A 72,089-nucleotide genomic window follows, 5' to 3' on the forward strand; every position below is an offset into this window, starting at 1 on the left:
GGGCCCACCTACAGTAATGTACAACTCAACATTTAGGCTTTGAGACCGCGGAATTACACCATGGGTTCTTTTGCCGTATATCCCACGCCAAATCTGCATCATTTCAGCATCCTAATTCTACTAAAAGCTGCACCATTGTTCATATGCTGCAGATCTTTCCGCACTACGATTCATTTAATCCTTTAGGGCCGCAGGCCTGTTTTCACCTTAATGCCCAGGCCATTTTTTGCAAATCTGACCTGTGTTACTTTGAAGTTAAAAAGTGACCCCATTTTGGAATCTACACCCCCAAGGATTGACGTAGGGGGTATAGTGATCACTTTGTCCCAACAAGAGTTCCATGGTAGATGCTACACAGCCCAGCCAATCGAAGCGTTCGTATCTGCAGGGGGGGGCTAAAATTCGCCCGGACCAGCCAGGCAGCGTTGCTGCCTGCCGGTCTTAGCGGCGAAAGCCTCCCGGTACCCGTGCAATTAGCTGCCCCAATAGGCAGCACAGGTCCCCAATAGGCAGCATTGGTCCCTATAGGCAGCACAGGTTCCCAATAGGCAGCACAACTCCCCAATAGGCCGCACAGGTCCCCAAAAGGCAGCACAGGTCCCCAATAGGTAGCACACGTCCCCAATAGGCAGCACAGGTCCCCAATAGGCAGCATTGGTCCCTATAGGCAGCACAGATTCCCAATAGGCAGCACAACTCCCCAATAGGCAGCACAGGTCCCCAAAAGGCAGCACAGGTCCCCAATAGGTAGCACACATCCCCAATAGGCAGCACAGGTCCCCAATAGGCAGCACAGGTCCCCAATAGGCAGCATTGGTCCCCAATAGGCAGCATTGGTCCCAAATAGGGAGCACAGGTCCCCAATAGGCAGCACAGGTCCCCAATAGGCAGCATTGTTCCCAAAAGGCAGCATTGGTCCCCAATAGGCAGCATTGGTCCCAAATAGGGAGCACAGGTCCCCAATAGGCAGCACAGGTCCCAATAGGCAGCACAGGTCCCCAATAGGTAGCATTGTACCCAATAGGCAGCACAGGTCCCCAATAGGCAGCACAGGTCCCAATAGGCAGCACAGGTCCCCAATAGGCAGCATTGTTCCCTATAGGCAGCATTGGTCCCCAATAGGCAGCACAGGTCCCCAATAGACAGCACAGGTCCCTATAGGCAGCACAGGTCTCCAATAGGCAGCACAGGTCCCCAATAGGCAGGCACAGGTCCCTAATAGGCAGCATTGTTCCCTAATAGGCAGCACAGGTCCCCAATAGGCAGGCACAGGTCCCTAGTAGGCAGCACAGGTCCCCAATAGGCAGGCACAGGTCCCTAGTAGGCAGCACAGGTCCCTAATAGGCAGCACAGGTCCCCAATAGGCAGGCACAGGTCCCTAGTAGGCAGCACAGGTCCCCAATACGCAGCACATACAGACAGTAACTCACTGACCCGGCGTTGGCCTGTGTACCAGATACACAGGCGACAGGCTGCGACGCGTCTGACTCTGAAGAAGAAGACTGTCACTGTAATCCCGCAGCCGCGGCCTCCTGGATGGCCAGGCCCCGCACCGCCCGTCCTGCTCCTCCGGCCTCCGGGTGTGCGCAAATCACCGTTCCGTCACGCTGCCTGGGCTCAGCTCACATTGACTTGACAAGTCTGGGCAGTGGCGGTGACTCCTCCAGCGAGCTCCAGTTACCCGCCAATGCCGCACTGCGCGCAGGAATCAGTGCGCGGGGCAGGGGCCTCCGGGGTGTGCTGTGCTCTGTCCAGTAGTCAGAGACAGAGCAGAGAATGACCCGACGTATCAATGCGCGGTATCCGGAGCGGCGGGCAGGACTAGGAAGCAGAGCAAGAGTCCTCCTCTGCTCCTGCTCCTTGACGGCTGCACTGCAGGAACATCAAAGTAACGGATCGCGGCTGTGAATCTCCCCGGTTCGGGGAACAGGCTGCTTTTTTAACAACCGGTTCCACCGAAGCGGGGAGAACCTGCTGAATCCCACCCCTAGGCAGGGCCGGCTCCAGGTTTTTGAGGGCCCCGGGCGAAAAAGTCTCAGTTGGCCCCCCCTTAACACATACCATGACTCATGCTGTGTGACATCCGTGGTGACGGCCAAAAACGGACTTCTCTCTGTGTGGATCACACGGACACGCATGTGATCCACACGGACACTCGCTCTGTGGCAAAACACGTTCATGTGATGGAGGCTACTGATTAGTAGTGTACGCATGAAAGAAAGAAGAGAGGGGAAATAAAGAACAGAGAAAGAAAGAGAAAGAATGGAAGGAAGAACAGAGAAAGATACAGAGAGAGAAAGAAAGAAAGAACATAGATAGAACGAACAGAGAAAGAAAGAAAGAAAGAATGAAAGAAAATAAAGAACAGAGAGAAAGAAAGGAAGAGCAGAGAGAGAAAGAAAAGAACAGAGAGAAAGAGAAAGAAAGAGGGTAAAGAAAGAAAGAACAGATAGAGAAAGAAAGAGGGGAAAGAAAGAACAGAGAGAAAGAAGAAAGAAAGAAAAAGAACAAAGAGAAAGAAAGAGTGGACAGAAAAAAAGAACAGAGAGAGAAAGAAAGAAAGAAAGAAAGAAAGAAAGAAAGAGAAAGAAAGAAAGAAAGAGGGGAATAAAGAACAGAGAGGGAGAGAAAAAAGGGGAAAGAAAGAACGGAGAGAGAAAAAGAGTTGACAGAAAAAAAGAACAGGGAGAGAGAGAAAAAGAAGGAGCGGAAAGAAAGAACAGAGAGGTAGAGAGAAAAAGAAAGAGGGGAAAGAACAGAGAGGAAGAGGGGAAAGAAAGAACAGAGAGAGAGAAAGAAAGAAAGAAAGAGAGGAAAGAGAGAACAGACAGAGAGAAAGAACAGAGACAGAAAGAAAGAAAGAGAACAGAGAGCGAAAGAACAGAGAGAGAGAGAAAAAAAGATTAGAGAGAAAGAACAGAGAGAGAAAGAAACAGAAAAAGAAAAATTCTATAAAGATACTATAGCAGCCCAGCTCCCATTGTAGTGCCTACCTGAGCCTCCTGGTGCAGGACATATCATGATCCGCTCACATGGCCGACATCCCCGATTCCAAGGCAATCTCGCTGTCCGCTGTCAGAGGAGGACACGGTGATGGATCTGAAGCATTCCCTGAAGTGCCTCCATGGTTCCGTCACAATCTCCTACTGAAATGACCTAATTTCTGGCCAGCTTCCAGCACGTCACTTCCGGTAGAACGTTACGTGCAAGTTTTAAATTGCTCCTTGGGGCTCCGCTGTGTACTCCTGTGTCCCGCGGGGAAAGTAAGCTCCCGGCAGTCTCTCTCTCAAAATCGGGACTGTCTCGCTGGATCCGGGACAGTTGGGACTCGGGAGGTATAAATGCTCCCCACCATACACCTCGTACACGCACGGCTCCGCTTTGTATGCTTCGTACACACACGGCTCCGCTCCGTACACCTTGTACACACGCAGCTTCACTCCGTACACTCCCGCCTCTGCTCCGCTCCATAAACACACGGCTCAGCTCCGTACACACAGGGCTCCGTTCCGTACATCTCGTACACACACGGCTCTGCTCCATACACCTCGTACACACACGGCTTCGCTCCGTACACCTCGTACACACACGGCTCTGCTCCGTACACCTCATACACACACGGCTCTGCTCCGTACAACTTGTAAACCCCTCCTGACCCCACCCAAGAACACACACGGCTCTGCTACATCCACCTTGTTAAACCCCTCCCTGACCCCACACAAATACACACACGGCTCTGCTACATCCACCTTGTAAACCCCTCCTAACCCCACACAAGTACACACACGGCACTGCTACATCCACCTTGTTAAACCCCTCCTGACCCCACACAAAGTACACACATGGCTCTGCTACATCCACCTTGTTAAACCCCTCCTGACCCCACACAAGTACACACACGGCTCTGCTACATCCACCTTGTAAACCCCTCCTGACCCCACCTCCCACACATAAACGTTACCTCATCCATCCAGACCAGCACCATAATGACAAGCGACCAGCACAGCAGAGTCCTGCAGCCACCCTGATCATGTGACCCGACTCCTCCCCTCCTGTGACCTCATCACAGGTCCTGTGCTGACACCGCACACAAGATTACAGCCGAAGGAAGCGATGACCATTGCTGGCTGTAGGGGCTGCGTCACTGCGTGGGTCCCTCCCGGAGGGCGCAGGATGGGGACAGTACATGGGGGGGTGGCGGTGGCCGGCGGGTATCCCAGACAGTGTGAGTGGGCCCTCCCATCTCGCCAGGGCCCCGGCACTTGCCCGGGTGCGCCGGGTGCTGACGCCGGGCCCTGGGTACGAGCGACCAGTGAGTGACAGTGACATTCGGGGGCGGGGCCCACCGAGGAATCCAACGGTACCTCAGTGGGCCAGTCCGAGCCTGGTGACTGGGTGCAGAATGTGATATCCACCGGACTCAGGTTGGAGTTCATTCAAGTCCCACGGGATACCTTTAAACCAACATCCTTAAGGTCTTCACCCTTCGAGCAAGCGGCTTTAGAAGCAGAGGTCTTGAATCTGTGTCTAAAAAACGTTCTGATAGAGGTTCCAGAGTCTGAGAGAGGAAGAGGATTCTACTCTCCCTTATTCCTAATCCAAAAGCCGGATAAAACATTCAGAACGATTATTAATTTACGTTTCCTTAATGAATTTTTGGTTAAACGCACCTTTAAAATGGAATCCATTAGTTCTACAATAAAGATGCTGTTTGAAGGGTGTTTTATGGCGGTAGTGGACTTAAAAGATGCATACTATCATGTGCCCATCCAAGCAGATTTCCAGCAGTTCCTGAGAGTGGCGGTATCAATAGACGGTATAATCCGTCATTATCAATATAGAGCCCTTCCCTTTTGTCTCTCAGCAGCGCCCCGGGTATTTACAAAAATAGTGGCCGGAGTTATGGCTCATTTACGGGAAGTTGACATCTTAGTTATCCCATACTTGGATGATTTTTTGATTGTGGGAATTTCAGTGGACCATTGTCTATCGCAGATAAAAAAAGCTAAGTCCAGATTAGAGAACCTCGGATGGATAATAAATTACAAGAAGTCCCGATTTCAGCCCTTAAAGGTCCAGAAGTTTCTAGGCTTGCTGTTAAATTCAGAAACCCAGCAGTGTCTGTTACCCGTAGATAAATTACAGCAGATACAGCAGCAGGTTCTTCGGGCAATCGATAGACCCTCCATGACCCTCAGGCAGGCCATGTCCCTGTTAGGCTCCCTAACCTCATGTATCCCAGCGGTCAAGTGGGCACAATCCCACACTAGGGCCCTTCAGAATGATGTCCTGGTTAATAGCAGAACCTTAGAGGGCTTCTTGCAGGGTCAGGTATTGCTAAGCCCCTCAACTATTACATCTCTTAGGTGGTGGCTCGATGTCAGAAATTTAGCCTCGGGGGTGCCCTGGGTGATACAGATAACCCGCGAAATAACCACAGACGCTAGTCCTTGGGGTTGGGGGGCCCATATGGGGGACATAGTGGTACAGGGACAGTGGGACTCCGATGCTGAGATCTCATCTAACCAGAGGGAGCTGCTGGCGATTGAATTCTCCACTAAAAAACTCATTATGTATCTACAGGGCCATCATGTGAGGATACTCTCGGACAACCAGGTAGCGGTAGCCTATGTCAACCACCAAGGTGGAACCCGCTCCAACGCCCTGATGCGGATAACGGAACGTCTCCTTCAGATAGCAGAGAAAAATTTTCTATCTTTAACCGCGCTCCACATCAGCGGAAAAGACAACATGAAGGCAGACTTTCTAAGCCGCAGGGCCCTAAGGCAGGGAGAATGGGCCTTAAACTCAGACATCTACAATCAGATTGTCCGCAAATGGGGGCAACCGGAGGTGGACCTCTTTGCCACCAAGGAAAACAGTAAGGAAAAAACTTTCTGTTCCCTAAATCCCCGTGGAAAATCCACTGGCCGTGGACGCCCTCCTAATAAAATGGGACTTCTCGCTGGCTTATGCCTTTCCGCCTTTGAACCTTCTACCTCTGGTAGTGAGGAAGATCAGGGAAAACGGGGCAAGAGTCATATTGATTGCCCCCTTCTGGCCCAGAAGGACCTGGTTTGCATGGTTGAGGACCATGTCAGTAGGCGATCCTTGGGTACTGCCGAACCTTCCAGATCTCCTCTACCAGGGGCCAGTCAACCACCCTCAAGTAGCGGGACTCCGTTTGACGGCATGGTGTTTGAGAGGACACTATTGAGGGGATAGAGGGTTCTCAAAATATGTAATCAATACACTCCTAAAAAGTAGGAAACAAACCACCACAGGTATATATGCTAGAACCTGGAGGCGATTCCTGTCCACCTGTGAGTTTAATATCAGGGATGGAATACCCGTAAAACAGATTCTAGAATTCCTCCAGAGGGGTCTCGAGTTGGGCCTTTCCACTAGTACATTGAAAGTACAAGTTTCAGCTTTAGGGGCCCTATTTGCATGCGACATTGCCGGTAACCATTGGGTAGCGAGATTCATTAAGGCAGTTACCAGATCGAGACCCATACGCAAAGATTGGTGTATGCCTTGGGACTTAAATTTAGTCCTGACAGCCATGACAGAGAAACCGTTTGAACCTCTGGATTCTGCTTCACTAAAAATGATATCACTTAAGACAGCCTTTTTGGTAGCCATAACATCTGCACGTAGAATAAGCGACATACAGGCACTTTCCAGATTGCCCCCTTACACAGAATTCTTATAGGATAGAGTAATCCTAAGGCCAGACCCGGCATACCTTCCTAAGGCAGCATCTCATTTTCATAGGACGCAAGAGATAGTTCTGCCATCCTTCCTCCCTAATCCAACCAATCCTAAAGAACAAAAACTTCAGGCTCTAGATGTTAAGAGATGCCTACTTAAATATTTAGCTGCCACAGATCCTTGGAGGAAGGAGAACGCATTATTTTTATCCTTCCAAGGTCCCAGGAAAGGGTATAGAGTGTCAAAGCGCACGTTAGCAAGGTGGATTAGGGAGGCTATCTCTCTTGCCTACACAGCAGGTGGCGGTCCGGCTCCACAGAACCTGAGGGCGCATTCCACTCGTGCCATGGCATCATCCTGGGCAGAGAGATTGGGAGTATCAATTGACCAGATATGTAAGGCGGCCACCTGGTCATCTCCTTCCACCTTTTTTAACCACTATCGGTTAGACATGGGTGCCTCCTCAGATCTCACCTTCGGGCTAAGGGTGCTGCAGGCTGTAGTCCCTCCCTAAATTAGTTTACATCTCTATAATTCTCTCGTGGTGCTGTCATGGGAGTCCGAATAAAGTATTAAGTTACGTACCGGTAACGGTATTTTTCGGAAACCCATGACAGCACCCTTAGTTCCCTCCCTTGTTCACATATAGGGGTGCACTCCTTTAGAGGATGGTTTTCGCGAGTTCACCTTATGTGGGAGATGGTTTAAAAAATTGTAAATAGGATAGATAGGTTGTATATATTGTGTGTATATGCGGTGTACTAACCATGGTAGCCTCTCAAGCTCTGTAATCCAACTGATGCGTGGGAGAGGTGCCGCCCTTTTGTATCTGTAGGTTTCCTGTTCCCGAAGGGCGGATCCCCTCTCTCGTGGTGCTGTCATGGGCTTCCGAAAAATACCGTTACCGGTACGTAACTTAATACTTTTTGACACTGCAAAGGTTGAGCCAACTCACGTAATCTGCCAATCAATGTATGGTTTACCTTGGGAATACCACTGTGCAAAAATGCGGACCAGCGGATCTCAACAACCATCAGCCGCTCCATCAGTCTCATCTGCTGCTTCTTCCTCCTCCTCCTTTGTTACCATGCCAACTAATTGACATGCAGGTCTTCGACTGCAGATCCTCGGGTTCTTTACCCACTCCAGTCACGCTGACTGAGAGGCCTCCTTTAGCTGTAACGGAAGTGGACATGCCTGCGGTTTTTGACTGAGGTAAGAGAACGAGCACACCACAAGTTTCTCAATCCACAGTAACATCTCTGCCTGCACCTCTCTCATGGTCCAGCAGTTTGTCCACTTCACCGTACTCTGCTCTCTCTTAGCACTGCAGCCAACCCACGGTTCCGCAGTTGTGGTCACGTGAAAGATTGTTTCCTCCTATGCATTAGAAAGCTAAGAGGTTGAACTCCACCATCTCCAATTTGTTGGCCATGGAAATGCTGCCTTACTGCTTGGTAGATACAGACGGTTTCCAAAAGTTGATGGCTGTCGCAGTCCCCCAGTACCAAATACCCTGCTGCCATTACTTTTCTATGATACCTGTGCCTGCGCTACACCAGAATGTCGCAGACAATATCAACTGTTACTTGACAAAATTTCTGTCTGTCAGGGTGCATGTCACCACAGACACTTGGGCGAGTAAGCATGGCGAGGAGCCTTAGGCTGTGTGCACACGCTGCGGATTAGGTGCGGATTCATCCGCGCGGATTTTGTAAAATCCGCAGGTGAAACCGCAGATCAAAAGACCTGCGGTTTTACCTGCGGATTGCGCTGCGGTTTTGCCCTGCGGTTTTTATCTCCTCAATGGAGGAGATGGCAAACCGCAGCGGAATCCGCAGAAAGAATTGACATGTCAATTCTTTCTGCGGATTGAAAACCGCAGATAATCCGCGCGGAAAATTCCGCACCGTCTGCATTGCGGTTTTTGATTCCCATTGGGAATCATGGTACTGTACACCGCAGCAGAAACTGCTGCGGGTCCGCAGCGGCCAAAACCGCTGCGGAACCGCAGCAAAATCTGCAGCATGTGCACACAGCCTTACATCTCGCTGACTGGGCACTGGGTGACTCTGGTGGCTGTGGGGACAGGTGCTGCTCCACAAGTCTTGGAATTCCCATTGCTTGCAGGACAAACCTCTACATTTAACACTTCCTCCACTGCTTCTGCCCCCTGTATCTCCTCGAGGGCCTCCACTTGCACTCTCAATCTCTGCCTTAACGAGACATGTGTTCCAACAGAGCAGAGTGAACCCCCACCACCTCCGTACTGCGCAGCCAGGGCTCACCGCAATCATGCAGTCTTAAAATTGATATGCCTTGGAGATCACAGTTATACAGCTGAGGAGTTGTGGACAGCTCTCCTTGCTGAGTTTGGTAAATGTCTGTCTCCACTGAACCTGCATCCAGGGAAGGTGGTGTCCAATAACGGTGCGAACCTGGTGGCGGCCCTATGGCGAGGCAAGCTCACACACGTGCCTTGCATGGCTCACATCCTCAACCTGGTGGTACAGCATTTTCTCAGCCACTATCCTGGCAGTGCCAGGTATTGAAGCGAGAGACTCGCGCGAGTTTCTCGCATTGCACTCGCAAGTGTGACCCTGGCCTTACCCAGCCACCAACACAGCATGGGCTTGGACCTCATGGTAGAGCCCGACATATGAGTGCTTTCTTGCTGCACTATCTGCAAAATGATCCCCGCATAGTTATGATTAGGAATAATGCTGATTACTGGGTGGCCACTTGTTCCCTGAGGGGTCTAATTTCCAAAACGGTGTCACTTGTGGGGGATTTCTTCTGTTTAGGGACCTCAGGGGCTCTCCAAATTCAACATGGAATCCGATATTTAATCCAGCAAATTTTACTTTAAAAAAGTCAAATGGCGCTTTTTCCCTTCTTAGCCCTTCCGTGCACCCAAACAGTGATTTTTCAATGCATATTGGGCATCAGCATTTTTGTAGGAAAAAGTAAAATGTTCATTTTTTCCTTTCACATTCCAAATATTCCTGTGAAGCACCTGAAGGGTTAATAAACTTCTTGAATGTGATTTTGAGCACCGTGAGGGGTGCAGTTTTTAGAATAGTATCACTTTTGAGTATTTTCTGTCATATGGGTCAGCACGGTGGATCAGTGGTTAAGCACTACAGCCTTGCAGCGCTGGAGTCCTGGGTTCAAATCCCACCAAGGACAACATCTCCAAGGAGTTTGTATGTTCTCCCTGTGTTTGCATGGGTTTCCTCCCACATTCCAAAGATATACTAATAGGGAATGTAGATTGTGAGCCCCATCGGGGACAGCGATGATAATGTGTGCAAACTCTAAATCGCTGCGGAATATGTTAGTGCTATATAAAGATTGTTTGTTTATTATATATGTCCGTCATAGTCACTTCAAATGTGATGTGGTCCCTAAAAATGGTTTTGTAAATAGTGTTTGAAAAATTAGAAATTGCTGGCTAAGGCTGGGTTCACACGTAGCGGAACTCTCGGGGAAATTACCGCCGGAATTCCATTCCGCGGGAAAATCGCATTTTAAATTCCCATGATTTTCCCGCGGAAAAACTAGCATTTTGCAAGCGTAATTAGCTTGCAGAATTGCTAGCGTTTTCCAAGCGATCTGTAGCATCGTTTGGTGAACCGATTGACAGGTTGGTCACACTCGTCAAACATAGTGTTTGACGAGTGAGACCATCTTTTTACTATTGAGGCTGCCTACGCGGCATCAATAGTAAAAGATAGAGTGTAAAAAATAATAATAAAAAATGTTGTTATTCTCACCTTCCGACGTCCCGCGCAGCCTTCCCGCCTCTCTCCATACTCCCGGTCCCAGTAATCCTTTGCAACAATTACCACGATGACGTCCGTTCTCGCGGGATCGCGACGTCTCGCGGTCATTCGCGATGACGTCACGCGAATGACCGTGAGACTTCGCGATCCCGCGAGAACGGACGTCATCGCTCACAAAGGCTTACTGGGACCTGGAGCGTGGAGAGAGGCGGGAAGGCTGCGCGGGACGTCGGAAGGTGAGAATAACAATATTTTTTATTTTAAATTCTATTTTTTACAGGGATATGGTACCCAAAGCCCGGAGGACAGTCTCCTCTCCTCCAGACCGGGGGTACCATCCGCAAATGTTCTGCTTATTTTTCGCATGGTGTGCACAGCCACATGCGGAAAGTAAGCAGAACAATGCATTCCTATGGGTGCGGGATCGCTGCGATTCCGCGAAATTAATGAGCATGCTGCGTTTTTTACCACAAAGTGATTCCGCCGCGGTAAAAACCGCAGCATTAGCACAGCATTGCGGGAATCCCATAGGAATGCATGGGATGCTTATTTTTCGCGTTCTTGTGGCAAAAATGCGCGGAAAATACCGCCGCGGAAATGCGAAAAAAGCAGTACGTGTGAACGAGGCCTAACTTTTATCATTTATAACTTCCTAACACAAAAAAAAGTTTAAAAAATTGTGCTGATGTAAAGTCAACATGTGGGATGTAATGCGACTACCAAGATGGCTGAAGCATTATAGTGACTGTCAGCAAATTCCCGCATGTTCATTGCCTGTGTCACAGTCACCAAACATGTGGGGCGGGGGTTCAAGCATTCAATCCGAGCACCAGCCATTGCTCGATGAGTGATATCTGAGTATCATCGAGCACGTTCACTAATCACCAGTAGTTTTTTTTCCCAGATGTAGAATCTTGCGTTTTTCTCCATTACATAACATTTTATTAATCGTTTCCCATTGTTCAAGCTTATCTTTTCTCTGTCTTTTCTAGTGTTAGCTAATCCCTCTAGCTTTGCATTATCTGCAAATTTGATTAGTTAACCTTCAGTTCCCTTAGCTAAATCATTTTAAAAAAATGTTGAACATCAATGGGGCCAAGACAGGGCTTTATGGTACCCCACTTGAAACACTCTTTCAATTAGATGTACAACCATTTATTACCACTCTTTGAGTATGATTGCTGAGCTAATTATGAATCCACCAAACTGTAGCCTCATCAATCCCATACTTGATCATTTTTTCAATAAGTATAGTATGAGATTCTTTATTAAATGCTATCATAAAGTTTATACATGCTATCTCTACCACATTTCCCTTATCTACCCAGTCAGTTATTCCATCATAGAAAGAAATTAGACTAGTCTGGCATGACTTGCTTGCTACAGACCTATGCTGGCTCTGGTTAATTACTGTACTTACAAGCATGGTGTTTAATAATTTGTTCAAAGATCTTTCCTGATATAGTAGAAAGGCTCATTGGCCTTTAACTTTTTATCTAAATATGACATACAGTACCTGGAGCAGTTTTCAAAAGAAGACTGGTGCAAAATTTCAGTTGAGAGGTGTAAGAAGCTTGCTAATGGTTATAGGAAGTGATTGAATGCAGTTATTTATTCCAAAGGGTGTGAAACCAAATATTAAGTTGAGGCCATGAATAGGCCAGCGATATTACATTGATTGCTCTGTTGCTGAAGAGCACAAGGAACTTGCATTTTAGAAACTTAATTTCATGTTTACATCTACTTGCAGGCTTGGTGCTGCCTGCACCATAGTTTTATAATAAATGTGTTAGGTTTTGCAGTATTGTCCCAAGCAAATGAATTGGATCACACCGCAACACCTTTCAAGACAATCTAAACATTGAAGTGTCATTTGTGTGTATATGTGTGTGCAGTTGAAGAACTTGAAGCTTGTGGACTCCAATGCAAAATCTACAACAAGGTCCCTAAGTAATACTGGTCTTTAACCCCTTTCCGATGTTGGGAGTAACAATAGCAGTTACGGCAAGCGCGCCGGAAATCCTCCCCATCGGTGACCCTGTCACCTGATCACGGGTCAATGATGGGTTGGCATGACAACCAGAGGTCTCCAGTAGACCTCTATGGTTGTCATAGCCAGATTGCTATGAGCGCTGCCCGGTGGTCGGCGCTCGTAGCAAGTGAGCATTTCTGCTACATACAGGCGATCTGATTGTGGCACCCCCAGGAGTATGGTCACCACAGTGGCATTGCCTTCCTCCAGGGAGGGTGATGTCAGGCTTGGAGGCAATGAAGGGTCTCTATAACAGTTAACCATGTCATGCAACACAGTTCCCACTCCAGGCCAGCAGAGGGAGCTCTGAACCAGGATTGGGGGTGGAGTGCTCTCTGAGGGCCAGGAAGGGAAATCAGGAATTAGTGTGAGGAGGGCAAAGAGTGTAGACATGTGGAGAGAAGCTGGAGGTTGAGCTGAGGAAAGAGAGCTCCCTTCCAGTGATGGTGCATGATCTGGAGCCTGGTCTCCACGGTTGTACAGATACTGAAGGTCCTGCAACAGAAACCAGAGGAATAGGAAGCTGTAAATGCTCTATTCCCAACTAAGACTCGGAGGCACAACAGCGACGGGTGAGCCAAGAGAGATAGAGGGCTACAGCTGTCTGCCATGAGGTAGTTCTAAGAGAAGATAAGAAGGAGGAACTTCAGTGTAACACTGTACTGGATGTACCTCAAACCAGCGCTAGGAAGGAGACTGCACAACCCATCTGATAGAGAGATCACTGAGTTGCTTCCAGGCTAGCCTGCTCCTGTGCCATCTGTAACCAGGACCCTGGACTGTGTTTGCCAAGTAAAGGTAAAGAAACTGCATCCTGTTGTGTCCTTGCTTCCTTCCTGCAACATCCTCAGCACTGCTACATCTCTGTGCCAAACACTGCACCCTCTTCCTAAATATTCCGCTACACTGCCCTGGGACCAACAGCCCTACCTGTGGAGGGCTACAACATCATTGCTGCACTACACCATCTGTCCCAGAGGATCTGTCTGCAGCGTCGGCTTAACACCTCCCTTGCCGAACACCACAGGTGGCGTCACAAATCACTTATAAACTTTTTTCCCAACTCAACCCCTTTTACGTGGGCGCCCATGGCCACGGACCGGGTCCCTGCTGCTGTGACAATCCCCTCTGAGAGACCGGCCTGGTACCGAGTACCCCACAGCCCTGGGAGGGCGTCCCATTTTGGTGTAACGAACAGGATTACGGAGCCCGGTATCCCCGGGTCCTGTGTGCCAGAGACTATGTTTGGTGCTATAGACTGTGTGCGAAATTGGCGCCATTGCCGCCATTATCCTGCTGATTGGCGCACGCGGGAAGAAAAGGGGGCAGACCTTCGTAGGCGGAGCCAGCCGAGAAGCGCAAAAGGAGAAGAGCACACGGGAAGTGAGAAGCTGGAGCCTGCAGTTCCGGCGTCCCCTGATCCAGCCGAGGAGCAGCATCCGGTAAGCCAGCGCAACCCCGCGGCCTGGCCAATGTTAACTAGGGGGGAGAGAAAATGTCTGAGGACAATGCCAATGCAGCGGCGGATGCTCCCGCTAACCTCCCAGCGCTGCCAGATGCAGGGTCCAGCACAGCTTCGGCTCCAACAACACCACTGAATCCGGCAGCCAGTGCTGCCTCCAGGGCATCGCAAGAAACAGCGCCCACTGCAGCGGTCCCCATAATGCCGCTGTCTATGCCTTATATACCGGGAGCAGCCTGGCTACCACAGTATTCAGGTGAGTCACATACCCTGAGTGAATTTAAAGAGAGACTGTGCAGTTTATTTGAGGTGTATCTTCTTTCTGAAAGCCAGAAGGTGAACATCCTGATTGGGCAGCTAACAGGTGCAGCACAAAGAGAAGTAAAAGCCTGGCAGGACACTGACAAAGAGACTGTTAAAAAGATTTTGGCCAAGCTAAGAAGCACCTTTGACACCTGCACTGCAGCCGAAATCAAGATGAGGTTCTTTGGATGTAAACATAAAGCACAGGACAGTATAAGGGACTCTGCTCTTAACCTGCAGGAGGCGCTGTGAGAGGTCAAGCAGATTGACCCTGACAGTGTGAAAGATGGAGACGGACTGCTAAAGGAGCAGTTTATTGAAGGACTCTTATCCAGCACCCACAGAGCACAGCTGCGCATCATAGCCCTACAGAACCCTGATCTAGACTTTGCTGATTTCAAGGACAGGGCTATCTGGGTGCTGCAGGAACCAACTGTCAGCTGTCCAGCGCCCCCTAGGCACCAAGCGATCACCTACCACCAGGAAGCAACATCTTTCCCTTCCATCCCTGTGGAGGCTGATGCACAAACTCTGGATAAAGATCCAACTGAAGAACTGCGTCTTCAGGTCCAGGAGTTGACCAAAGGTATGGCTGCACTTACTAAAACCGTGCAGTCCCTGCAGGTGTCCTCCAAGGAGAAGATCCAGCTTGCTTCCAGTCCAGAGGATGTCCCGTGGCTCCAGAAGAGGAGAACCCCGCCACTCCGAGGGAGGAACAACGATCGCTATGACCAGAACGGACGTGCCATTTGTCGTCACTGCCACAAGGCAGGCCACCTCACAAGATTCTGTCCTTTAAACGAGTAACCACTGGGGCAGAGGGTCAACCCCCAGGAGTAGGACCACAAGGCCCAAGGAACTGGCGAGCCAAGTATGTTGGAGGGAGACCGATCCTTCCAGTGGTGATTGACGGCATCCCCATGAACGCTTTGCTGGACACTGGCTACCAGGTGACCACTATGCCCTATATCCTCTACAAGCGGTATTGGGCTGACTCTGAACTTACCCGTAGCCCAAGTGATGAACTGACAGTAGTTGCCAGTAATGGTCAGTCTTTACCGCAAGTGGGTTGTAAAGAAATTACTGTTAAAGTGGGTAGTGTAGAGTTGAAATCTCAAGGTCTGAGAGTTGTGGATATTGATCGACGAGAATTTAATCCCATGATGACTCTTGGTACAAATGTAATTGAAAATTGTCTTTCCGAGGTTATTGTCTTGTTGCAACAGGTGGCTGAGACTGCTGGTTCCAGTGAACGAGTCTTGCAGAAGGAGCTCAAGGCCCTGATGCAAAGACAGCAGGTAGAACTCTCTGGAGGAGAAATTGGCAGCGTCAGAGTGAGTGATGCTTTCCCCATTGCAATACCCCCCAGGTGTGAAATGTTGATTTGGTGTCGGCAGCCATAGGCCTCAGAGGAAAAGATTACCAGGCAATGGTAGAACCAGTGTACTCTGATAGCAGGCCCACTGTCCTGACAGCCAGAGGGGTAGTTGATGTCCGTAAAGGGAGAGTAACTGTACGCCTTCTGAATTGTGGGGAGGAGGAGGCCACAATACCTCAGTATGCCACAGTTGCTAAGCTGCTCACTGTCAGTAACAATGCAATGCAGGCAGCAGAGCCCTTGGTCTCATCTGACCAGGTGGAGGACAATGGCTCTGTAAAGCAGCGGGAGGAGTGGTGTCAGCAACTGCAGGTGGGAACTGACTCCACCCCTTCATACCAAAAGAATGGGGTTTACAGAGTGACCCAGGAGTATGAGCGGGTATTCAGAAAACACCCTCTAGATTTTGGGAAGGCAAAAGGGGTTCAACATCATATCCCCACTGGAGATCATCCACCCATAAAAGAAAGGTACCGGCCTATACCCCCAACACAATACCAATGTGCTAAAGGTATGTAGTGACCCCGCAGTCCAACTGGTGAAGGAGCTACTGTCACAAGCTGACTCATGCCCAGAGTCGGGTGCTCCTGAAGAAACTCAGCAGTTGTGGAAGGAGAGAGGCCGGCTGTTCATTTATGAAGGAAAGCTGTGTCGAAGGAGTATCAATGCCCGCACTCACGAGCTGGTCTGGCAGGTGATAGTCCCAAAGAGAGAGGCATCAATGGTCTTGGAAGCATACCACAATGGAGCTGGACACTTCGGATGGAAGAAGTTGGAAGCCTTGCTCCGGGAGAGATTCTACTGGGCTGGTATGAGGAAAGCCATTGAAAAGTGGTGTCGGGAGTGTGGACAATGTAACCTGCGCAGAAAGGATCGAAACAGCCAGAGAGCTCCTCTACAGCCAAAAATAACAAAACAGCCACTTGATTTGGTTGCCCTAGACCATGTGAAGCTGGTCCCAAGCCGTTCAGGCTACATCTATGCTCTTACCATCGTGGACCACTATTCAAGATTCCTGGTAGTGGTGCCTGTCAAAGATCAAACAGCCAGGACAGCAGCCAGAGTCTTTCAACAGCACTTCTGTAGACCACATGGCTATCCTGAGCGAGTGCTTATAGATCAAGGTCCCGCTTTTGAGGCAGAAGTGTTCCAGGAATTCTGTAACTTGTACGGTTGTACGAAGATCAGGACAACACCGTACCATCCACAGACCAATGGCATGTGTGAAAAGATGAACCAGGTGGTGATCGACCTACTGAAGACCTTGTCCTTGGAAGAGAGGAATCTGTGGCCCAAAAAGTTGCCAGATCTGGTAGACCTCTACAACCACATTCCTGTGAATTCTACCAACTGCACTCCAGCCTACCTAATGAGAGCGAGGCCTGGTAAACTGCCTATTGATTTGGATATGGGAGTCCTGACACCTGAAGTAACATCACCAGATGCTGACTGGGATACAGAGAGGCAGCAACAGTACAGAAGAGTACAAGAGTGTGTGGAAAGGAGTCTAGCTCAGGCAAGACAAAAACAAGAGAGGAACTACAATCAGCATGCACCTGCAGTCCCCTTGTCACTAGGAGAACAATTCCTCAAGAGGAAAAGAAGACTGAACAAATTGGATGACCAATGGGAAGCTGAACCCTACACCATTCTACCCTCAAATTTTGACAATACCAAGGTGTGCCTTATTAGTAAAGACGGAGGAGAAACCTCAGCAGCAGTATGAAGGGATCATTTGAAATTATGCCCTGACCAGTTAAGAGAAAGAATTGAAGAACAAAATAACATCCAACCCATAGAAGAAGAAAAGGTCAGCACTATACTTGGAGAATTCCCTGCCAATTGGACTAAAGTAAATGATGCCATAGTGGTGCCAGTTTGACATTTCCCGAACTGGTAGTACAAGAAGAAGTGACTCATGAGAACTCTGAAAATCAGGAAGTTCAGGTAGCAGATGCCTTACCAGCAGTGCAGCCAGAGAACCCTCGCCCTGCCAGTGGTGAATCTGTCATACCCATGGTGAGACTAAGAGTCGGTAGGAGAATACTACCTAGTTTACCTGCACCAGAGTTACGCAGGTCTACCCATACTACACAAGGTATACCGTCCATTAGATATCGTGTATAGATAAGTAAATGTAAATGTCGAAATGTATATATGTAACTGTTCTCAAGTTTTGTGCCTCCAGATAACCTGTAAGAAGCCTTTTTAGAAGTTATTGTTTCATGTTTTGATGGACATTGGACCACAGGACTTGTGTGGTCAAAACCAACTTGTAAATAGTTCACCATTTGCCCAGGAATGGACCATGGACATTGATGCTTGGATTTATCATCATAGGACTATTTTTGGAGCATGTGGTTTTTGTAAATTTTTCATTTTTCTTAAATCTTGTAGCCTTCATATTGTTTCCATGTTTATATGTTTTTCATGTTTTTCTTTTATCAGTCCAGGAGTACTGACTTGCACTAGGGGGGAATGTGGCACCCCCAGGAGTATGGTCACCACAGTGGCATTGCCTTCCTCCAGGGAGGGTGATGTCAGGCTTGGAGGCAATGAAGGGTCTCTATAACAGTTAACCATGTCATGCAACACAGTTCCCACTCCAGGCCAGCAGAGGGAGCTCTGAACCAGGATTGTGGGTGGAGAGCTCTCTGAGGGCCAGGAAGGGAAATCAGGAGTTAGTATGAGAAGGGCAAAGAGTGTAGACATGTGGAGAGAAGCTGGAGGTTGAGCTGAGGAAAGAGAGTTCCCTCCCAGTGATAGCGCATGATCTGGAGCCTGGTCTCCACGGTTGTACGGTTACTGAAGGTCCTGCAACAGAAACCAGAGGAATAGGAAGCTGTAAATGCTCTATTCCCAACTAAGACTCAGAGGCACAACAGCGACGGGTGAGCCAAGAGAGATAGAGGGCTACAGCTGTCTGCCATACGAGGTAGTTCTAAGAGAAGATAAGAAGGAGGAACTTCAGTGTAACACTGTAGTGGATGTACCTCAAGCCAGCGCTAGGAAGGAGACTACACAACCCATCTGATAGAGAGATCCCTGAGTTGCTTCCAGGCTAGCCTGCTCCTGTGCCATATGTAACCAGGACCCTGGACTGTGTTTGCCAAGTAAAGATAAAGAAACTGCACCCTGTTGTGTCCTTGCCTCCTTCCTGCAACATCCTCAGCACTGCTACATCTCTGTGCCAAACACTGCACCCTCTTCCTAAATATTCCGCTACACTGCCCTGGGACCAACAGCCCTACCTGTGGAGGGCTACAACATCATTGTTGCACTACAGCATCTGTCCCAGAGGATCTGTCTGCAGCGTCGGCATAACACCTCCCTTGCCGAACACCACAGGTGGCACCACGAATCACTTATAAACTTTATTCCCAACTCAACCCCTTTTACATGGGCGCCCAGGGCCATGGACCGGGTCCCTGCTGCTGTGACAATCCCCTCTGAGAGACCGGCCCGGTACCGAGTACCCCACAGCCCTGGAAGGGCGACCCATGATCATCGCCTGTATGCAGCACAGATGATCAGACAACTGCAGCTTCTAGTGTCCCATGGATACTATTAAAACATGCAGAAATTGAAAAAAAGTTTTTAAAAATATAAAAAAATAAAAAATTCTGAAAGTTCAAAATTCTCCCCATTCAAAATAAAACAATGAAAAAAAAAAATCAAACATACACATATTTGGTAAAACCAAGTTCAGAATTGCCTGATCTATCAATAAAAAAAGAATTAACCTGATTTGTAAACAGCGTAATGAGAAAAAAATTCAAAACATCAGAATTACTTTTTTTGTTCGCCGATACATTGCAATAAAATGTAATAACAGGCGATCAGGAGACACCAAAATGGTATCAATAAAAACTTCAGCTCGGCGTGCAAAAAATAAGCCCTCACCCATCCCGAAATCATGAAAAATGGAGATGCTACGAGTCTTGGAAAATGATGCCTTTTTTTTTATTTTATTTTTTTTTCTTTTTTTTTTTTTTACCAAAGTTTGGATTTTTTTTCACCAGTTAAATAAAAAACAACCCAGACATGTTTGGTGTCTATGAGCTCATAATGACCTGGAGAATCATAATGGCAGGCCAGTTTTAGCATTTGATAAACATGGTAAAAAAAAAAAAAAAAAGTGTGGAATTGAACTTTTTTTTGCAATTTCACCGCACTTGGAATTTTTTTTTTCCTGTTTTCCAGTACACGATATGTTAAAACCAATCATGTCATTCAAAAGTACAACTTGTCATGCAAAAAACAAGCCCTCGCATGGCCATTTTGACTGCAAAATAAAAAAGTTGTGGTTTGGGAAGAAAGGGAGCAAAAAACGAAATGTAAAAATGGAAAATGGCCTGGGGGGTTAAGGGGTTAATAGTTATAGTCTTTTCATATAGGGCAAAGGGACCATTTAGGCCCCCATAGTCTCTAGGGCCCAGGTGCGATTTTAATCCATGCGTGTACAGTATGTGTTTTAGCCCTTTTATTAAAAACTCATATTATACTGCACGCTCATTTCTTTCAAAATACAAAGCAAAGCACAGAAGCAATGTACTTTTTATAATATATTTTATTATTTTATCAGTTTATTTTGATAATATACTTGTAGTAGATACATAGGAACTGTACTTTGAAGAAAACTTTGAAGAAATCGATAATACAGGTAAATATAAAAAACTTTGTAATATATATTAGAAAGAAATCTGCTTCCTTCCCCATTTATGATCTATTTCTTTCCATAGACTGCTGTGAGTTGTTATTTGAAGGGGTAATCCATTGCTACTCACTTTCGCATTGAAGTTGAGCGGTACTGAAGATGCTATGAGCTCAAATATCTGCCTAAACATGCGCACATTAACAGGTATTGTGATCACGTCCCATTCATTAGTGTAAGGCTACTTTCACACTTGCGTTTTTTTGCGCTGCACACCGTGCGCACTGCAAACGCACATAAAAAACGCATCATGCATTTTTGTGCGTTTTTTTGCGGTTTTGAGCGTGTTTTTTTAAAAAACGCATGCTTTTTTTGCGCTGACGTGCGCATTACCATGCGCACGTCAGCACACCCATAGACTATAATGGGTGGTTGGGTGAAAAAAAAACGCATTGCGTGCGCATGCTTTTTTTGGGACAAGTCGGACGCACAAAAAATGCAACAGGATGCATTTTGTGCGCCCGAGCGCACACTACAAAAAAACGCATGCGCGTACAAACACATGTGTATGCGCACCCATGTAAAGTATAGGAAAAAAACGCATGCGCTATTTTGCGCAAAAAAACGCAAGTGTGAAACCAGCCTAAGAGGTGCAAGAAAATACATATAAGATGTGCATACCTGGATAATCAATGAAAGTGTGCTTTATTAACACAAGTGTAAAAAACAAGGAAATCCTAAAATCATTTAAAACCACAAAAACTGCAAAATAGCTGCGACCCTGAATGCACATTAATAAAACAACCATACGTAGATGGTAATACACTATGTGAGTACAGTAGATGATATTAGCCACCGGTGCCAATAGCATAAACAGAATGACACTAAGATTGACGATGTTGATTGATTACACAGTGATCTGACTTTATCTAAGTACATATGTGACCCCTCCATGCTAAGAATCTGGGAATATTGCTGATATAATCTGGCATGAAAATATGACATATGGCTAGCTCCCATGCGGCTAATAGCCACCCAAATCAATGTTATATGTCATGACCTAGGAATAATAACCATGGTACTGCATCACCAAAATAATACAAAATGTGCACATCATACAATAGGATTGTGGCTCAATCTACTTAGTATGTTACCATATGCATGGATTGAATAAAGCAATGAAGGATCATGGAAATACCATAAGGAGGCAGCATGCGGTGTGGCTTCGTCCGTCTCTTTGATATTGCCTATCTAAATATGATGTAGTACCCTTATACTTGTTATGTTCATGATTTATGTCAATAGATAATTCACCCTCCCCTTAATCATACAACTGTTCATTAACCTAGGACATGTGCATGGCTCCTGATGATCTTGCTCACGTCTCTTAAGGTGTGCAGGCCATAATGTCATCAGCACCGCTCACATGCAATGTGGAAGTGAGTAAATGTATGCCTCTATGACGAGAAGTAGGTGATCTGGTATTAAAAACAAAATCAGCCCATAGCCTATAAAATATATGATAAAATAATTAACACAGAGTCTTAAACCTATTTTAAGAAAAAAAATTCCATTTTAATCCTAACATTTTAGAACTACTTGTTTTTGTTAAACTTGAGGCTTCTTAATGTCTCACTATTTCAGAGAAGAACTTTTTTACATTTTTTTCAGTAAGCCCAGAAAGCCAAAGTGAACTTTTACATTTCTGAGGTGTCAACATGTTTCATGGTAGGTATAATATTTTTGAAAACTCTCAGCTGCTACTTGTCCTAAAGGGGTGGTGGCTGAAAAAAAATGTAAATCTATATTTTTGATGATGGTCTTGCACAGCATTTGAAACAGCACAAGGCATAATGTCCATGTGAACTGTGTTAAAAAATGAAACGGCCACATTGTAGCTATGTGTTCATAAAATGCCTAATATGAATATTGACATGTATAAGTTACTGAGTTATCCACAACATTTTTATGCTGAAGGGAATTGTCCATATATTTTTTTTTTAGCCTTCACTAATTTCTAAGGTCATCGCTAATGGCTTGAGCTGGGTCAAAAGAGAAGGCATTGTCTCTCAACTGAATTTCTTTCTGTTTTTCGCGAAACTTCCTTTCAGCAAATGTTACAGCATCATGCACACTATGAAAAGTCAGCAACTCTACATCACCGCTTGTGTTGACGAAATATCCCCCATCATGAAGGGATCGGCGCACAGATGGGTTGCAGTTTACAAGGAACACTTCAACGCCAATCTCCTCAAAATCATTGCGGACCTCTTTGAGAACACCAAGGCCAACACTGTCTATGAATTGCATGGCACCACAATCAATTAAAAGTGAGTGAATATCAAGTTGGGGGAGGGAGATTTTAGAATCTGTCTGAGGTTTTTGTACAGTTTTAATCAAATTAAACCTGGCTATGAACCTGTTACTTGTTACTCTCAATGCTGCTTCCTCTTCCTTTTTTACCTTCCTTTGCAGTGCAGCCACTAAAGCTGGGTTAATACCAGTCTTGCTGTATAGAGAATTTCTGAAATAGTCTTTGTTGGCATAGTATAGAGAGGCATCAAAGCGGAATATTTTAACGTAAGGAATAGTATTCAGCTCCTTGTAGGTGAACTGGTCCTCATAAATCTCTGTGCCACTGACTTTACCTAATAAAGTGGCCCTTGGCCTCTGCGTACGAAAGATCACACAGAGAATAGAGAAACAAACTGCGACCAGTAGCCCAATTTCAGTGGAGATTAAAGAAGATGCTAACATGCTAACCCACCAAACCACTGTGTCAATTTTACTTATCCGCCACATTTTTGGAGTATCTGCAAATTTTCTTAGTGCTCCCCTGAGACTGCAAATAGTGATGACCCCTAAAACACTATTTTGTAATGAATAAAATAAAGGAGCAATAGCAAGAAGTACAAGCAGCAGTACAGCAGAGCTGATTATGCCAGTGAGTTGTGTACTTGCACCTGTAGATTCTCTTAGAAGACTTTTAGCAAGGGCGGCACAGCTGCTGAAACAGGAGAAAAAAGATGGAATCAGATTGCACATACCAATAGCTATCATCTCCTGATTGGTGCTAATTGTGTACCCATGCTTTTTGGCAAATATTTCAGCAAGGGATACTGTCATGGCAAACCCAATTATTGCAATAGGGACTGCATCAGCAGCTATACTTGGAATGAGACTCCAGTTTGGGGCTTTGGGAGTTTGGAAACCAGTAGGTATGGTGCCACATACTGAGGACTTATATTTAGTATTAAAGTTAAAGTAATGGGAAACCAATGTGGCTACAATGATGACAATTAATTCTATTGGAAATGGGATTTTCATCTTACTTTTGAATCTATCATTAATTTCTTTGACAGGTACAATAGTGATTATTGCAATTATACTAGTTACTAAGTCGCATATATTGGTAGATTTTATATAAGTAAAGATGTCGATCCAAGTCATAACCAGTGCTCCAGCTCCGTCCCGACGAGGAGTCTTTAAACCGAGGAGATACTTCATCTGGGAAGTCAGAATAGTAAGGGATGACCCTGTAACAAAACCACTCAGCAAGGGTTCTGACAGATACATGGAGATGAATCCCAATTGAAATATTCCCAATAGGATCTGCAAAGGAAATAAAAAAATTAATAAAATTCATAAATATTTAGTGGAATATTGAATTACTAAACACGTATTTAATAAATTATAAATCTTGAAATTAATATCTACATTGTAATCATTTTTTTTTGTACATCATTGATCATAGTATTATAGAACTAGCCCATTCCTTGGCTTAGAGTTTCTTCTCTGTTCTTTTTCAAATGTCTACTTACCTGATAGACTCCAACAATGAAAGTTAAAGATGTTGCCACAGTAATGGCATAACAACTTTTATCACATATAGTTCCATTGATGAGTGTTGAGTTTACCACTGTTGTGGTAGTCCCATCTGTAATGTACCCTGCAGCTTTTAGTTGTTTGTTCACAGACTCTCCTACCATCAAACACAGCACTCCATATGTTCCAACGCAATTATGGCGGGAAGTTGCCATGAAGAAATAGATAATGCAGCAGAAGAAGTTGGTGTATAATCCGTAGATTGGGTCTTGGTTGGCCAACAGAGAATAAGCAATTGACTGTGGAATGGTGACAATGCCTACAATAATGCCAGAGGTGATGTCACCAGGTAGGTATTTCTTAACCTTATAACGTGGAAACCAATGGAGAACAGGGAAAAGTGTTAGAAAAAAGTTGGCAACCATTTTTGGGCCACTTTTACAGTATTTTCTGGTCTTCTCTGTGATGAGTTCCTTGGTGCTAAGTTCTGGTAGAGCATGTTCTTCAAGCTTTACATGCATGTACTTAAAGGAGCGTGAATCTTGATGCTCATTTTCATCAGGAAAATCATTCCCAGAGTCTTCAAGATCTTCAGGCTAGTGTAAAAAAAAACATAAAAGCACATGTTGAAATACCCATTAAAAATAGAAGCATCAAGGATGACATATATAATTTAATAATATATTATTAAAATACTGAAAATGTATACATTCTATTACTAATTTTGGTTGTCTCAAGGAAAGGGCACATGCTGTTATATCTACTCTTTGCATAGTAAGTCCAGTATAGAGGCCACTTTTCATTCTAACATTCTTTTCCTTAAAGGATTTGCCACTTTATCTTTTAATAAATTTGTTGGGAGCATATTTTTGTCACTTTCTAATTTATAAGTATTACAGGTTTTACTTCTTCACATATTAGTACAGCCTTATTTACAGACTACACAGCTCACTTGTTCTAAAAATACCTGGTAATAGAAAGGCAGGTAACCTGTCCATCAGTTTTTTTCCATGAACAGTATTTGCACATATCCCCAATGCTGTGGTCCCCAGTGGAACCTTTAGGGAGGAAATCAGTCGACTGTCCTCATGGTCACACCATAGAATCTGAATGGAGTGGCAGGGAACACGTTTAACCTCTGGTACATTCATTTCTTTTTGCTATGGCCTTGCAGCTATGGGGAACTGAGAAACTTGGAACCCTGTTCTGACAATTGATGTGGCTCCCAACAGTCCACCACCAAGGATCTAGCACTTATTACCCATCCAGTTGAAAAATGTTTCAGACTGGAATGTTCTTTTAATGCTATGGTTGGCTATATATTGAAATGTTGGTAAATTACAGGCTGTTAATCAGCCACCAAATGAGCAAGCTGCTCATTTGTGGGGTGGAATGATTTGCAAGCAAACTTGAAAATCTTCGTTCTTATCAGCACATCATCCTGTTCAAACAATACGTTCTGTCAAAAACAAAGATATTCCATATATATAGATAGATCTTATTAATGATCATTCTGTGTGATTGAAGTTGTGCTCAGCCTATCTAAGCAGCCTAGGATATAAGTCAATAGGCTTCCATAAAACCAATCGGTGGCCATGTAAATGCAGAGGTTGGGTTGTCAGTAGAGTTAAGCGAAAGGGGTCGGTCAAATTCATAAGTCGCCGACTTTCGCTAAAGTCGGGTTTCATGAAATGAAACCCAACCATAGCGTGAGGTCGGCCATGAGGTCGGCGACTAAAGCGCCAAAGTCACATTTCAAATGATGCTTCCAGCGCCCTTTTTCAGCCAATGATGGCGGACGCACACTGTGGGCAACGCGATGACATGTGCAGCGGTCACCACCATATTTGAGAAGGGCATGCAAGTGATTGGCTTGCTTTGTGTGGCGTCACAGGGGCTATAAAAGGGCAAGCACGCCAACCGCCATCTTACTTCTGCCGATCTTAGCATTAGGGAGAGGTTGCTGCTGCTGATTCTGAATAAGGGAGAGCGTTAGGCAGGGAAGAAGAAAAAAAAACTGCTTCTGCTGTTAGCGATTTTCACTGTACAACACACAACACTGTGTGCAGTGACAGGGGAGGATATATTTGTGTGTATCAGCTCTGTTGGTTATTAGGCTGCCTTATAAGGCTCCCTGACAGCTGCATTGCTGTTTGCAAACTGCTGTGCAAACTGCTTTTTAAAATCAAAAATACTTTTCTTCCTCTTTTCTTCAAAGTTACCAAGCGTTCATTTTCCACACTTTTGTGTGCAGCAGTCCTGCTTATTAGGCTGCCTGCTGCCATACTTGGACTGAGAGCATCATTGTCAGCCTCCTAAAATCTCTAGGGAGATTCAAATTCTCCCCAAAACTATATACACCTTGTACTTTGTCATACACCAGCCAATTTCAGCCTGTTAAATTGAGGTGTAATCTATAGTGGGCCTGAGATAATAGTTCAGCCTCCTAAAATCTCTAGGGAGATTCAAATTCTCCCAAATACTATATAGAATCATAGAATCGTAGAGTTGGAAGGGACCTCCTGGGCCATCTGGTCCAACCCCCTGCTCAAAGCAGGATTCGCTAAATCATCCCAGTCAGATGTCTGTCCAGCCTCTGTTTGAAGACATCCATTGAAGGAGAACTCACCACTTCTCGTGGCAGCTTGTTCCACTCATTGATCACTCTGTCAAAAAGTTTTTTCTAATATCTAATCTGTGTCTCCTCCCATTCAGTTTCATCCCATTGCTTCTAGTCTTTCCTTGTGCAAATGAGAATAAAGTTGATCCTTCTACAATGTGACAGCCCTTTAGATATTTGTAGACAGCTATTAAGTCTCCTCTCAGTCTTCTCTTTTGCAAACTAAACATTCCCAAATCCTGCAACCTTTCCTCATAAGACAGGGTTTGCAGACCGGTCACCATTCTGGTCGCTCTTTTCTGAACTTGCTCCAGTTTATTGATGTCTTTTTTAAAATGTGGTGCCCAAAACTGGACACAATATTCCAGATGAGGTCTGACCAAAGAGGAGTAGAGAGCAATAATGACTTCACGTGATCTAGACTGTATGCTTCTGTTAATACATCCTAGAATTGCATTTGCCTTTTTTGCTGCTGCATCACACTGTTTACTCATATTCAGTCTGTGATCTATTAGTATACCCAAGTCTTTTTCACATGTGCTGTTGCTTAGCCCTATTCCTCCCATTCTGTATATGCTTTTTTCATTTTTATTGCCCAGATGTAGTACTTTGCATTTTTCACTGTTAAAAACCATTCTGTTATTTGCTGCCCACTTCTCCAGTTTATTTATATCTTTTTGAATCCTCTCCCTCTCTCTTCTCTAGTATTAGCTATCCCTCCTAGCTTTGTGTCATCAGCAAATTTAATCAGTTTACCCTCAATTCCTTCATCTAAATAGTTGATAAAGATGTTGAACAATACAGGGCCCAGGACACCTTGTACCTTGTCATACACCAGCATATTTCAGCCTGTTAAATTGAGGTGTAATCTATAGTGGGCCTGAGATAATTGTTCAGCCTCCTAAAATCTCTCGGGAGATTCAAATTCTCCCCAATACTATAAACACCTTGTACCTTGTCATACACCAGCATATTTCAGCCTATTAAATTGAGGTGTAATTTATAGTGGGCCTGAGATAATTGTTCAGCCTCCTAAAATCTCTAGGGAGATTCAAATTCTTCCTAATACTATATACACCTTGTACCTTGTCATACACCAGCCAAATTCAGCCAGTTAAATTGAGGTGTAATCTATAGTGGGCCTGAGATAATTGTTCAGCCTCCTAATATCTCTAGGGAGATTCAAATTCTCCCCAATACTATATACACCTTGTACCTTGTTTTACAGTACGATATAGCTAGTGGTATTTTGGGTACATTTTCCCAAAAATGAGGAAGTATAGTGGAAGAGACCGTGGACGTGGGCGGGGGTTGCCAGCTGGTACTGATGGTGGTGGTGGTGGTGCATCTGCTGGTAGTGGCAAAAGCACAATAGCACCTAAGGCAGGAGGTGTTGAGCCTGCGTCATCGTCTGGCTCGACAAGGCCTCGAAGGCTCCCTTTTCTGGGAGTAGTTAAACCGCTTTTAAAGCCGGAGCTTCAGGAACAAGTTTTGTCTTACATTGCTGACACAGCCTCCTCTTCTGAAGTTTCAAAAAATAAAAGCACTGAGTCATCAGTGAAGGCTCCTGGTCATGAACAACACCTTTCCTTGTGTCCTTCACCCATGCCAAAAGTGAAGGATGCGGCAGGCCGCACTACAGATTACTCCATGGAGCTCTTTTCACATACCATGCCTGGGTTATCAAGTCAAATCGTGAATTCCCCAGTCCAAGATGAATCTGACATGGACTGTGGGTCGCCAGCCAGGGCAGTGGGGTTAATCGGTACCGGGCCGGTGTCTCAGAGGGATGTCTCATGGTGGTGGTGACCCGGTCCGTGGCCCTGGACATCTATGCAAAGGGGTGAATAACGTTTATAGGTGAATGATACGTGACGCCACCTGTGGTTTCTGATCAGATTGACCAGTGCTGCAGTGTCGCTTCTCTGGGACAGATGTTGTGGTGCAGCTAAGATGTAGAAGCCCTGCACAGGTAGGGCCGTAGTCGCAGGGCAGATGAAAGAGTTGGTAGATGGTGTGCAGTGCAGGATGTAGCAGAGCCGTGTGCCAGGCGCAGGAGAAAGATAACAGACACAGTCGTGCAGTTCCTTTACCTGTACTTGGTAAGTGCCGTCCAGGACCCAGAGTACAGATGGAGAAGGAGTTGGTCAGCATGGAAGCAAATTAGGAGTTCTCTCTCTGCAGGTAGGTAGTGTGGCCTCTGTTATAGCGCTTATCTGAGGTACTCGCAGTACTGAGTTCACTGAAGTTCCCCCTGTTGACTCTCTTTTGGAACTTTCTCGTATGGCAGGCAGCCGTAGCCTTTTCCTTCTGGCTCAAACATGTCACTGCTGGGGCCTCCGAGCCTTAGTTTGGAACAGAGCATTTACAGCTGCTACTTCCTCCGGTTTCTGCTGCAGGACCATCAGTGTCCCTACAAACTCGGAGACCAGAATCTGGACCATGCGCTCCAGCTAGGAGTGAGCCTTAAGTCTGCTCATCCTCCAGCTCCCCTTCTCACTTCCACACACTTCCCCTTCCCTTCACAGACTGCCCATACTTCCCTCCTCCCGACCACAGAGAGCAACTCCTCAGCAGTCAGGTTCAGAGCTCTCCCTGCTGGCCTGGAGTGGGAACTGTGTTGTTTGTTGGTTTAACTGCTAAAGAGATCCTTCATTGCTCCCAAGCATGACATATGACTCCCTAGGAGGAAGGTAATGCCACTGTGGCGACCGTACTCCTGGGGGCGCCACAACTGCACTGATGCCCAGCCACTGCTAGATGATTCTGCTGGTACATTGACCCAGACCACTACATTGCCCTCGCACTCTACACAGCCAGAATCTGAACCTGATGAAACTCAGGTTCCCCTTCCCACATACCATACCACCTTACACGGGGACAAAGAGGAAGGTGCAGATGAAAGTGCAGGTTCCTTGAGCAGGTGGGGGGGCATACTCATGGGTGATGGCACTGGCACAGGGCCCCTCATAGTACGCAAAAATGTCTCTGCCGGTGGGAGGGCCGCCGTCAGACACACCGCTGTACTATGAGGGGCCCTGTGCCAGTGCCGTCGCCAATGAGTGGGCCCCCCCTGCTTGCTCAGGATTACAGCACTTGCAAAGTTGAAATACTTATCTCTCCCTGCTCCGCTGCCGTGACGTCTTCCGCATTTCCTGACAGTGGCATTCTGGTCAGAGAGTGCCATGACATCACTTCTGTACGCCCTCTGCCTAAACAGTCCAAGTGCAGTGAGATGGAAGATGGGGACGACAAGGAGTCCAGAGTACAGGGATTCCCTAGTGAGGAGACTTATTTAATTGTTTTAAAGGTTGCAAGCAATTTTTGGGGAGCACTATACTCTGAAGAATGATATATTGGGCCCACCATACAGTGGAGCATTTCAATGGTGGACATCAGACACTGGAGCAGCATTTACAGGGCCCATTATACACTGGAGCATTAGAATTAGGGCCCATTATATATGGAGCATTATTTGAGCCCATAAGACACTGGAGCATCATCCATGGGGCCCATCATATACTGTACTGGAGCATTGTAAATGGGGCAGATTATATATGGAGCATTATTTGGACCAATCGTACACCAGAGCATCATCCGTGAGGCCCATCATATGCTGGAGCTTTCCAAATGGGGGACATCAGAAACTGGAGCAGCATTTACAGGGCCCATTATACACTGGAGCATTAGAAATGGGGCCCATTATATATGGATCATTATTTGAGCCCATAAGACAGTGGAGCTTCATCCATGGGGACCAACATATACTGTAGCATTATGTGGAGCTCATCATATACTGTATCGAACATTATATGGGACCAATGATTCTGTATGGAGAAATATATGGGTCTCATTACTCTGTGTGGCGCACTATGCGGTGCCCATAATACTGTATAGAGTAATATACTGTCCGTTTTTGGAGCTATTGGAGAATTTAAAATGGATATCAGTCATGTGATGTAAGAAGTGAAGTATTTTTCATTGTACTATACCGCTATTTCTCTGCCATATCAGAGGATCATGAATTGTGGCATGTGTTAAAGGAGCCCAGTGACACTCTTTGGCCCTGGGCCCACGAAAATCTGGAGCCAGCCCTACCCCCCCACAACTTTAGCCAAATAACCCCCAGTTTTCAGTGCCTAACTATTATTATAAAGTAAATTAAGGTTGACAAGCTTCAGTAATAAGAATTGATGTTTTTGGCATTAAAATGGGCACTGTAGGTGTGTTTCCTGTCCTCCACTCACTGCCGACTTTTCTTCCCCATTGACTTGCATTGGGTTTCGTGTTTGTCAGCCTTCGACTTTTCAAGATAATCGGCCCATTGAGTTCAACTCAACTTTTGCGAAAGTCGGGTGGTCCGAACCCGACTCGACCCGAAAAAAGGGAAAGTCGCTCATCTCTAGTGGTCAGTGTAAATGCATCCTTAGTTCTCATTAGTATCTGCCTACAAGTTGTCAGTATGCGGCAGAGAATATCTTAATGGGAACACTTGTAGTTTTCTTTAGTAGAGTTGAGCGACTTTTGTTTTTTTATGGTCGAGTTTCGTTTCGTGAAACCCGACTTTTCCAAAAGTCGGGTCGAGCAAGATCGGCCGATTATAGGGAAAAGTCGGGGTCGTCCCGAAACACGAAACCCAATGTAAGTCAATGGGGAATAAAAGTCGGCAGTGAGAGGAGGACAGGAAACACACCTACAGTGCTCATTTGAATGCCAAAAGCATCAATTCTTCTTACTTAAGCTGGTTAACCTTAATTAACTTCATAATACAAGTTACGCACTGAAAAATGGGGGTTATTTGGCTAAAGTTGTGGGGGGGTAGGGCTGGCTCGAGGTTTTCATGTGCCCTGGGCGAAAGAGCGCCCCTTTAACACATACCACAACTCATCATGCTCCGATACGGCAGAGAAATAGCGGTATAGTACAATGAAAAATACTTCACTTTTTACATCTCATGACGAGGCCCATCTATTTCTCCATACAGAATCATTGGTCCCATATAATGTTTGAAACAGTATATGATGCGCTCCACATAATGCTACAGTATATGTTGGTCCCCATGGATGAAGCTCCACTGTCTTATGGGCCCAAATAATGCTCCAAACATAATGGGCCCCATTTCTAATGCTCTAGTGTATAATGGGCCCTGTAAATGCTGCTCCAGTGTCTGATGTCCACCTTTGGAATGTTCCAGTGTATGGTGGGCCCCATCTATCATTCTCCAGAGTATAGTGCTCCCCAAAAATTGCTGTCCCAACATTGAAAACAATCAAATAAGTCTCCTCGCTAAGGAATCCCTGTACTAGTCTGGACTCCTCGTCGTCCCCATCTTCCATCTCACTGCACAGTATTTCAACCTTGCAAGTGCTGTGATCCTGAGCAAGCAGGGGGGGCCCACTCGTTGGCGACGGCACTGGCACAGGGCCCCTGATAGTACGGTGGTGTGTCTGATGGCGGGTGGGCCGAACCTGCACTTTCATCTGCAGCTTCCTCTTTGTCACCGAGTAAGATGGAACTGTATATGGGAAGGGTAACCTGAGTTTCATCAGGGTCAGATTCAGGCCAGGTAGCGTGCGAGGGGAATGTAGTGGTCTGGGTCAATGTACCAGCAGATTCATCGAGCAGTGGCTGGGCATCAGTGCACTTGTGTCGCCCCCAAGAGAACGGTCGCCACAGTGGCATTACCTTCCTCCTAGGGAGTGTGATGTCATGCTTGGGAGCAACGAAGGATCTCTCTAGCAGGTTAACTGATTGGGCGGCGTTATTCCCACGAGTCATGACCCTCCAAACAGCGTTCATGAAGGCAAAGTGGTTTTTTTTACGTGGGCAGTATGGTTGCAAAGCTGAACCTTAAAGGAAAGGCCAGAAGGGCACCACCAGGAGTGGAGCCTACGGCGTAATTTGACTCAACACGGGCAACCTCAACCATGCCAGCTACAGAACAGATGCACACATTGCAAGCTTAATTCCATTAACGAACGAGACTCCGTCATGCCCCGCGGTCCGAGTCCGGCTTACTGGAGGGACAAGTGAGGCTCTGGCACATGAGATTGGCCAATAACTGGTGTGTCATGCCCTTACATGTCCGTGGCTGCATGTGCGCTGCACTGAAAAGGCCAGCGTTTGTCGCTTACAGGTGCAGATAACCCGCTGAACAACGTTAGTGATGGGGATCACTGATTACAATTATTACTCGCGAACGATGATTTCCCAGTAAGTGCAGGTCAACCGCAGTTCCGGAATTAGGCCTAACCGTCATTCCTGAAAAAATGAAAAACTTACGTGTGCAAACCACAGGTGCTGTAGCTTGCTTAACAGCTCGCCAGCCATTCTCACACCCAGTATGGATTACACGTGATTGCACAAAGGTGAGAAAGGGTACCGTATCCCCGGATAACATGTATGGATAGCGTACACATTCAAAAGATATGTCTATACATCAGGAGGCAGGCTCAGACGGTGTCAGGCACAGTATGGATTTGACGGCCCAGACTACACAGTGGAGGAGCAGGGAGAGGTAAAGATTGCAAATGCTGGGGCCCTGCCCAAGCAAGGGGGACCCACTCGTGGGCGTCGGTACTGGCACTGGGCCCCTCATAGTACGGCGGTGTGTCTGACGGCGGGTGTGCACCACCACCGTCAGAGACACTTGATTGCACTATGAGGGACCCTGTGCTAGTGCCTGCGCCCAAGAGTCGGCCTACCCACCTGTCCAGGGCAACGGTGTCGTGCGCTCGGTGGTGACCCCAGCCATGGGGGGGGAGGCAGCACAGTTAGGGAGTTTTAGAAAGTGGCATATGTTGATGTTGGACATTCAGCTGATGCAAAAGGCGAAATAGGTCAAGTCCCAGGAAGAGGTGGACCAAAGCAAGCCATTTTTCTGTCACCCTATGTGTCATCAGGGGAGGGTGGGACAAAATCCTTGGAAACCCATGCATGGTTCATTTTAATGAAGGTTAGATCATCCACATTTTTGGTTAACAGACGGGTCCTTTTTTCTGTCAGGATTGATCCAGCTGCACTGAAGACTTTCCGATAGCACACTTGCAGCTGGGCAAGCGAGCTCCTGTAAGGCATATTGTGCCAATTCAGGCCAGGTGTCCAGTTTAGCAGCCCAATAGTCAAAGAGGAATGACCTGTGTGGGAGAACATCGATATGAGAGGAAAAGTAGTTTGTAACCATAGTTGACAACTGCTGTCTCCTGTCACTTTCCATCGATGCTGTATTACCAGTTGTGTGAGCGGTACTTGAAAAATCAGTCCACAACATTGTCATGAAACCCCTGTCTCCAACGCCACTTCTGCTGTGTGCACCATGAACACCTCTGCCAAGCTGCCCCCGGCCCGTACGGCTCGTGTGAGAACCAGCACCGCTGCTGTGTGGTGGGAATGCCTCAAGCAACCGATTTACCAGAGTTGCTTGTTTATTAGCCAATATTAGGTCAAGGTTCTCCTATGGCATGATGTTTTGTAATTTGCCTTTATAGCGTGGATCCAGGATGCTGGCCAACCAGTAGTCATCATCGTTCATCATTTTAGCAATGCGGGGGTCCCTTTTTAGGATCCGCAAGGCATAATCTGACATGTGGGCCAATGTTCCCGGTGTTAATGATGCACTGCGAGTGCTGGTTGGAGGAGCACTTTCTGGCAAATCCACATCCCTCCAGTCACGCACAAACCCTGTACCAGACCTTGCCACGCCAACATTTTCACTTGCCCCACGAGAAGCATCCACCTCCCCTAAGTAATCATCCCAATCATCATCCTCCTCCTCCTCTTCTTCTTCCAACTCGTCCAGGAGAGGTCCCTGAGCAGACAATGGCTGAATGTCATCAACGATTCCCTCCACCTCTTCCTCCTCGTCAACATTGGCTGCAGACGCCTGCTCCTTAAGGTGCGTCAAAGTTTGCATGAGCAGACGCATAAGTGGGATGCTCATGCTTAGGATGGCGTCGTCTGTGCTTACCAGCCGTGTGCATTCCTCAAAACACTGAAGGAATTTACAGAGGTCTTTCAGCTTCGACCACTGCACACCTGTCAACTCCATGTCTGCTCTCAAAGTGCCTGGCCGTGTATCCTCCCACAAATGCATTATGGCCTGCCTCTGCTTGCACAGCCGCTCCACCATGTGCAGGGTGGAGTTCCACCTTGTTGCAATGTCGATAATGAGGCGGTGGTTGGGAAGGTGGAGCAATCGCTGCAGCTTCTGCATACGAACGGAGTGTACAGGCGACCGGCGGATGTGCGCGCACAGTCTTCTCACCTTATGGAGCAGGGCTGTTAACTCCGGATAATTTTTGAGGAAGCACTGCACCACCAGGTTCAAGGTGTGAGCCAAGCAAGGTATGTGGCTGAGTTTTGAAAGGGCTATGGCTGCCACAAAATTACGGCCGTTATCACTAACTACCTTGCCTGCCTCAAGATGTACACTGCCCAGCCATGACTCAGTTTGTCGCTTCAAGTACTCGGCCAGCACCTCGGCGGTGTGTCTGTCGCCCAAACACATCATCTGCAACACAGCCTGCTGACGCTTTCCACTAGCTGCTCTATAGGGGGACACCTCGTGTGCAACAGTGGCAGCTGCAGATGGAGTGCTCGTACGACTGCGCTCTGTGGACGAGCTTTCGCTTCAGGAGGAGGAGGAGGAGGAGGAGGAGGGTGGAACGCCTACAGTCAACTGTTTCCTATACCATGGGCTAGGCAGCACTGTCCCACCACCACTGTCCCCTGTGGACCCTGCATCCACCACATTAACCCAGTGCGCAGTGATGGACACGTAACGGCCCTGGCCGTGCCGACTGGACCATGCATCAGTTGTGAGGTGCACCTTTCCACTCACTGACTGCTTGAGTGCATGGACAATGCGGTCTTTTACATGATGGTGGAGGGCTGGGATGGCTTTGCGAGAGAAGAAATGTCGCGACTGGGTAGGTCATAGCGTGGTACTGCATAGGCCATGAGTTCGCGGAAAGCAGCGCTTTCCACCAACCGATAGGGCATCATCGCAAACGAGATTAGTTTGGCAATGTGGGCGTTCAAACCCAGTGTACGCGGATGAGAGACTGAGTACTTTCTTGACCTACTCATAGTGTCTGGGAGGGTGAGCTGGACTTGAGAGCTGCATATGGTGGAAGTAGCGGTGGACAGGGCGGACTGAGAGAGGGTTGATGATGGTGATGGAGTTGGTGTTCTTTATGATGGCCTAGATTCTGTATTTCGTTGATATAACAGTGGGATTCCCTGACTGCTGTGGCCTTGCAACGACACCTCAACATTTGCTGCTGTGCTAACCGGTGGGCTTACAGTGGGGGAAACAATGTAGCGTTGCTGAATACCTTCTTTGTGATCAGTTGCACATGTGGCACTTGAGGTTTGGTGTTGTGTCCACGCTTGCAAGTGCATGGTGGTTAAATGTCTAAGCATGCAACTGGTATTCAAATTTTTCAGATTTTTCCCTCGGCTAAAGGTCTTTGCACACTTCTTACAGATAACCTTGGCCTGATCATGAGGATTTTGTTCAAAAAAGTGCCACACTGCACTCTTCCTACTTTGGCAGACATTTTGCGGCCTAGCACGCTGTGATCTTTTGACCCTCTGGACAAGCTGTCCAGCAACTCTTTTGATTTTTGGAACCTGTCTTTGGAGTGCTCCGGGCCTGCCAGATAACAGCTGTTGCGATGTCGATGTCTGCTGTGGATGCTCCTCATCTGAGCTATTGGAAGCAGCACCCTCTTCCCCCAATGGATGCCAATCTGGGTCAACAACTGGGTCATCCATCACCTCCTCTTCAATGTCATGTGCACCTTCCTCTGTGTCACCGTGTATGGTGGTATAGTGTACGGGAAGGGGCACCTGAGTCTCATCAGGGTCAGAATCTGGCTCTGTACACTGCGAGGAGAATGTAGTGCTCTGAGTGAATGTACCAGCAGAATCATCTATCAGCGGCTGTGCATCAGTGCACTCCATGTCAGATTCATCTTGGCCTGGGTAATTCACCATTTCACTTGATAATCCAGGCATGGTATGTGAAAACAGCTCCATGGAGAAATCAGTAGTATGGCCTGCATCATCCTTCAATCTTGGTTGGGGTGAAGGACACAAGGAAAGGTGTGGTTCATGAACATGAGCCTCCAATGACGACTCAGTGCTTTTACTTTTTACAACTTCAGAAGAGGAGGCGATAGAGCTGGAGTCAGCAATGTAAGACAAAACTTTTTCCTGATGCTCTGACGTTAAAAGCGGTTTGCCAACTCCTAGAAAACTAAGCCTTCGAAGCCTTATGGAGCCAGACGATGACGCAGGCTCAACACCTCCTGCATTCGGTCCTATTTTGCTTTTGCCACTACCATCAGATCCACCACCAACACCATCATTACCAGCTGGCAACCCCCGCCCAATTCCACGGCCTCTTCCACCAGCCTTCCTCATTTTTGGTAGAAATGTAGACAAAATCCAACAAACTATATAGTAATGTAAAACAAGGTACAAGGTGTCTATAGGACAGGGGAGATTTAGATTTTCTGCAGACACTTGTGGACACTGGACACTTGGATTGTGTGAGGCCCACTGAATATCAGAGCGCTATGTCACAGGCTCGATGGCACAGGTGTGAAAAAAGTGACTACAGGATAAGGGAGATTTTGAATTTCTGCGGACACTTGTGGACACTGGACACTTTTGGATTGTGTGAGGCCCACTGAATATCAGAGCGCTATGTCACAGGCTCGATGGCACAGGTGTGAAAAAAGTGACTACAGGATAAGGGAGATTTAGATTTTCTGCAGACACTTGTGGACACTGGACACTTGGATTGTGTGAGGCCCACTGAATATCAGAGCGCTATGTCACAGGCTCGATGGCACAGGTGTGAAAAAAGTGACTACAGGATAAGGGAGATTTTGAATTTCTGCAGACACTTGTGGACACTGGACACTTTTGGATTGTGTGAGGCCCACTGAATATCAGAGCGCTATGTCACAGGCTCGATGGCACAGGTGTGAAAAAAGTGACTTCAGGATAAGGGAGATTTAGATTTTCTGCAGACACTTGTGGACACTGGACACTTGGATTGTGTGAGGCCCACTGAATATCAGAGCGCTATGTCACAGGCTCGATGGCACAGGTGTGAAAAAAGTGACTACAGGATAAGGGAGATTTTGAATTTCTGCACACACTTGTGGATACTGGACACTTTTGGATTGTGTGAGGCCCACTGAATATCAGAGCGCTATGTCACAGGCTCGATGGCACAGGTGTGAATAAAGTGACTACAGGATAAGGGAGATTTTGAATTTCTGCAGACACTTGTGGACACTGGACACTTTTGGATTGTGTGAGGCCCACTGAATATCAGAGCGCTATGTCACAGGCTCGATGGCACAGGTGTGAAAAAAGTGACTACAGGATAAGGGAGATTTTGAATTTCTGCAGACACTTGTGGACACTGGACACTTTTGGATTGTGTGAGGCCCACTGAATATCAGAGCGCTATGTCACAGGCTCGATGGCACAGATGTGAAAAAAGTGACTACAGGATAAGGGTGATTTTGAATTTCTGCACACACTTGTGGATACTGGACACTTTTGGATTGTGTGAGGCCCACTGAATATCAGAGCGCTATGTCACAGGCTCGATGGCACAGGTGTGAATAAAGTGACTACAGGATAAGGGAGATTTTGAATTTCTGCAGACACTTGTGGACACTGGACACTTGGATTGTGTGAGGCCCACTGAATATCAGAGCGCTATGTCACAGGCTCGATGCAGCAGGTGTGAAAAAAGTGACTACAGGATAAGGGAGATTTTGAATTTCTGCAGACTCTTGTGGACACTTTTGGATTGTGTGAGGCCCACTGAATATCAGAGCGCTATGTCACAGGCTCGATGGCACAGGTGTGAAAAAAGTGACTACAGGATAAGGGAGATTTTGAATTTCTGCAGACACTTGTGGACACTGGACACTTTTGGATTGTGTGAGGCCCACTGAATATCAGAGCGCTATGTCACAGGCTCGATGCAGCAGGTGTGAAAAAAGTGACTACAGGATAAGGGAGATTTTGAATTTCTGCAGACACTTGTGGACACTGGACACTTTTGGATTGTGTAAGGCCCACTGAATATCAGAGCGCTATGTCACAGGCTCGATGGCACAGGTGTGAAAAAAGTGACTACAGGATAAGGGAGATTTTGAATTTCTGCAGACACTTGTGGACACTGGACACTTTTGGATTGTGTGAGGCCCACTGAATATCAGAGCGCTATGTCACAGGCTCGATGGCACAGGTGTGAAAAAAGTGACTACAGGATAAGGGAGATTTTGAATTTCTGCAGACACTTGTGGACACTGGACATTTGGATTGTGTGAGGCCCACTGAATATCAGAGCGCTATGTCACAGGCTCGATGCAGCAGGTGTGAAAAAAGTGACTACAGGATAAGGGAGATTTTGAATTTCTGCAGACACTTGTGGACACTGGACACTTTTGGATTGTGTGAGGCCCACTGAATATCAGAGCGCTATGTCACAGGCTCGATGGCACAGGTGTGAAAAAAGTGACTACAGGATAAGGGTGATTTTGAATTTCTGCAGACACTTGTGGACACTGGACACTTTTGGATTGTGTGAGGCCCACTGAATATCAGAGCGCTATGTCACAGGCTCGATGGCACAGGTGTGAAAAAAGTGACTACAGGATAAGGGAGATTTTGAATTTCTGCAGACACTTGTGGACACTGGACATTTGGATTGTGTGAGGCCCACTGAATATCAGAGCGCTATGTCACAGGCTCGATGGCACAGGTGTGAAAAAAGTGACTACAGGATAAGGGAGATTTTGAATTTCTGCAGACACTTGTGGACACTGGACACTTTTGGATTGTGTGAGGCCCACTGAATATCAGAGCGCTATGTCACAGGCTCGATGGCACAGATGTGAAAAAAGTGACTACAGGATAAGGGTGATTTTGAATTTCTGCACACACTTGTGGACACTGGACACTTTTGGATTGTGTGAGGCCCACTGAATATCAGAGCGCTATGTCACAGGCTCGATGGCACAGGTGTGAAAAAAGTGACTACAGGATAAGGGAGATTTTGAATTTCTGCAGACACTTGTGGACACTGGACACTTGGATTGTGTGAGGCCCACTGAATATCAGAGCGCTATGTCACAGGCTCGATGCAGCAGGTGTGAAAAAAGTGACTACAGGATAAGGGAGATTTTGAATTTCTGCAGACTCTTGTGGACACTTTTGGATTGTGTGAGGCCCACTGAATATCAGAGCGCTATGTCACAGGCTCGATGGCACAGGTGTGAAAAAAGTGACTACAGGATAAGGGAGATTTTGAATTTCTGCAGACACTTGTGGACACTGGACACTTTTGGATTGTGTGAGGCCCACTGAATATCAGAGCGCTATGTCACAGGCTCGATGGCACAGGTGTGAAAAAAGTGACTACAGGATAAGGGAGATTTTGAATTTCTGCAGACACTTGTGGACACTGGACACTTTTGGATTGTGTAAGGCCCACTGAATATCAGAGCGCTATGTCACAAGCTCGATGGCACAGGTGTGAAAAAAGTGACTACAGGATAAGGGAGATTTTGAATTTCTGCAGACACTTGTGGACACTGGACACTTTTGGATTGTGTGAGGCTCACTGAATATCAGAGCGCTATGTCACAGGCTCGATGGCACAGGTGTGAAAAAAGTGACTACAGGATAAGGGAGATTTTGAATTTCTGCAGACACTTGTGGACACTGGACACTTTTGGATTGTGTGAGGCCCACTGAATATCAGAGCGCTATGTCACAGGCTCGATGGCACAGGTGTGAAAAAAGTGACTACAGGATAAGGGAGATTTTGAATTTCTGCAGACACTTGTGGACACTGGACACTTTTGGATTGTGTGAGGCTCACTGAATATCAGAGCGCTATGTCACAGGCTCGATGGCACAGGTGTGAAAAAAGTGACTACAGGATAAGGGAGATTTTGAATTTCTGCAGACACTTGTGGACACTGGACACTTTTGGATTGTGTGAGGCTCACTGAATATCAGAGCGCTATGTCACAGGCTCGATGGCACAGGTGTGAAAAAAGTGACTACAGGATAAGGGAGATTTTGAATTTCTGCAGACACTTGTGGACACTGGACACTTTTGGATTGTGTGAGGCCCACTGAATATCAGAGCGCTATGTCACAGGCTCGATGGCACAGGTGTGAAAAAAGTGACTACAAGATAAGGGAGATTTTGAATTTCTGCAGACACTTGTGGACACTGGACACTTTTGGATTGTGTGAGGCTCACTGAATATCAGAGCGCTATGTCACAGGCTCGATGGCACAGGTGTGAAAAAAGTGACTACAGGATAAGGGAGATTTTGAATTTCTGCAGACACTTGTGGACACTGGACACTTTTGGATTGTGTGAGGCCCACTGAATATCAGAGCGCTATGTCACAGGCTCGATGGCACAGGTGTGAAAAAAGTGACTACAGGATAAGGGAGATTTTGAATTTCTGCAGACACTTGTGGACACTGGACATTTGGATTGTGTGAGGCCCACTGAATATCAGAGCGCTATGTCACAGGCTCGATGCAGCAGGTGTGAAAAAAGTGACTACAGGATAAGGGAGATTTTGAATTTCTGCAGACACTTGTGGACACTGGACACTTTTGGATTGTGTGAGGCCCACTGAATATCAGAGCGCTATGTCACAGGCTCGATGGCACAGGTGTGAAAAAAGTGACTACAGGATAAGGGAGATTTTGAATTTCTGCAGACACTTGTGGACACTGGACACTTTTGGATTGTGTAAGGCCCACTGAATATCAGAGCGCTATGTCACAGGCTCGATGGCATAGGTGTGAAAAAAGTGAATTGTAGAATTGGGCAGAATAGGAATCTCCCTAGAGTGTAGGTCTGTAAGAACGGAACAAGTCCTCCACTTATCCTTCCACAGTGACACACAGATAGCTTCACTGTGGCTGTGATAACAGCCGTTACACGGTACTGTGTGAGGAGCGTACACCGCTGTATGGTGTGAATAAATGCACGCTCAGTACCTCAGCAGGACAAAAAAAAAAATTGGGATTGCTTTTAAAAAAGCAGTTTGCAGAGCAGTGGGGAAACAGCAATGCAGCTGTCAGGAATCCTTAGAAGGCAGCCTAACAACCAACACCGCTGATCCACCACAATATAGCCTCCCCTTGCACTGCACACACAGTGACTGGTGTGTTGCACAGGCAAAATCGCTAGCAGCAGAAGCAGTTTTTTTTTCTTCTTCCCTGCCTACAGAATCAGCAACCTCTCCCTATGCTAAGATCGGCAGAAGTAAGATGGGGGTCGGCGTGCACGCCCTTTTATAACCCCTGTGACACCCACCAAAGCAAGCCAATCACTTGCATGCCCTTCTGAAAGATGGTGGTGACCCCTGCCTATGTCATCACGTTGCCCACAGTGTCCGTGGATCCTGATTGGCTGAAAAAGAGCGCTAAACAAACTTTTGAAACGCGACTTTGGCGCGTAAGTCGCCTACCTCGTGGCCGACCTCGTGGCCGACCTCATCCTAGGTCGGGTTTCGTTTCATGAAACCCGACTTTGCCAAAAGTCGGTGACTTTTGAAATTGTTCGACCCGTTTCGCTCAACTCTATTCTTTAGGCGTTTCCTTATTTAAGAATCAAAACATAGCATTTTCTGTGTGATTTCAGTTCATACTAAACAGTTCACTGGATAAAATTGCAAAAGAAAATATTGGGCAGCACACATTATTCGCCTATTATTTGGCAACTTTTCTACTGAGGTTTATGTCCAGAACTGAGCACAGTTTAAGGGCTTGTTGTCACGTGTTTAGTGTAAACTGTGTTTATATTGCTAGAAATACCAGTATTTCCGAAGTCTACATACTTCAAAGATTGTCTTATCTAAAGTGTGATCTACTGGAGATAAATGAAAGGCAATTGTAAAATAAACCATCAGTACCATAACAAACAGTCTAATAATCATATGTTTACGAAGCTTTCTAAACTTCTTCAGAATCAACACACCAAAGGTACATAGGTACACTGAAAGATGCTGAGATGCTGCCAGACTCCCATGGAAGAACTTTTTTATATAAATATATACATATATATATATATATATATATATATATATATAATATAATGCTGAAGGCAGCACTCCTTTTCAAAGAGTAAAAATTGTGGTTTTATTTCAGACCCACATGGTTGGCGACGTTTCGACTCAAGCAAATGTAGGTAGGGGGCAACCGACAGGGGGGTGGTCCATTACTGGCCGCAGACAGACTCGAGACAGAGACAGGATTATGTCCAACAGGTCTTCTTTATTGATCGTAATCTTCCACGACCCACAGCTCCACACAGCAGCTGTACAATACGCTCCACAGCTCAGCACAACAGCTGCTCGACAGGCCCCGCAGCTTCACACAACAGCTGCTCGATTAGCGGCTTCACACAGCAGCTGCTTTGCTATCCCCGCAGCTTCACACAGCAGCTGCTCGACTCCGCACACAGGCCCAGGTACCTTCACTCTCTTCCTTTAGTTACTTAACGTCCCTCGCGGTTCTTCCACTGTGGCTGCCCTAAGCTTATCACCACAGCGGTTTACCAGTCCGTAGCCTTTTGCGGTGTTAGTATGTACAAGCCGCCCATATGATTGAGGGCTAGTCATGGCTGCCTCTCCCTTCTCTTTTAGCAGTGCCCACACCTTCCACTCATTGGTCTCCTTCTGTTCAATAATCTCCGCAACCCAGGCGGAGGGTCCGGTGTAGGCCGCAGAGTCCAGTGGGCAGGCCGCAGTTGGGATCAAGAATGGGGCAGAGGCGGCCGTGGACATTGGGGAGCAGGCCGTACCCAGAGTCACGGACAGGACAGAGGCGGCCACAGGCATCGGCGGGTAGGCCGCGGAGCAGACCACAGCAGGGATCAAGGCGGCCGCAAGCTCCGGTAAGAAGGCCGCAGCAGGGACCTCGGATGGAGCAGCGGCGGCCGCGGATGCCGGTGAGTAGGCCGCGGCGGTCTGAGGCGGGGCCGAAATGGCGGCAGGCCCCGATGGATAGGCCGCCGCCGGAAGATGGAGCACGGCAGGGGCAGCCACAGGTCGGTTCCACGCCGGCGACACAGAACGAGGTGCCGCCGGGCGGGGCGGCTCAGGATCGCTGACAGGAGCCGCAAAGTAATCCAGGGCCGGGGTCGTTGAGGAACGGATGGTCAGGCGGGGCGGCCGGGGGCCGGTGTCTTGTACACGTGGCATGGGGACGGAATCTGCCTGCGGTGCCACCGGTTGAGCTGGAGTAATGCTCACCTTCCCCGACACTGCGGCTCCAGACAGTCCATCCCGCAGTTCCTCCAGCAGCCGATGTTCTTCACCCCGCCGTCCAGCAGGGCCAGCCTCCAGGCCCGATGACTCCGCATGGATGGTCAGCAACAGCTCCTCTAGCAGCTGTTCCTGGTAGTCCAAGGTGGCTGCAAACTCCTGTGCTTCTTTTTGGCGCCAAATTGCCACAGCCATTTTTAACAAGGCCTTTTTTGCTCCAGATCCACCTGCAGAAATCCAGCAATTCACAGTCCAGTTTGTAATCCACAGGAAAAGATCTTCAACCCGTTCAGCTTGGGCCCTTTGAATCTTCAAGGCAGGCTTGCCGCTGAAGATGTTGTATTTGCGGTGAAGATCCTGCCGACTACGCCAAATGTAGGCAGGGGGCAACCAACAGGGGGGTGGTCCGTTACTGGCCGCAGACAGACTCGAGACAGAGACAGGATTATGTCCAACGGGTCTTCTTTATTGATCATAATCTTCCATGACCCACAGCTCCACACAGCAGCTGTACAATACGCTCCACAGCTCTACACAACAGCTGCTCGACAGGCCCCGCTGCTTCACACAACAGCTGCTTGATTAGCGGCTTCACACAGCAGCTGCTTGACTATCTCTGCTGCTTCCCACAGCAGCTGCTTGACTATCCCCGCAGCTTCACACAGCAGCTGCTCGACTCCGCACACAGGCCCAGGTACCTTCACTCTCTTCCTTTAGTTACTTAACGTCCCTCGCGGTTCTTCCACTGTGGCTGCCCGAAGCTTACCACCACAGCGGCTTACCAGTCCGAGTCCGTTCTTGTTATGGTACCCCAGTCTGTCTCTGTCTGCGGCCTCTCCTGTCTGGGCCACCCCCCATGACCTATCTAAGCTGTCAGTCCTCTCCGGAGCCTTGCCTTAGTCCTTTCTGCTCAGCATAGTTCCTGTCTCCTGGGCTCCAGTCGCTGACTGACCTTTCCAGAACCTTCCATCTGCCTCTTATCACCTTCTGCTCAGGTAACCCCGCCCCCGTGACTCAATGGTTTTCTTAGCAAATGGCTGATGTTCAGTCCTAACCTACAACTCTCCACTGCCCTCTAATGGTCAAACTTCAAATCTACACCCTTCCTTCCTATCTCCAGCTGTTTCCCCTCTTTCACCACAACAGTCCACCCACAATACTCCACAACTCTGCCTTCCCACTGCAGACAGGTCTGTCCGTCCATCCACCTTCCCTACACAGAGGCTCTACATGAGTTGAAACGTCGCCAGCCATGTGGGTCTGAAATAAAACCACATTTTTTACTCTTTGAAAAGGAGTGCTGCCTTCAGTTTTTTCATATGTGAATTTTGGCTCTTGGGATAATTGCATGGAGGCCTGTGCACCTGAAGATGTGTGTGTGTGTGTGTGTGTATATATTCCTTGCTGGAATGTTACCAATTGTTTGGCGTTCCTCATATATTTTTTACATGATTTAATGGATAAATAAAGAAGAAGATTTTATATTCTGGTGAACTTTCATCTTTTTGCTGGATCCCAATTCTCTTATATATATATATATATATATATATATATATATATATATATAGATAGAGCGGGATGGCACATGGAGAGCAGAGCTGCAGAGGGAGAGAGTGAGACATGGATGGAGAGTGGGGCTGTGGAGAGAGAGCAGGACCGCGGGTGGAGAGCGGGGCTTTGGAAGGAGAGAGCGTGATTGCAGATGGAGAGCGGGGATGTTAAGGGAGAGAGCGGGATGCGGGTGGAGAGCTGGGCTGCTGAGGGAGAAAGCGGGACAGCCAGTGGAGACGGGCTGAGAAGGGAGAGAGTGGGATGGCGAGTGGAGAGCATGGCTGTGGAGGGAGAGAGCGTGACGGCCAGTGGAGAGTGGGGCTGTGGAGGAAGAATGTGGGATGGTGATTGGAGAGTGGGGCTGTGGAAGGAGAGAGTGTGACGGTGGATGGGGAGCTGGGCTGTGGAGCGAAAGCGAGGCTGCTGAGGGAGAGAGCGGGACAGCCAGTTGAGACAGGGGCTGCAAAGGGAAAGAGCGGGTTGGTGGATGGAGAGTGGGGCTGCTGAGGGAGAATGTGCGACGGCAGGTGGAGAGCTGGTCTTCAGAGGGAGAGAGCGGGATGGCGAGTGGAGAGCCGGGCTGCGGAGGGAGAGCACGGGACAGCAGTTAGTTACTATGCGTGGGCAATGCCAGGCTCTTCAGCCAGTTTCCCATAAAGATAAATTAAATTAATTATTCCCTATCCTAATTTCACCACATATCATTTATTTAGGATTGGTGCCAAAAAAGGAGACCAATAAGTTCCAAATAATTCATCACTTGTCATACCCAGAAGGGTCGTCGGTGAATGATGGTATTAACTCTAATTTTGTTTCGGCATCATACACCACTTTCGATAGGGCGATTAAATAGATCAGACGGTTTGGTAGAGGAGCCTTGTTTTCCAAAACCGATGTTGAATCTGCGTTTCATTTATCACCAGTTCACCAGGAAATTTTTTGCTTGTTGGGCTGCTTTTGGGAAGAAAAATGTTATGTTGACTGTTGGGATGTTCTATCTTATTTGCGTATATTTTGAGAAATTTAGTTCATCCATAGAATGGGTTGTGAAACAGAAGTCAGGTTTAGAATCGGTCAATCATTATTTGGATGACTTTCTATGCATTGTTCCAACTCTGTCTTCGGTGTGTCTTATACTGTTGCGGATAGTGGAGCAGGTTGCTAGGGATTGCGGTATACCTCTGGCCCTGAATAAAACTGTTGGCCCGACGATGGTTCTAAGTTTTTTGGATATTGAATTGGACTCCATGTTGATGGAGTGCAGTCTTGAAATGGACATGCTAGATGATTTATGGGTTTGTATTCAGGAGGCTCTTAGGTCTAAATAGATCGGTTTGCACCAGTTACAATTGTAGTTAGGCAAGTTGAATTTTACCTGCAGGGTATTACCGATGAGACAAATATTTTTAGTAAAAAGCTGTCCAATGCATTTTATGTGCTTGAATGTTGGCCAGAAATCTGATTTACAAATTTTTAAGGGATTACAATGGTCATTCAGGTTGGATGGACAATGTGATTTCCAATGTTGATTTGGAGTTGGTAACGGCGGGATCACATGGTTTCTGTACATAATTCAGAGAAAATGGTGCACAGGATAATGGCCCTAGGCTTGGAAACAAAATTGATTGACAAGGAACTTGACCATCTTGAAACTGATCCCTATAGTGGTTGCAGTTGAGATCTGGGGAGTGTCTGAGGAATAAGAAAGTTAGGTTTTCATGTGACAACATGGCTGTTGTGCATTGTATTGACAATCTGTAAGTTCAATCTCCCCTGGTGGTGAGTCTAATGCGGCATTTGGTGTTACGCTGTCTGGAGATTAATATATGGTTGCGTGCATCCTATGTGCCCGGGGCCATTAATTCCTTAGCGGATGCTCTCATTTGTTTTCAGTGGGATCAGTTTTGACAGCTAGCACCTGGCTCAGAGCAGCAAGGAACCTTGTGGCCTTAAGAACTATTGTACCTAGTATTGGAGCAGCATTGAGATTTGTCAAGGAGTCAGTGGATCTGGGCTCGTGGGCTAAGTATATGGCAGGGTGGAAATGATGGCAGCGATTGAAGGCAGAGAAGGGTTTGTCGGTCGGATGAAGAGTGGGGTTGCTGTTGCATAGGATAGGTCAGGCAAGTAAGTACAGAATATCGGTATCTGTTTTTAATGATCACATATCTACCTTAGCATTCTTGTTTAAATTAACCAGAAAGAAGGATATTACTAAGGACTTTGTGGTCACACAGTCACTTAAGGGTTAAAGGAAAGGCCAGGTGGTTAGGGACTAGTGAAAGCCGGTCTTTTTTGAGTCATTAGGAAAACTTTTGATGGTACTGAGAAAAGTTTGTTCGTCAGGATAAGAATTTGTATTGTTTTGTTTGGCGTCTACATTAGCATTTTTTGGGATCTTTAAAATTAGTGAGTTGGTAAGTAACAGTGGGTATAGTCAAAGCGGCCTGCAGTACAGGGAAGTGCTTTGGGAGGAAGGGATAGTTCATTGTTTTTTAAGAAAGTCCAAGACAGATTATGGGTTAGAGGCCGCAAAATTGAGTTACGAGCAGTAGAAGGACTACATGAATGCCCAATATCTTATATGAAAAGGGTTAACCCATGGTCTCTATTAGTTCATGAGAATGGTTTGACATTGTCGCAATTTCAGTTGATATCCATTTTCAAGAAATGTTTGATGTGTAATGGGGAAGGCAGGTTAAATTTTAGGCAGCATTCATTCAGAGTAGGGATGGCCACTGAATCATCTAGATGAGGTTTGACCCCTGACATGGTGAATTGAATTGGACATTGGGAGTACAAGCTATTCCGTTTGTATGTGTGTTCAAACATGTTATGAAAAAAAAGTTCAGACTTTGTTTCTTAGTATTCTAGCGTTGACATTTTGAACTTATTCTGCTCTTTTTTCAGATTGACCACTGCTGGTTTGGTTTGTAGCCCCTCTTTTGTGTTATGGGGAGTGTTAAGGGTGAATGTCAGGTCAGATGATTGCCAGTTTGGACTCCCTAGAGAAGAGGTGACGGTTTGGTGAATCGGGGTCAGTGATATGTTATGGACCATATTTATGCCTGAATTTTATTCCCATGCTAATTTAGACAGGCCTCCAGATATTTTGCTGAGTCACGTGGATGAAAACGACATTGTTGCCCTGCTTGCATGGAAACATGGCCACTCCACTTACCTTTGAATATGGCTCGGGCAAAAAAAAATTGAGATGTATCCTGCTTTCCTTGTAGGAATGGGGCCATTTTGATAAGGCATCAGGATTTATAGGTCCATTTTTGGGGGCACTTTTGTCGCTTATAGGTATCGATATATAGGCCCTGGGTTTAAGGGAGAGCCTGGAAAAGGCAGTCAGGGTGTGGAGAGTCATACATTGATGACGTTTTATTCATGCATGTCATGGCGGGATCGGGTATTTGGAAAGCTAAGTGGTGGTAAGGTAAAAGGTAGGCTGGGGAGCCTGTTTTGGAAGAGTGATCTCCCTCCTTTGACAGATGGTAAGGGATACTCAGAGTCATTACTAGGCTAAGGTCTCAGAGGAAAAATGTATGGGTCACCATTCAGCAGGAGGACCCCTGAATCAGCACATTGCCGTTGATGTCAAAGAGGATTAGCTGATGGTGACAGGACTTTTTTGATGTGGTTACTTCCAAAGACCGTTTCCTCATATTCAGATTAATTAATATGTTCATTAATATTTTATTGAGAATGCTAATGTTATTTAATTAAGGCTTCTGTGGCCATTTCATCCAAGCCACAGTGTCTGTCATTACTGAGTAGAAGGAGATAAATACAGTTAAAGAGAGATTTTGGAAGGTGGAGGTTATTGGGGCAGCTTTAGTTTAGAGGGCAAGGATCAGTCATTCTTTAGTCATAAAAGATCCCATATAATTATTTTGTATTTCAATTTGTAAGCTTACAATGCTATAAAAGCGACTTTTAGAAGCCAGAATTGTACTGTAATTATCTATTAAATATCTCAGAAACTAGAACCAATCTGGCAAACCAAAGTCATAAACTTAATATAAAACCGTACAGGCATCGCTGGCACAACAATCACTGTATACCAGTGTAACCTATGCAAATCTAGTATCCAGCTTCCATATCTAAAGAACATTGTCATTAGTGTAATCATTATAATTTCAAGGCATTATCATTTAAGACTTTACCATTTAAAAAGTCAAATAGACAAATTATCCAAAATAAAACAACAGAGGATCTATGGAAAAAAATGGGAATAGGGTTATGTAACTAATTCTGCACACTAGACAGGAAAGGCTAAGATCTCTGATGCAATCACAACTTTAACAGAAACTGCAAACCTAAAACATAAATGTGCACAATATTTTGTGAATTATCTAGTTCATTAATTGAACCAGTCATATGTACCAAGAAGTTACAGTCACACACTCACACCATGACTCACTATACCGTGAGCGGCTGTTGTGCGAATATCAACTTTCATTGACTACACTGCACCACTGTAAAGACCGAGCTGTCAAAGTGTTGGGGCACGCTTATAGCCACTGCTCAGAGTATAGTGAGCAGTGATTGTAGCCGCTCTGTTCCCACCCCTATGACTGAAAACCAATGGCTTCCAGGACGGAATTAGTTAATTTTCAGTAAGGTGGAAATTCAGCATTGTAACGCTATTTATTAGCAGATTAGCCCTATATCTGCAGATTAATATCGCTTTCATAGGTGACAGGTCCCATTTAATAATTAATATAGAGTAAGTTATATAATTGTTTAGTGCAGAAAATATTAGAAAAAAAGGTATAAATAACAAATATATAAAACCTTTAATTTAGATGGATTTTAAAACATCTCTAAATTAGATTGCCTTGTGCATGGTTTTTGAGGCCCATATTTTGCAAGAGCCTAAGTACACCAGAGAAGGAAGAGCCAGGTCACCCCAGTGCATAAATTTATTCTGTTTATGTTACCAACTTGAAGCACAGCATATGTTAAAAAATATACAAATCTCCAAATTTGCCTATATGGAAAGGGAATATACAGAATTTATTTGGCTTTGTGAAAAAAGAACTGATAGACTTAGCATATAAAGATAGCTGAGTAATTAATAATTCTAACCTATGTGAAACTAGAAGTAATACATTATTGTATAATGAAAAATTGAACGATAATACCATAAATGCATAGGAAAACCAGCATCTGTTTCTAACAGCAGCAAGCAGAGCTGAGCTCCAATCGCTACTGTTAACCATTTAGATGCTGCTGTCAATCTCTGGCAGCAATATTTAAATGGAATGGTTCCAGATTATAACAGTGGATCAAGTTTTAATTTTAAGGTCTGTTATATAATCAATTGATATAAAAAAACATTTAAGGCCTACAGTTCTTTCTTTGCATAAGTATAGTGAAAGCTAAAGGATGTCTGTCACTAAGAATATGACTTGAATTGTTGTAAAATGATCAGTAGTTAATTACCAACAGGGGGTATTATTGTGTTGATATACATGAAATATATGAAAACAAGAACAGGACAGGAACTTAGCGTAATCTGTTCCTAAGAATATGTGTCCTAATAATGACTAACCTTCTCCATGGAAATGGAAATTTTGTCTAGTTCAGTCCAGAGAATTGGTAAGACAAGCCTATGATCTAGTGTGACTCTGAGACAAATTTATAGATCAGCACTCGAGGGTTATTATTGAAGGAACCAATCATATTCAACTTATGCAAAATAAAAACAAAAAAGCTGCCCATTCTGGTTTAGACCATCAAAGTGGAAATAATGTTTAGCCAACAATAAATTTCTGTTAATCAAGATAAGATTCCATGTAGATTGTCTACAAAACAAAAGTGTTTGCTATCTTCTACCTCCTTTAATAGGCAATTGAAAACCTTGCATGTGTGGCCATTCAGCATGATAAAACTTAGGTATAAGATATAAAGCTTTCTTTAAGACATTATATTGCTCAAGATGCAATTATTTGATGATAAATAACAACAAAACGATGATAATAATAATAATAATTCTTTAAAGTGTACCTGAGAGCTTATGCATGCTGCCAATTCTATGTGCAACACGTATCAGACACTGACTGTATCATCTCAGCCAGGTATGTTTAACTCTGAATTAGCATTCCAGAAAAAAACATGTCTTAAAAGCCACTGGAGACCAAGCCACACCACTGTTAGCAAGTTGGACAGGAGGATCCCTGGACAGGGCTGCAATCAAAGTGGCCGGGACACCACTATTTTTCCTGGTGTGCCGTCCCGTCATTACACAAGCACGTGTCGTACATTTCCCATGCCCTCAACAATGCCGTTACTGGGAAAGTCCACCTAACAACGGACACGTGGACAAGTGCTTGTAGGCAGGGATGGTACATCTCGCTGAGAGCACACTGGGATAACATAGTGGAAGCCAGGACCCAGTCGGACCTTGGGATGGAACACGTCCTCCGGATGCCGAGGATTGCGAGCCCTACGTCAATCAGGGTTACCCCCACAGTCTAGAGCTCCTGCACCTCCTCCTCCTCTTCAACCTCCATCTCCGAAATTAGCATATCAGTCACAAGCTCTAGGCACTGCAGGACTGCCTCAGCCAAGCGGCAACAGGCTGTGCTGAAGCTAATATGTGTAGGTGACAAACCGCACAATGCTGAAGAGTTGTGAACAGCTCTGAAAGAGCAAGCAGATCTGTGGCTGACACCGCTGAACCTATAGCCAGGCATGGTCGCTTGTGACAATTTCCGGAACCTGGTCACGGCTCTGAGTTGAGGCGAACTCACACACGTGCCATGCCTGGCCCATGTGCTTAACCTCGCTGTTGAGTGGTTTCTCAAAGCCTACCCGGAGCTGCCAGATTTGCTTGTCAAGGTACGCTGCCTGCGTGCCCATTTTAGAAAGTCAGCTCCACCTTCAGCCACCCTTGCCGTGTTTCAGCAGTGTTTGCAGCTTCCGACTCACAGACTGGTGTGTGATGTGACTCCACACGCATTTGAACTCTACACTGCAGATATTGGAAAGGATTTGTGAGCAGAGGAGGGCAGTTGATGACTACCAGTATCAACATGGCCATCGCTATTTAGTGCAGACTCCACACATAATACTTCATAAGTGGAGATGGATGTCAGACATATGTACCCTCCTACAAAATTTTGAGAGCACTCCACCAAGATGGTGAGCGGCGATGAGGCCATAAATAGCGTCATCATCTCGCTTCTCTCTATTCTGAAAAGCTCTCTGCACACAATGAAAGAGGATGCATTGCAGGTGGAGCACGATGAGATGGAGCAAGAAACCATACAGGGTGATTACAAACAGCCCAGCCTCATGTCATCCCAACGTGGATTGGTTGAGGAAGAGGAGAAGGAGGAAGAACAGGAGCTACTTTCATGTGCTATAGATGGTACTACAAGCACAACAGTCATACCATCTGTTCAGCGTGGATGGCCAGAGGACAAGAGGAGAAGGAGGACAGCATGGTCAGTCGTCCTGTTGGTGAGAACACAAAAGTCTTGCATGTTACCAGTCTGGCATGCATGGCAGACTTTATGTTGTGCTGCTTTTCCCGTGACCCTCGCATTATCAAAATTTTTGGTGACACTCATTACTGATTGGTGACACTTTTATACCCACGCTACAAGGAGAACTTTCAATCTCTTCTTCCAGAGGCAGATAGGTGTACTAAAATGTTGCAGTACCAGAGGGCCATTGTTGTGAAATTATTTAATAAATTCCCACCTGAAAACGCTGGCAAAAGAGGTCACAGTTTATTGGACAACCAAGGAGTAGAAGAGAGAGAGATGCAACTCCAATCCAGCAGAGGCAGAGGAAGACTGGCAAAGTTCTGGGAGAGTTTTCTCAGACCCTCCCATCGCCCTGGCCCAGAGGAGCGGGGTACTCTCACAAGGAGTGCAAAGTTTGGGAAGATGCTGAGGGAGTACCTTGCTGACCGCACCAATGTCCTCCGTAATTTCTCTGTGCCTTTTAATTATTGGGTATCCAGGCTGGACACGTGGCATGAACCGGCTCTCTACGACTTGGAGGTCCTGGCCTGCCCTGCCGCTAGTGTTTTGTCACAGCGGGTTTTTTGTGCCGCTGGTGGAATTATAACTGATAAGCACATCCATCTGTCAGCTGAAAATGCTGACAGGCTGACTCTAATAAAAATGAACAAGGGCTTGATTGGGCCAGACTTCTCTGCACCACCGAATAACAGCGAAACATAACCTCCAATACAGTGTCTTTTTTTGGGAGGTGTATTCCCATGCACCTCTTCACACTCACACATGGGTATACGCTTCCTGATTTTGGCTATTTGGTGTCAGCCTCCTCCTTCTCCTCATCCTCATCATCCACCACCACTATATCACCAGGGTGACCGTGGTCCGTGATGCAACACCCACATTATTGTGATAAAGGGTGTTTTTGATGCCCTTTAAAAAAATGTTTACACAATATGTTGATGTGTACCCCCCAGGGGAAAATGTTTTTCAGCCCATACACTTTGTGTATGGGCATTACAAGTATGGGAGACCCGCTCCTTTAAACTGGGAAAACATTTTTCAGAGGCCATCCTCCACGTTTCTACAAACACCACCACTTGATCACCAGGGTGAACGTGTTCCGTGATGCAAAAGCTAAGTAATCTTTTTCAAGGGTGTTTATGATGCCCGTTCCAAAAATGTTTACACAGTATGTTGAGGTTTACCCCCCCAGGGAAAAATGTTTTTCAGCCCATACACTTAGTGTATGGGCATTCGAGATTTAGGAGACACGCTACTTTAAAGTGGGAAAACAAATGAATAATGTGAACTTGATTTTCATGTGGCCATCCAGTATGTGTGTTCAGTAGAGATGAGCGACTTTTCCTTTTTTCGGGTCAAGCCGGGTTTCATGAAAATCGACTTTCTAAAAAGTCAGGTCTAACGAAATCGGCCGACTATAGGGAAAAGTCGGGGTCCGACTGAAAGACAAAACCCAATGCAAGTCAATGGGGAAGCAAAGTCGTCAGGGAGTGGAAGACAGTAAACACACCTACAGTGCCCATTTCAATGCCAACAACATCAATTCTTATTACTTAAGCTTGGCAACCTTAATTTACTTTATAATAATAGTTACACATTGAAAACAGGGGGTTATTTGGCTAAAGTTGTGGGGGGGTAGGGCTGGCACCAGGTTTTTGTGTGCCCTGGGCAATAGAGTGTCAGTGCGCCCTTTTAACACATACCACAATTCATAATGCTCCGATACGGCACAGAAATATAGGTATAGTACATTGAAAAATACTTCACTGCTTACATGACATGACTGATATCTAGTTTAAATTCTACAATAGCTCAAAAAATGGACAGTGTATTACTCCATACAGGATTATGGCCACCACCTAGTGCGCCATACAGAATAATGAGCCCCATATATTTCTCCATACAGAATAATTGGTCCCATATAATGTTCCATACAGTATATGATGAGCTCCACATAATGATACAGTATATGCTGGTCCCCATGGATGATGCTCCAGTGTGTTATGGCCCCAAATAATGCTCCATATATAATGGGCCCCATTTCTACTGCTCCAGTGTATAATGGGCCCCGTAAATGCTGCTCCAGTGTCTGATGTCCCCCATTTGGAATGCTCCAGTATATGTTTGTCCCCATGGATGATGCTCCAGTGTGTTATGGGCCCAAATAATGCTCCATATATAATGGGCCCCATTTCTAAGGCTCCAGTGTATAATGAGTCCCGTAAATGCTGCTCCAGTGTCTGATGTCCCCCGTTTGGAATGCTCCAGTATATGATGGGCCAAATGGATGATGCTCCAGTGTATGATGGGCCCCATATATCATTCTCCAGTGTATATTGCTCCCCAAAAAATGCTCCCAACATTTAAAAAAATTAAATACCTCTCCTTGCTGGGCACTGCTCTACTCTGGACTCCTCAGCATTGCCATTTTAAAGCTCTCTGCACTTGTACTGTTTCGGTAGAGAGCATACAGACGTGATGCCATCGCACTCTGTAACCTGAATGTCACTGTCAGGAAAGGCGGAAGATGTCACGGCGGTGGAACAGGGAGAGCTAAGTATTGCAAGTGCTGTGGCCCTGAACCAGCATGGGGAGCCCACTCGTGGGCGACGGCACTGGCACAAGGCCCCTCATAGTACGACGGTATGTCTGACGGTGAGTGGGCCCTCCCACCGGCAGAGACACTTTTGCGTACTATGAGGGGCCCTGTGCCACTGCCGTCGCCCACGAGTAGGACCCCCCATCTGCTCAGGGAACTGGCACTTTCATCTGCACCTTCCTCTATGTCACCGTGTAAGGTGGTACAGTATGTGTGAAGGGGCACCTGAGTTTCATCAGTGTCACATTCTGGCTCTGTAGAGTGCGAGGGGAATGTCGTGCTGTGGGTGAATGTACCAGCAGAATCATCTAGCAGTGGCTGTGCATCAGTGCACTCCATCTCCAATTCATGTTGGACTGGGGAATTCCGAATATCACTCGATAACACAGGCATAGCCTGTGAAAAGAGCTCCATGGAGTAATCTGAAGTGTGGGCTGCCGCATCCTTCACTTTTAGTGGGAGTGAAGGAGACAAGGAAAGGGGTGGTTCCTGACCAGAAGCCTGCACTGACGACTCAGTGCTTGCATTTTTTTAAACTTCAGAAGAGGAGGCGATAGAGCTGGAGGCTTTTTTGGCAATGTAAGGCAAAACCAGTTCCTGATGCTCTGGCTTTAAAAGCAGTTTACCTACTCCCAGAAAAGGGAGCCTTAAAGGCCTTCTTGTGCCAGCTGATGATGCAGGCTCAACACCTCCTACCTTAGCTGCTATTGTGCTTTTGGCAAAACCAGCAGATGCACCACCATCACCATCAGTACCAGCTGGCCCCCCTACACCCACGTCCGCGGCCTCTTCCACCATACGTAATAATTTTTGTGAAAATGGACTAAAAATACCAGCAGATATATGGTACTGTTTCAGAAGCGGACAGCTCTATACAGTTAGGGATAATTGTAAATCTCCGTATATATTTCATGAGTCAGTCACAGATGGTCACATGCTCAGTATGGATTAGACAATAATATAAAAATTTGCAAAAGGGTACAGTATCACTAGATGCAAGGTATGTATAGTATAGTTTAAACATACTGAATCTCCGTATACATTTCAGGAGGCAAAGACAGACGCTCTCAGGCCCAGTATGGATCCGACAACAATATAGAGAGTTGAGAAAGGGTACTATGGCACCCCTGAGGGTACGGTCGCCACAGAGGTACTGCACCTCATCCAAAGGTGTGATATCCCACCTTCAGGTAAGGAGGGATCATCACTCAGGACTCCTAACCCTGCACTCAACACACACACATGTTAGTAAGTGCTTTCTGGGTGTACCCGGCGGGAGGATGGCCTCACCCCAGACTGACTAGGAAAGGGTGTTGGGGGTTAGAGTGGAAGGTAGGTACAGTGGGAGGAGCTTAGGTAGTGGAATGATTGAGGGCATCCAATCAGAGAGAGCAAGTTGACAGTTGATGGGTGGAGCTAGTCTGAGGTAAATGGATCTTTCTAAAGAGTTGTCAGTCGGTGACAGGACAGAGTAAGAGCAGGGTTGCTGTGAGAGGACTGAGGGTCAGAGAAGAGAGAAAAATCTTGTCCAAGCTCCTAGACTGGAAGGAAGGGGTCCTTGGGGCACGGGAAGTGCAATAAGCCACTTGTGAAGCCCGTTTCTGGAGAAGGAAGGACCAGGCCTCGTTGGGGAAGGTGGCTCCTGAAGATAGTGGAGAAATACAGGGCTCAGCTAGAAAGACGGAGGCTGAGGTAACTTTAAGTGCCTCAGTCGCGGCCGCATTCAATACTCAAAAAGGCAGCAGTTGGAATAAAGGACCCCCGGAGCCTGACCGACGTCACCCGGTGTGATCCATGGCTGCCGGCTTGGGACACTGTTTGCGAAGGCCCACAGCAGGAAGGAAGGGAGAGATCAGCGCATAGACCCGGCCTAGAAAAGATACACAAGGAGGAGTCTTGAACAGGTGTTCCTGATCTACCTTTGAGTTTGTCGGACCCCTCCCTCGGATGACACAGTACCAATCGGGTCATCTTGTGCACAAAACTTTTGAGGAAAAACTCAGAAACTGCACCCAACTGCATCCTTGGTGGCTTTTACAACTCGCCTGCTACACACACTACACTCACCATCACCGTCAACGGCTTACAAACACCATCTCAACTGCCCTGGGATACAGCGCTGCCCGTGGAGAGCTTCAGCTTGTCTGCTTTAACACCGGCACAGAGGATCTGCATTGCAGCGTCGGCTACCCTAGCCGAGTACCACGGGTGGCATCACAATCCCCCTTTTCCAAATTAATTATCATACCATCTTCCCCCTCATCTGAACTGTCATCTTCTTTATTGGACACCCAGGGCCACGGACCGGGTCCCAATCACGACTGTGATATACTTCCCCCTTAAAAGAGCCTGAAAGGCCCGGTACTGAGTAACCCCCGGCACTGCGTGTCGTTTCATTTTCACACCAGATAACAGGGATATATTATATAGTTTCAACATTATAAGTCTACGTATATATTTGAAGAGGCAGACACAGACGCTGTCATGGCCAGTATGGATTCGACAACAAACTATAAAGTAGAAAAAGGGTACAGTATCACCAGATCAAAGGTATATATAGTATAGTTTCAACATTCAAAATCTCCGTATTTAGTTCAGGAGGCAGACACAGACGCTCTGAGGCCCAGTATGGATTACACCAGAATATAAAAAGCAGTAAAAGGGGAATGGATCCCAAGCGTACTGCTGTATACAGTGTTGGGGTCATTTGGCAATCTACATATATATTTCAAGAGTAACACACAGCCTGTCACAGGCTCAGTATGGATCACACCTTAATATAAAAAGAAGATCCACAAGAAATAATCATACGTGTGCCAATGTTCCAGGTGTCAATGAAGCACTTTGAGTGGTGGGTGGAGGATGAATTTCGGGCACAAAGGGTACTGGATCAACAGATACAAGGTGTATATATAGTCTACTTAAAATACAAAAAAATTTCCGTATGTATTTCAGGAAGCAGACACATATGCTCACACGCTCAGTATGGATTTGACAATAATGTAACAAGTTGAAAAAGGGTACAGTATGAACAGATACAAGGTATATATAGTATACTTTAAACATTCTAAATCTCCATAGACATTTCATGAGGCAGATACAGACGCTCTCAAGAATATAAAAAGGTTACTGTATCACCAGATACAAGGTACATATAGTATTGTTAAAACATTATAAATCTCCTTATTTTTTCAGGAGGCAGACACAGACGCTCTCAGGGTCAGTATGGATTACACAATATAAAAAGCAGTAAAAGGGTAATGGATCAGAAGCGTACAGCTGCATACAGTGTTGGGGTAATTGTAAATCTCAGTAGATATTTCCAGAGTCAGAAACAGACTCTCACTGGCCCAGTATGGATTAGACCACTATATAAAAAGCAGTAAATGGGTAAGGTATCACAGGCATACAGCTGTATACAGTGTTGGGTTAATCATAAATCTACAAATATATTTCTGGAGTTACAGACGTTCACAGGCTCAGTATGGATTACATAAGAATATAAAAATTTGAAAAAGGGTAATGTTTTACAATCGGTCAGCTGCATACAGTGTTGGTGTCATTTTAAATCTCCTTATATTTTACCAAATAAAAGAAACCACAAAAGCGCAAAAGCGCACCCATAGGGACTTACCAGTGCAGATATAATGAATATAAATTAAATAGTGCAGGGTACTCACCCTCAATAGTTGTGTAAAGCCACAACTACTGTATGCGCTTAGTCACATGCAATGAAGCTGCAGCAGGATGATGTAGACAGACAGCGTATGCTTCCATTACTCATAGAGGAGATCCCAAGAGGGAAAAAAACACCAGATTCCCACACTGCTATATTTCAACCATCAAATAGAGGAAATCCAGTAGATTGTAGAAATTGATTCCAATATCAGTACTTTATTTATGGTACATACAGAGACAACGCGTTTCGAGGTCCATTCAGTGACCTCTTCTTCAGGTCAATTGTACCTCGGAGGCCGACTGAAACACGAAACCCAATGCAAGTCAATGGGGAAGCAAAGTCGGCAGGGAGTGGAGGACAGGAAACACACCTACAGTGCCCATTTTAATGCCAAAAACATCAATTCTTATTACTTACGCTTGTCAACCTTAATTTGCTTTATTAATAATAGTTAGGCATTGAAAACTGGGGGTTATTTGGCTAAAGTTGTGGGGGGGTAGGGCTGGCTCCAGATTTTTGTGGGCCATGGGCCAAAGAGTGTCACTGGGCTCCTTTAACACATGCCACAATTCATGATCCTCTGATACGGCAGAGAAATAGCGGTATAGTACAATGAAAAATACTTCACTTCTTACATCTCATGACTGATATCCATTTTAAATTCTCCAATAGCTCCAAAAACGGACAGTATATTACTCCATACAGTATTATGACCACCGCATAGTGCGCTATACAGAGTAATGAGGCCCATATATTTCTCCATACAGAATCATTGGTCCCATATAATGTTTGAAACAGTATATGATGAGCTCCACATAATACTACAGTATATGTTGGTCCCCATGGATGAAGCTCCACTGTGTTATGGGCCCAAATAATGCTCCATATATAATGGGCCCCATTTCTAATGTTCCAGTGCGTAATGGGCCCTGTAAATGCTGCTCCAGTGTCTGATGTCCGCCTTTGGAATGCTCCAGTGTATGTTGGGCCTCATATATCATTCTCCAGAGTATAGTGCACCCCAAAAATAGCTGTTCCAACATTGAAAACAATTAAATAAGTCTCCTCGCTAGGGAATCCCTGTACTAGTCTGGACTCCTCGTCGTCCCCATCTTCCATCTCACTGCACTTGGACTGTTTAGGCAGAGGGCGTACAGACGTGATGTCATCGCGCTCTCTGACCAGAATGTCACTGTCAGGAAACGCGGAAGACGTCACGGCGGTGGAGCAGGGAGAGGTAAGTATTTCAACTTTGCAAGTGCTGTGATCCTGAGCAAGCAGGGGGGCCCACTTGTTGGCGATGGCACTGGCACAGGGCCCCTCATAGTACAGCGGTGTGTCTGATGGCGGAACCTGCACTTTCATCTGCACCTTCCTCTTTGTCACCGTGTAAGGTGGTATAGTATGCGGGAAGGGAAACCTGAGTTTCATCAGGGTCAGATTCTGGCTGTGTAGAGTGAGAGGGGAATGTAGTGGTCTGGGTCAATGTACCAGCAGAATCATCTAGCAGTGGCTGGGCATCAGTGTACTTGTGGCGCCCCCAGAAGTACAGTCGCCACAGTGGCATTACCTTCCTCCTAGGAAGTGTGATGTCATGCTTGGGAGCAACAAAGGATTTCTCTACCAGTTAAACCAACATACAACACAGTTCCCACTCCAGGCCAGCAGGGAGACCTCTGAACCTGACTGCTGAGGAGCTGCTCTCTGTGGTCCGGGGGAGGGAAGTTAGGGCAGTCTGTGAAGGGAAGGGGAAGTGTGTGGATGTGAGAAGGGGATCTGGAGGATGAGCAGAGTTAAGGCTCACTCCTAGCTGGAGTGCATGGTCGTGATTCCGGTCTCCGAGTTTGTAGGGACACTGACGGTCCTGCAGCAGAAACTGGAGGCAGTAGCAGCTGTAAATGCTCTGTTCCCAACTAAGGCTCGGAGGCCCCAGCAGTGACGTGTGTGAGCCAGAAGGAAAAGGCTATGGCTGCTTGCCATGCGAGAAAGTTTCAAAAGAGAGTCAACAGGGGGAACTTCAGTGAACTCAGTACTGCGAGTACCTCAGATAAGCGCTAGAACGGAGGCCACACTACCTATCTGCAGAGAGAGAATTCCAAATTTGCTTCCAGGCAGAGCAACTCCTTCTCCATCTGTAGTCTGGGTCATGGACGGCACTTACCAAGTACAGGTAAAGGAACTGCACAACTGTGTCTGTCATCTTTCTCCTGCGCCTGGCACACGGCTCTGCTACATCCTGCTCTGCACATCATCTACCAACTCTTTCATCTGCCCTGTGACTACGGCCCTACCTGTGCAGGGCTTCTACATCTTAGCTGCACCACAACATCTGTCCCAGAGAAGCGACACTGCAGTGCGGGTCAATCTGATCAGAAACTACAGGTGGCGTCACGTATCATTCACCTATAAACGTTATTCACCCCTTTGCATGGACGCCCAGGGCCACGGAACGGGTCATCACCACCAACGTGACACATCCCTCTGAGACACCGGCCCGGTACCGATTAACCCCACTGCCCTGGCTGGCCACCCACACTCCATGTCAGATTCATCTTGGACTGGGGAATTCACGATTTGACTTGATAACCCAGGCATGATATGATAGAAAGAGCTACATGGACTAATATGAAGTGTGGCCTGGTGCATTATTCACTTTTGGTGGGGGTGAAGGACACAAGGAAAGGGGTTCTTCCTGACCAGGAGCCAGCACTTGACGACTCAGTGCTTGCATTTTTTGAAACTTCAGAAGTGGAGGGCATATTAGCTGGAGTCTGTTTCGGCAATGTAAATCAAAACCAGTTCCCGATGCTCCGGCTTTAAAAGCGGTTAACCTACTCCCAGAAAAGGTAGCCTTCCAGGCGTTCCGGAGCCAGACCATGACACAGGCTCAACACCTCCTGCCTTAGCTGCTATTGTGCTTTTGCCACTACCAGCAGATGTACCACCTCCATCAGCATCAGCTGGCCCCCCCACGCCCATGTCCGCGGCCTCTTCCATCAAACTTCAAAAAGTTGCAGAAAATGAACCCAAAATAACATCAGATATATGGTACTGTATCAGAAGCGTACAGCTCTATACAGTCACAGGATGATTGTCAATCTCCCTATATATACCATCAGTCACACAGACACGCTCACAGGCTCAGTATGGATTAGACAAGAATATAAAAAGTAGAAAAAGTGTACAGTATCATCAGATAGCATGTATATATAGTATAGTTTAAACATTCTAAATCTCCGTAGATATTTCAGTAGGCAGACACAGACGCTCTCAGGCTCAGTATGGATTACAACACAATATAAAAAGCTGTAAAACGGTAATGGATCTGAAGAGTACAGCTGTACACAGTGTAGGGGTCATTGTTGTCAATCTCAGTAATTATTTCCACAGTCAGAAAATAACTCTCACTTGGTCAGTTTGGATTAGACCAGAATATAAAAAGCAGTAAATGGGTAATGTATCACAAGCATAGAGCTGTATACACTAGTGTTGGGGTAATTTTTAAATCTACATATAAATTGCAGGAGTAACCCATAGACTCTCACACGCTCAGGATGGATCACACCACAATATAACAAGAAGATCCGCTCGAAATAATCACACATGTGTGACAATGCTCCAGGTGTCAATGATACACTTAGAGTGGTGGGTGGAGGAGGACTTCCTGGCAGAAAGGTTACAGTATCACCAGATACCAGGTATATATAGCATAGTTTAAACATTAAAAATGTACATCTATATATTCAGGAGTAGTGTTGAGCCACCCCGCTAGTGTTCCAGTCCGTTTTGGTTTGTCGAACACGAGGCAAGTTCGTTGAATGTTTGTCGAACGTTCGACGAACGTTGAAAACAATGTCAGGCAAAAACAAACACATATAAACACATAGAAAACAATTACAAAACACATTAAAAGGTGTCCCAAATCAGACAAAATGCTCAGAATACAAAAATAACATATGGAAAACGGCAACTACATATAGAAAAGAGGTGGAGGAGTAAAAGGAGGAGGAGACACAGATATAGGCATGTCATGCCCTTATGAAGTCAAGAAACGCTGGAATAAATATGTAAAATACCAAAAAACTGTAAAATTCTGAAATCGAAGACGATCATACTGTATACCGTCGGACTTCCCACCATAAATTAGGCCAACTGCTGATCGGGCGGCGTTATTCCCACGAACCTCCGAACAGCGTCCATGAAGGCAAAGTTTTTGGTTTCCGGGGGCAGTATGGTTGCAAAGCTGAACCTTAAAGGAATGTCCAGAAGGGCACCACCAGGAGTGGAGCCTGCAGCTTAATTCGACTCCACCCGGAAACCTCAACCATGCCAGCTACGGAAAAGATTGACAGATTGCAACCTCGAACAGCCGAATTTTAAGCAAAGTGTTCGAGTTCGACGAACGGCTCGAACACAGCCCAAAACAGCTGGAATTTTAACTTGGCAAACAGGTCGACTCGAACACCACTCATCTCTAATCAGGAGCCGGACTCAGACGTTCTCAGGCCCAGTATAGATTCGACAGGATTGTAGAAAGTTGAGAAAGGGTACAGTATCACCAGATAACAGGTATATATAGCATAGTTTAAACATTAAAAACCTATGCCTATATATCAGGAGGCAGACTCAGAGGGTCTCAGGCCCAGTATGGATTTGACGTGATTTTACAAAGTTGAGAAAAGGTACAGTATCACTGGATAGCAGGTATATATAGCATAGTTTAAACATTAAAAATCTGCGTGTATATTTCCGGAGACCGACAAAGACACTCACAGCCTCAGTATGGATTAGACAAGAATCTAAAAAGTAGAAAAAGGGTAATGTATTCGAAGCGTACACCAGTATACACTGTTGGGGTATTTTTCAATCTTCATACAGTATATATTTCAATCTCAGTAAGACAGTAAGGACTCTCCACAAGAGGAAACGAGATGGATACAAGTACAGACGGAAAGTCGAGTGATTGCAGAAATTTTGGAATTACTAATCATGGTAAAAGCTCCTGGTAGAATTCTCAGAGACGATGCTGACCCTCAATTACTTTGTCTGTGGAGACAGCGAAAACAGTTCTTGTGAAGAAAGGTTTGCTGTATCGCAGTACCTTGGAATCCATCACCGTTACTCGTCTCCATCAAATTGTGATCACAGGGACAGATGTAGACATTGTCCTCACTGCCTATCGTGATCTGTCAGGTAACTTTGGAGTGCAAAAGACACAAGCCACAGGCCGTAGGCGATTCTATTGGATTGGCATGAGAGGACACATTTAAAAATGTGGGAAGGAATGTCACACGTCTGTGAGTTGGAAAACCGTGAAAGCTGATGATAAACCACCACTGCATCTCATTGTGAGTCGACGTCCATAACAAATGGAAGCCATTGATCATCTGAAGATAGAGCCCAGCAGGACAGGGCATAGGTACGTCTTAACGATCATCTATCATTTCACCAAATTTGTATTGGCAGTCCGAGTGAAGTATTTAAAAGGCCAGACTACACAGTGGTGGAGCAGGGAGAGGTAAGTATTGCAAGTGCTGGTGCCCTGAGCAAGCAGGGGGGGCCTACTCGTGGGTGGCGGTACTGGCACAGGGCCCCTCATAGTACGCCGGTGTGTCTGACGGCGGGTGTGCACCCCCACCGTCAGAGACACTTGATTCTACTATGAGGGACCTTGTGCCAGTACCGTTGCCAAAGAGTGTTCCCACCCACCTGTCCAGGGCAATGGCACTTGCACGGGTGCGTGCGCCAGGTGGTGACCCCGGCCTTGTGGGGGGAGGCAGCCAAGTTAGGGAGGTGGAAAAATTGGCATATGTTGATGTTGGACATTCAGCAGCTGCAAATGGAGTAATTGGAGAAGTCCGCGGAAGAGGAGGACAAAAGCCAACCATTTTTCTGGCAACCTACGTGTCAGCAGGGCAGAGTGGGACAAAATCCTTTGAAACCCATGCATGGTTCATTTTAATGAAGGTTAGATCATCAACATTTTGGGTCGACAGACGGGTCCTTTTTTCTGTCAGGATTGATCCAGCAGCACTGAAGACTCGTTCAGATAACATACTAGCAGCAGGGCAAGCGAGCTCCTGTAAGGCATATTGTGCCAATTCAGGCCAGGTGTCAAGTTTACTGGCCCAATAGTCAAAGGGGAATGACCGGTGAGGGAGAACATTGATATGGGACGAGAAGTAGTTTGCAATCATAATTGACAACTGCTGTCTCCTGTCACTTTTGATCGATGCAGTATTACCAGTCGTGTGAGCGGTACTTGAATAATCAGTCCACAACATGGTCATGAAACACCCCTGTGTCCAACGCCACTTCGGCTGTGTGCACCACGAACACCTCTTCCATGTTGCCCCTTACGGCTCGTTGGAAAAACATCACCGCCGCTGTGTGCTGGGAATGCCTCAAGCAAAACAGTTTACCAGATTTGCTTGTTTGTTAGCCACTATTAGCTCTAGGTTCTCCTGTGGCCTGATGTTTTGGAATTTGCCTTTATAGCATGGATCCAGGATGCTGGCCAACCAGTAGTCGTCATCGTTCATCATTTTGGCAATGCGGGGGTCCCTTTTTAGGATCTGCAAGGCATAATCAGACATGTGGGCCAATGTTCCAGGTGTCAATGATGCACTGCGAGTGCTGGGTGGAGGAGCACTTTCTGGCAAACCAACATCCCTCCAGTCACGCACAAACCCTGTACCTGACCTTGCCACGCCAACATTTTCTCTTGCCCCCTGAGAAGCATCCTCCTCCCCAAAATAATCATCCCCATCATCCTCCTCCTCCTCTTCCTCTTCTTCCTCCACCTCGTCCACGAGACTTCCCTGAGCAGACAATGGCTGACTGTCATCAAGGCTTCCCTCCTCCTCTTCCTCCTCTGCTGCAGACGCCTGCTCCTTAATGTGCGTCAAAGTTTGCATGAGCAGACGCATAAGTGGGATGCTCATGCTTATGATGGCGTCGTCTGCGCTTACCGGTTGTGTGCATTCCTCAAAACACTGAAGGATTTTACAGAGGTCTTTCAGCTTAGACCACTGCACACCAGACAACTCCATGCCTGCCAGCAAACTGCCTGCCCGTGTATCCTCCCACAAATGAATTACAGCCTGCCTCTGTTCACACAGCCTCTCAACCATGTGCTGGGTGGAGTTCCACCTTGTTGCAATGTCGATAATTAGGCGGTGCTTGGGAAGGTGGAGCAATCGTTGCAGCTTCTGCATACGACTGGGGTGTACGAGCGACAGGCGGATGTGCGAGCACAGTCTTCGCACCTTATGGAGCAGGGATGTTAACTCCGGATAATTATTGAGGAAGCACTGTACCACCAGGTTCAAAGTGTGAGCCAGGCAAGGTATGTGTCTGAGTTTTGAAAGGGCTATGGCTGCCACAAAATTCCAGCCGTTATCACTAACTACCTTGCCTGCCTCAAGATGTAGACTGCCCAGCCATGACTCAGTTTGTCGCTGCAAGTAGTCGGCCAGTACCTCCGCGGTGTGTCTGTTGTTGCCCAAGCACATCATCTTCAACACAGCCTGCTGACGCTTACCACTAGCTGTTCGATAGTGGGACACCTCGTGTGCAACACTGGCAGCTGCGGATGGAGTGCTCGTGCGACTGCTCTCTGTGGATGAGCTTTCGCTTCTGGAGGAGGAGTAGGAGGGTCGAACGCCTACAGCCAACTGTTTCCTATACCATGGGCTAGGCAGCACTGTCCCACCGCCGCTGTCCCCTGTGGACCCTGCATCCACCACATTAACCCAGTGCGCAGTGATGGACACGTAACGGCCCTGGCCATGCCTACTGGACCATGCATCTGTTGTGAGGTGCACCTCTCCACTCACTGATTGCTTGAGTGCATGGACAATGCGGTCTTTCACATGCACGTGGAGGGCTGGGATGGCTTTTCGCGAAAAGAAGTGCAGACTGGGTAGGTCATAGCGTGGTACTGCGTAGGCCTTGAGCTCACGGAAAACTTTGCTTTCAACCAACCGGAAGGGCATCATCTCTAACGAGATTAGTTTGGCAATGTGGGCGTTCAAAGCCAGTGTACGAGGATGAGAGGATGAGTACTTTCTTGTCCTACTCATAGTCTCTGGTAGGGTGAGCTGGACTTGAGAGCTGCATATGGTGGAACTAGCGGTGGACATGGCGGACTGAGAGAGGGTTGGTGATGGTGTTGGTGGTGTTGCTGATGGCCTAGATTCAGTCTTTCATAGCAATAACATTGTGATTCCATGACTGCTTTGCCCTTGCGACGACACCTCGACATTTGCTGCTGGTGGTGTGCTAACCGGTTGGCTTACAGTTGGGGAAGCGATATAGCGTTGCTGACTACCTTCATTCGGAGCAGGTGCACATGTGGTACGTGAGGTTTGGTAGTCAATCCACGCTTGCAAGTGCATGGTGGTTAAATGTCTAAGCATGCAACTGGTATTCAAATTTCTCAGATTTTTCCTTGGCTAAAGGTCTTTGCGCACTTCTTACAGATAACTTTTGCCTGATCATTAGTATTTGGTTCAAAAAAGTGCCACACTGCACTCTTCCTACTATGGAAGACATTTTAAGACCTTGCACACTGTGCTAATTTGACCGTCTGGCCAAGCTGTCCTGCAACTCTTTTGGTTTTTTAACACGTTTTTGGACTGCTACGGTCATGCCAGATAACAGCTGTTGCGATGTCGTTGCCTGCTGCCGATCCTCCTCTTCCGAGCTTATGGCATCGGCACCCTCTTCCCCCAATGGATGCCAATCTGGGTCAACAACTGGGTCATCCATCACCTCCTCTTCAATTTCATGTGCACCTTCCTCTGTGTCAACATGTAAGGTGGTATAGTATGCGGGAAGGGGCACCTGAGTTTCATCAGGGTCTGATCCTGCCTCAGTACACTGCGAGGACAATGTAGTGCTCTGAGTGCATGTACCAGCAGAAAAATCTAGCAGTGGCTGTGCATCAGTGCGCTCCATGTCAGATTCATCTAGGACTGCGGAATTCACAATTTGACTTGCTAACCCAGGCATGGTATGTGAAAAGAGCTCCATGGAGTAATCGGTAGTGTGGCCTGCCACATACTTCACTTTTGGTAAGGGTGAAGGACACAAGGAAAGGTGTTGTTCCTGACCAGGAGCCTCCACTGATGACTCAGTGCTTTTATCTTTTGAAACTTCAGAAGAGGAGGCGAGAGAGCTGGAGGCTGTGTCAGCAATGTAACCCAAAACTTGTTCCTGAAGCTCCGGCTTTAAAAGTGGTTTACCTACTCCCAGAAAAGAGAGACTTCGAGACCTTGTGGAGCCAGACGATGACACAGGCTCAACTCCTCCTGCTTTAGGTGCTATTGCGCTTTTGCCACTACCAACAGATGCAACACCACCACCACCATCGGGACCAGCTGGCAACCCCCGCCCACTTCCATGGCGTCTTCCACCATACTTGCTCATTTTTGTGAAAATGTACCCAAAATACCACCAGCTATATGGTACTGTAAAGCAAGGTAGAAGGTGTATCTACTATTGGTGAGATTTTGAATCTTACTATAGATTTGAGGACGCTGAACTATTGTCTCAGGCCCAGTAGAGATTACACCTCAATGTAACAGACAAAAATTGGATGGTGTATGACAAGGAGTAGGGTGTCTATAGGATTGGTGAGAATTTGAATCTCACTATAGATTTGAGGACGCTGAACTTTTGTCTCAGACCCAGTAGAGATTACACCTCAATGTAACAGGCTGAAATTGGATGGTGTATGACAAGGTGGAGGATGTCTATAGGATTGGTGAGAATTTGGATCTCACTAGAGATTTGAGCACACTAACAATGAGGCTCTCTGTCCAAGTATTGGCGCAGGCAGCCTAATAAGCAGGACTGCTGCACAATACACACACAAAAGGGTGGAAAAATGAACGCTTGGTAACTGCAGAAAAGAGGAAGAAAAGTATTTTTGCTTTTAAAAAAGCAGTTGTAAGTGGAAATCGCTAACAGCAGAAGCAGTTTTTTGGTTCTTCTTCCCTGCCTAATGCTCTCCCTACAGAATCATCATCAGCAGCTCTGCCTATGCTAAGATCGGCATAAGTAAGATGGTGGTTGGCGTTCACGCCCTTTTATAGCCCCTGTGATGCCACACAAAGCCAGACAATCACTTGCATGCCCTTCTCAAAGATCGTGGTGACCGATGCCTATGTCATCGCATTGCCCACAGTGTGCGTCCTCCATCATTGGCTGAAAAAGAGCGCTGGAAGCACCTTTTGAAATGGGACTTTGGCGCTCTGGTCGCCTGACCTCGTGGCCGACCTCACGCTATGGTTGGGTTTCATTTCATGAAACCCAACTTCAGCGAAAGTTGCTGATTTTTGAATATGACCGACCCGTTTCACTCAACTCTACTCATTTGGACTCCCGAGCACTTTAACTCGAAGTCAGCAATATTTGGGAGCAGTTTGGTAAATTGTCATGGTTTATTCAGAATGCTGGGTAGGCGGTGTAGGGGTTAATTGGTAGAGCCTCCTTCTGGGTCTGGGGAGGGTTTTTATAGCTTCAGGTGAGGACCCTCCCCTGTCGTTTATACTCCTAGTTTGAGTGTGCCCGTTTGTGCTCTCGCCTGTCCTGGTACGATTGTTTGGTGTATGACCTGGTTTGGCCTCGGTTTATGTCTCTTGGATTCTGATTTTGTTCTTGTGTGTCCGTCCCATGTATGACCCCCTGGCTTTGTCCTGACCTCCCTGTGATCGCTCCTCTGGTGCTTCTGCCTCCATCCTGTGTGTGACCCTCTGCTACGCCTGACTATTCTCTGACTCACGATTCTGTACCTTGTTTGCCCGTACTGTGTTTGACCTCCGTTTTGCCCAACTCTGAGTTTTCTATCATCTCTACAAGCAGGACGCCAAGCCCTGCCCCCTTGCTGTCACATGACCATAGGTCCTGTGCCTGCTTGCTAAAGTTTCAGCGTTCAGGTCCTGTGCATTTGTACTTTCAGGCTATTCCGGTCCCCGGTGCCCCTACAGTACAGGTGAGTCCCTGCTCAGTGCCGGCGCTGTCAGGAGCCTGATATTATAAACGACCTATACAGTTTTTTTTTTCTCTCTCCTCTGCTCCCTCTGAACGAAAGGTAGTGTCTGTGTGGCTGGATCCGCTGTAATCATGGACCCTATGCAGGCTCTATCTGAGCAGGTAAAACAGCTTTCTCTGATGTTCCAAAAATTAAATGTGGAACAACGTTCTATGGCTCATACCCAGCAACAGCTGGTCAACACTGTACAGGGGGCTAAAGGTCCCGAGAGTAGGGATGTGTCCCTTTCTTCTCCAGAATCTCCGGTTAAATTACCTGACTCCTTTTCTGTGGACAAAAGGGAGTTCAGGCCCTTTGAAGAGGGATGTAAATTATTCTTTTCCCTGAGACCTCGTTGTCCGGGGGAGAATTCCAAAGGGTAGGGGTAGTTATTTCCCTGCTGCAAGGTGCCCCACAAGCCTGAGCATTTTCTCTAGCACCTACAGCCCCTGAACGCATGACTGTGGATGCATTTTTTGAGGCTTTGGACTGCCTTTATGACGAGCCTGACAGGGTTCGCTTGGCGGAGGACATGGTGATGAGTGCACGTCAGGGTCGGCACTCTGCGGAGTGGTTTTGTTCGGAGTTTCGACGGTGGTCGGCCGAGGTCTCCTGGGATGATGCTGCTCTCAGGGGGCTATTTCGTAGGGGCCTGTCGGAAAGCCTTCAGGATGCTCTGGCCCTGCACCCACCTCCTGATACTCTAGAAGAAGCCATAACCCAAGCGGTGCGAATGGATCGCCGGCTGAGAGCCAAAGGAGTGATGCATTCTGAAACTTCCTTGTTCTCTGGAAGTAAAGAGGTGGAGGCCAGTCCTATGCCTATGGAAAAACTCAATCAGAGAGAAAGAGCAATTTTGTTTCTACTGCAGGGAGTCAGGACACTGGAGAAGAGACAGCCCGTCCTGTCCTGCGACTTCCAAGCCGTCGGGAACCTACTAGGTCTGGTGTTGTGAGTTCATTTTCCCCTTCACTACTGAGGCCCGAGGAACTCCCTCTTCTGGTGAAGAAAGGTAGTGAGCCTGATTGTCAAACACCTGGGGCTGATGATGATGACTGGCTGAGTGGAGTTAATGACTGGATATAAGGCTGCCGACGCCCTTCTGGCCTGCGGGTGATTTCTCTGTGGACTTCTAGAAAACCAGTCTGATTCCTGCTCATCTAAAGCTAAGATTTCTGCTTTGCTTTTTTGCATTAGTGTTTTGTTTTCCTTGCTTTTCTGGATTCTGCCATTCCCTGCTGGGGTAAGCTGAATCTCCTTTTTGCTGTTGCTCTGTCTTCAGAATATTCCTGAGTACTGACATAGCCTTTTTTGAAGCCTAGCGTCTTCAGGGCCTTTTTTACTGTCAGTTTGTTGGCTCTTATTTTCATAGGGTTTTTCATGGATTGCAGACAGCAGCCTTCCTGTCCTTTCCTATCTAAGCTAGCTTGGGACCCATCTTTGCTCAGTCTATCTTTCTGTCTGTGTTTTGTTCTTTCTTCTTGCTTCACCGTCATTATATGTGGGGGGCTGCCTTTTGCTTTGGGGTCTGCTCTGGGGCAGTTTAGATTTCCCTTTCTGTCTTTAGGCTATGTAGTCCTCCGGCTGTGATCGAGGGGCCTAGGG

General features: G+C 46.5%; 1 protein-coding gene across 1 annotated transcript; it reads right to left on the reverse strand.

The window, feature by feature from the left end:
• Positions 1–20,226: 20,226 nt before the first annotated feature.
• LOC141088938 (sulfate transporter-like) lies at positions 20,227–51,272 on the reverse strand. Its single transcript, XM_073575182.1, has 3 exons — positions 51,227–51,272; positions 24,150–24,749; positions 20,227–23,940 (listed from the first exon to the last, which is right to left on the reverse strand). Exons 1-3 carry the CDS (start codon positions 51,233–51,235, stop codon positions 22,339–22,341), a joined length of 2,211 nt encoding a protein of 736 aa, XP_073431283.1. The 5' UTR covers positions 51,236–51,272; the 3' UTR covers positions 20,227–22,338.
• Positions 51,273–72,089: the final 20,817 nt, after the last annotated feature.

The sequence above is a fragment of the Dendrobates tinctorius genome, unplaced genomic scaffold (genome assembly GCF_039654945.1).
Source record: "Dendrobates tinctorius isolate UK_male_01 unplaced genomic scaffold, ASM3965494v1 ptg000043l, whole genome shotgun sequence".
Taxonomy (NCBI): Eukaryota; Metazoa; Chordata; class Amphibia; order Anura; family Dendrobatidae; genus Dendrobates; species Dendrobates tinctorius.

What these genes read in the sequence shown, in the direction of transcription:
- LOC141088938 (XM_073575182.1), bottom strand. An exon ending in TCATTGTTGGAGTCTATCAG is followed by an intron (nt 23,941 to 24,149) that starts GTAAGTAGACAT and finishes TTTCCTTTGCAG; the next exon opens with ATCCTATTGGGAATATTTCA.